General features: G+C 38.6%; 2 protein-coding genes, 1 long non-coding RNA gene and 1 pseudogene across 5 annotated transcripts; 1 reads left to right on the top strand and 3 right to left on the bottom strand.

The window, feature by feature from the left end:
* Positions 1-29,334: 29,334 nt before the first annotated feature.
* LOC116187336 lies at positions 29,335-30,667 on the bottom strand. 2 transcript variants are annotated; one of them, XR_004152031.1, is made up of 2 exons: positions 30,361-30,667; positions 29,335-30,237 (listed from the first exon to the last, which is right to left on the bottom strand). It is a non-coding gene; the product is annotated as an uncharacterized LOC116187336 (long non-coding RNA). The 2 variants fall into 2 exon arrangements; XR_004152032.1 differs by having other exon boundaries at positions 30,364-30,667.
* Positions 30,668-31,404: 737 nt separating this feature from the next.
* Positions 31,405-32,697, bottom strand: LOC116188142 (annotated as a pseudogene).
* Positions 32,698-32,843: 146 nt separating this feature from the next.
* Positions 32,844-41,177, bottom strand: LOC116188141 (oxysterol-binding protein-related protein 1C-like). Of its 2 annotated transcripts, none has more exons than XM_031517303.1 (10): positions 40,320-41,177; positions 39,724-40,080; positions 37,970-38,066; positions 37,246-37,691; positions 36,812-36,967; positions 36,148-36,315; positions 35,936-36,076; positions 35,149-35,379; positions 33,664-33,777; positions 32,844-33,191 (listed from the first exon to the last, which is right to left on the bottom strand). In XM_031517303.1, the coding sequence occupies exons 1-10, from the start codon at positions 40,833-40,835 to the stop codon at positions 33,024-33,026; spliced, it is 2,394 nt and encodes a 797-aa protein (XP_031373163.1). In that variant the 5' UTR covers positions 40,836-41,177; the 3' UTR covers positions 32,844-33,023. The 2 variants fall into 2 exon arrangements, with proteins under 2 accessions (XP_031373163.1, XP_031373164.1); XM_031517304.1 differs by having other exon boundaries at positions 37,246-37,688.
* A 16,477-nt stretch (positions 41,178-57,654) lies between these two features.
* On the top strand, positions 57,655-59,581 carry LOC116187015. The gene is made up of 2 exons (XM_031515587.1): positions 57,655-58,520; positions 58,729-59,581. The coding sequence occupies exons 1-2, from the start codon at positions 57,896-57,898 to the stop codon at positions 59,391-59,393; spliced, it is 1,290 nt and encodes a 429-aa protein (XP_031371447.1). The 5' UTR covers positions 57,655-57,895; the 3' UTR covers positions 59,394-59,581.
* The last annotated feature ends 12,508 nt before the right edge of the window (positions 59,582-72,089 follow it).

Below are 72,089 nucleotides of genomic sequence, written 5' to 3'. Positions count from 1 at the left end.
TATAAATTTATTGCACTATATAATATATACTGTCGATTGTCGAAGATTATGCGTCGTACTTGAAGGTATATGTCCCCATGTAAATGGCAAAAAGAATGACATGAACGTAAGGAGTTCAATTACATAGAGTGATATTGTAAAAAGGTTATTGATCCATAGTTTGATAGAAACATTAATTGCTAGCAAGCCGTGGAACATATACACATGACACGAGGCGAAGTCATGGCACAATTGAGGAAATTTTGAGTTATCTGGCAAAAAAATTTTGGCATGGTAAAAAGGAAAAAATCAGTTATGGAGGAGGCCTATGATTTAGTATAAAAATAAGAAAAACACCATACAGGAGTATGAAAGTCCCATTAATGAGAATTTAACCCAGATTCTCTTAGTTTCAAACTGACAACTTATAACACTCCCTAGATCTCCCCTTCCCTGCACGAGGAAAATTGATTACTCTATGAGAAGGATAGAGTAGTTGAGATATCAAAACATGATCGACAAGAGCTTATTTGGAAAGGAGGGAAAGAGAGGGACAATGAGGAGAGGGGAGGGAAAGTTGTATGAAATTTTCATACAATTTTCCCTTTCCTACCATTCTTTTTTCTCTGTTTTCCTCAATCTAAGCGTTCAAAACCACAGAATTGGATGATTCTGATGACTTGGCAAATTACATAAAGAACTTACCCATTTCTTGATGATATATAAGAACTAATTAGGAAAGGAATAATCTCGAAATATAAAATATCATCTAAATCCAAGTATTGGAAAGTTCCGAGGATATGAACAAACCTATTTGATCAATAAGATTTTATTTCAAATATAATAATTCTAATTAAAAGAAGGTGTAGCGTTTGTAGCATACGCTTTCAACTGGTAAGCAAGAGGTCGTGGATTCGATACTTATTGTGAGACTGTCTATGTATTTTTATTAAATATTAGGATTTTTATTTCATTGTATCATACTAAATCCACGAGCTTCTCTTATAACAAAAAAAATGATATTATAATTCCTAATTGGATAAGATATTATTTGTAATAGAACACGTAAAGCTAAGATTTGACATAGAAAGAAAAAAGAAGAAAAAAACAGTCTTGTTTCCTATGGTTTGACGTCCATATAGGAGAAACATAATTCAGGTACACTTAGTCGAGAGCGAGGATCACTCAGATTCCAACTTAGTATATCTGATGATGATGATTGGGATTTTGCATGACATTGGCTGAATATTTTCACTAAAAATATGTAGTTTTTCTGTCGGTAGTCTGGCAAGGCTTCCTGCTCTATTTATTTCCAAGTCTACAATAAGGTGTTCATCGAACACGCAGAATTAAAATTATGTGGTTGCATTTTGAATAAATTTTATCTTTGACCGTTTTTGAAATACGTACACGAGATCACGATGTTCTTTCAGAATTCTTTGTTTTTTTAAATTACGGGGGAAGCACATGGCCTAATAGTAATGGATAAGGGATTGTGAGATAACCGGGGGCATGAAATACCATCGCGACTCCAATAAGTGAGCATCTTCGTTCCAAGTCGGTAGTGAGTATCGCTATGTTAAACTGTTGTGACTTGTAAGTCAGATGTGAATCATATCCCGCCCCGGGTATACATGGAATCTGGTGTTCCATACCCACATATTGGTTGGAGTTTCCGAGTTAAAACATCTGATCACTGATAGACGCAGTAAAATTTTTGATATAAACTCCCTTTTAACTGAATTCTCATTTAATTGGTTAATCGGTCTGCATGTTTACTCTTCTATAAGAACGGCCCTTGACATCAAGAGAGGATGACAGCACAGAGGAATCTTCTTCTCCTCCAGTGATCAGCACAGAATATCTGTGGCAACTTGCAGCAAAATTTTATCTGAAGCTCCCCTTGAATTTTCTTTTCTCAAAAAAAAAGAAAAAGAAAAACAAAAGGATAAATAAAAGGCTCTCTTAATTGATTATTTCTGTTGGCCAAAAACAGAAAAATATATATATATACATATATATTTCTGTACGTACGTGTCTTGAGGACCCATGCAATTGCCTGACGTTGAAGTGATTTGTGACATTGAGCCCTCAGTGCCTCAGGTGTCCCCTGGCCCAGTGAACGTGCTTATGAGGTCTCACTGTCGACGTCGACCCCTCCCCTCCCTCCCATATGGTTTTCCCTTTTCTTTATTTGTTTTTTTCCCCCAAACTCTATTTGTATTGTTTCTCTTTTTTTTTTTAGGTTATATGTATAGAGGAATACCGTATGCAAAGACCTAGCAGAGAAGGCTCGATCGATCACTTACCCCTCCCTTTGTCCCGATATCGGAGGGAATTTCAATCATTAGACTTGTACTTTTATTGGCTTGAAAAGTATATCCCTTCTTTCTTTCTTTTTTTTATAACGAGGGTGTCCGGACTTTACCCGACTGATCTCACGATCCACGTGAACACCCTGCAAGACCACGAGATAGATAAGTCTAGCCACATGTTGTGCATGTGATTCAATATGAAGTATTCTCCTGTATAACATTCGAGATATGATTTTAACTTGGAACTTCCCTTTGATAGTCACACCTTTTAATCACCAGGCCAATCTTTATCGGGTGAAACTTCTTCTTTACTTTCATCTTCCTTCACCAAAAAAAGAAAAATGTAGAAATCTTTGAATAGATTTACGGCAACGAGGGAACATTAATTGTTGTGCGTGCGCATATCTCGTTAGCGTTGAAGGCTCAAAGGACATTAGGAGCGACTCACAGCTGAGCTACAGCCTATATCCGACCTATACGCCTACTCTATCAATTTGGTAGTTGAACTATATGACTTATACCCTATCAACGCTTGTGAGCGAATAGGTAAATAAATCACAACTATATTTAACACAGTTAACCTTTTAAATTAGACAGTTGTGATCACTTTAAAACTTTACATGCATGGTAAAGTGCAAGTTCGACATGTTGTGCACGCGATGGGCACTCAAAACTAATAATTCAGCTTCAAGCAAAGCAAGAGGTTTTAGATTAGACGATTGTGGCAATCTCAAAATCTCAAAGCTCTCAATCTAACTTGGAAAGTCAAGAGTTTGTAGCTTCAATTCGTACCAAGATTGGTTATCATTAGGGGCAAAATAAGCTTAGTCGTACTTTTTTCCTACTGGCTAGTCATGAGTATGCAGAATGGATTATGATGAACATCTAGAACAGCTTTAGCTAGTCCCTCATCTATAGAATGGGCTTGGGCTGTAGTGATCTATTATATTCATGAAGACTTGTGTGATGCTGTCATGGTTGAAATTGAGTGCAAAAGTCAACATGGAATGATAAGAGATATTCGAATCCTTTCATCGTTAAGCCACATCAGGAGGAGTGATCATTGTTAGAGATTGGATCAAGTCAATGGTCCAACTCATGTCTAGTTGTCTGTTTGTTTCATGTTTATCTAGTTAATTAAGGCAGTTATGCTTGTCTGTCTAATCCAAGAAAGTTTATGTGACAGTTATTGTTACTTGAGCATTGATACAGAAGAAGACTCGACAGAGTAGTAAATTGCTATTCATTCTCAAGTCAACAGAGACGAGCAGATGATTCAAGCACATGATAGAAGAACTTACAGAATCATCCAGCAACATACAGAGCAAACAAAGAGCCCAAACAGCATCTAAACCGATGTTTTTAGAATATATCGCCGACAGTGCTATTTTCTGCTGGTTCACTCGACCATCAGAAAATAGTCAATATTGGACTCCAAAAATCCCTTACGGTACCAAACAGATGAAAAGTGCATTCAAACATATTTTGCAGATCATCTGCTTTATACATAGCAATTTTCTGAATACAGACAACTTTTCAGTGGAAGTCCAAAAACGCCGATTCATCCAAGAAAAGTTCATGCCCGATGTCAGATACAATCATACCCCACAATTCTACAAATCACAAGCATCGCTTCAGATTGCTCCTCGGAAGTCACACATACCTCTCAAATGATTCCCCGAGAGGTAGACCAAGCGTACCTTTCATCAGAAATACATAACTGGAGACTGGTCTGACAAAACATCAGCAAATGAAGTTAGCCATGCATTGCCCCGAAAACTATAGAGGACACACGCAATTGGGCAAATCAGACTCCAGAATCATTTTCAGTCTCCCGAATGTTCTCCAAGGAGCAAAAAAGGCCGCTTTCAATGGAAATTCATAACCGGAAGTCCTTTTCACGGAAACTTGACTTTAGATGGTTGGCCAACCCAGTGCCGCTCATCCCAAGGCTCAATGTGAAATCCTCAGACATAATTGCACAATCCATCTAGGCCCTCAGAACAGTGCTTTTAGGGTCTTAGATGCACTTTTCTAATCCTTCAAAGTTTGTTCTCAACGAACAGAGATCATTGTGATCTCTGGATCATCCAAGCAACTCAGAAAGCATTTTGAGAAATCCGGCTTCAGACTCCTAGGACGTCTCCAGCTTCACATTTGCAATACCGGCTTAAGGGTCAATTATTCAGTCTGATTGACAATGCACGTCAAAATGATCAACGCGGAATGCAGACACGAGATGTGCATTCAGAAATGGCTAACTTTGTTCTGATCGCGTAAAATGAGCAAAACCGACTTCCGAGCTCAAAAACCACACGAGCATTACTCTGGGCAAAATTGATGATTTTGGCCTCGTTTGAATCATTTTCGCGCGCACATTGACAATTCGACGTTCGTTTGAGCCATGAATCTCAAACACACGATCAATTGAGATCCAAACTTTGTCCCGAACTTTCCCTCATGATCCGTGGGACCCACATGCTGCCCTAGCCGCCCATCCATTGCCCAAACTACCCCATATCCTTGGCTTCTTCCTCCAAGCCAACTTGCATTCTCTTCTTCAAAATATCAAGTCTACAATTCCTCTCTAACACTTCACCTTCATCAATGCATTTGGCTCTTCTTCATCAATGCATTTTGAAGAAGTCTTCATCCCCATCCTCATTAGCAAATTCGGATCCCCCTAATCCTTGCCCTTAATTGCACTTAATCTTTGCCTATATATTGCCCAAATATCATTAACTTAATCACAACTTACTTCATGCCATCTCTCTAGCATTCCTCACTCTTCAAATGCTCTCAACTCTCCCTTAGCTCCAGCAAAACCGCAGCAAGCAAGAACCTAAGTAAAACCGAACAAAAACCCTCAAGACTTAAGTTGGAATCATGGTATTTACCATCCTGGCTTAAATCCAAACTTCACCAAACTTCATATCCCACATGTTTTCGACCTCCTCTATCCATTTCCGAGCTTAGATTTTAAGTTTGAAGCCTCCAACTCATCGGAACAGCCCACCACAGAACCGAACATATTTTTGCTCTTCTCGGGTCAAAAATGGCAACCTAGGTTTCAAGCATTTTTGGACCGGTTTGAGCTTCCAAAACCCATCAAACACCTCCCTACACGATCCTAGGGTGTCAAGGAGTCGGGAAATCCCAGAAAAACCCGCTGGTTTTGACCCAGCACAAATAAACAACCCGACTACCCCAGTCGGGTCGGATTTTCTGACTATCTTTGCGGTTTTCCTAGTAGATCGGGTCGATTCGAGACTTTTTTTGCCAAACTACCACCACAGTCACCTCCGGGGATCGGTTAGGAGTCGGGAGTCACTGATCTTGTCTCAAAATTTTATCGGGAGCCACCGTGGTGACGTCCGACCCGAAAACTAAACAGTCGGATCTGTTTCCTGGACGTGCTCTGTTTTCCGTGATATTTGCAAGGATATACGAGTCAACCCGATAACTTTGGAACCAAACGACCACCAAATCCACCTCTGGGGTTCTCTTAGGAGTCAGGAGCCACCGACCTTGCATCAGAATACCATTGAGAGTCTCTGGGAGAGCCGTTTCTTTCTGTACTGCCAATCGGGTCTATTTTGACCCAGTTCGGTCCGTTTCTGTTTTGCTAACCCGAATTTGCTTGTGTTTTCCGGAAAATCTACGCGTGCTCTCCCTCCGAAACCACCGCAGGGACATTAAGCATTCTCTTGGCTTTCTGGAACATCCGAGCACTCTCCAAGAAGCCACCCGAGTCGCCCGAACCGGTCTGTTTTTTCCCGAGTGCCCAGTCGGGTCGCCCAGTGCCCAATCCGGTTTGTTGCACCTTTTTGGGTCTGTTCAAGCCAAAACAGCCCAAACTCGACCCACCAATGGTCCAACTCGACTTTTTACAGTCACATCCCACATCCCGGGACTAGGTATAACCATTCCCGACTTAGAAGAGTTAGGACTTTTGCATTTTCATTGTGTTTACGGGGTTATAAGGCGTTTTAAGCATGTTTTATCTTCAAGATAATTTCTTTTATGCATTTCCATGTTATATCATGCATGATTATCATCGTTTAACGTGTTAACATGTCGTGAAATGTTTAAATCGAAGTCAAGGAGATCGATTTAAACCTGAACGACCAAAGAAGCTCACGGGTTCCCTTTGAGGAAAGGTAACCGTGACCCTTTATTGGGTCTTCAGGTTATAACCAGTTTCCTTGTTCCGATTTAAGTTGTTTCCCAAATTTTTTCATTTTTCCGCATCCATGAAGTCAGTATCGTTTTACTGATTCCATAAATAACGTGTTTGTGCATATTTGTATGTTAAAAATGCGTTTTTTTAAATCATGGCGATACCGACTTTGTTAAATACGTGTCATTTATCGTGTTTAACATTCGAGCATGCGAGGAATAGTCGAAATTGGGTTAAAAAGAACACTTGAAACCCTAAACAGGTCAAGGAAACCCACGGCTATTCTCAAGAGGAAAGAGCCCAAGGTTCCTCGACCTTATTCGGGTCAAGAACGGTCTCTTTACCTTGTTGAAATCCATTTCTCGGATTTTGTGTAAATTTTAATTTTAATATTGTCGCAAATCCCGCGTGCTAACTTTAAAAAGTTGTTTTTTTTTAAAGCAAAATGCATGGATTCATGTATCAGTGACTTTTTCGGGGCCATTTGGGTTCCGAGGGAATTTTGTGTCATTTTGACCAAATTATCCTCGACCTTCCTAGACCCGTCTTAGTCTCCGTATCATGAATCGTTTTCATTAAATTAAGCTTTTCGGGTAATCAGACTTCATTTAGTGGATCAATTCATGATCTGTTTGATTGTCTGTAACCAGCACATTTACTGCATTCAGCATTTAATTTTAAGCTGTAAATTCACAAACTTGTTAATCGGGACGTTCACACGATTAAATCCACTTGGCACTAATAAGTTTGCATGAATTGACAATTAACTGATAACTCGTGTCGATGAGTTGTCAAATGACGGTAATGCCCTTTTCAAAACTTGTCTATTTGAAAACCCGAAACGCGCGGTCCAATGTAGCACGGACGTCTAAAAAGGACTTTTGTGTCTCAACTTGAGTTTTTACCTGATTTCAGGTAACTCAGGTTAGGATACAAAAAATCTTTCTAGATCACTTCCGGTTAGATCGACCGATTCTTTGGCATTTTTCGGGGTTGTTGCATAAACCTGGACGATCCAGGGAATTGGTCGACACCGGCTACAAGCCGAGGTGGCTCGCACTGTGATGTTTCCCATTTCTAAAAATAATTTTCAAATAAATGGCAAAATCGTCTTTTGACAAATTAGCGACACCCCTAGGGTTAGCTTGACAGAAATACTACAGTATCAAGATATGGATGGGCTACCTATTCAGGTGCAGGTTTATCTGCAAAGCATTTTCTTATCCAACTGATGAGTTTCTGTCATCCTATCGTAGGCTCGAGTAACTAGAACGGTTATCTCTATCACAAAACATGCAAAATGCTGATTAACCTTTCACTCGACCTAACCGAACACTAGATAATAGTTAGGTGGAACTCTAGGTTCCAAATCTATAGTCCAAACACGAGTTTGGTGAATTCAGTGAAATTTCAGTGTCACAATAGATAACAATTTTAAAAGCAATCCACACACAAAGGACTTAACTACAGATACCATGTCTGTCAAATCCTTGAAATAAAGCCGAATGCAAAAACGTTTTACACACTTTTGTCTGTTTAACATAAGGCATTTGCTTGCAAAAATACCCCTAGGTTAATAATTTGTTAATTCACGTACACTTGACAATAACAAACACATTGTTTGTTATCTGCATGTTGTTTGTTACTTTTCTGCTATTGTTTGTCCATGCGAGTCGAGCCCGACCCATAAGATGCATTGCACTTAGGGTTCAATGCCTTAACCATTAGTCACGGGGTCCAACACCCCATTCACTAAGAGCGTATTTAAATTTCAGTTTTCGGTTTTTCCCTGAATTCACAACGAGTCGGAGCAGAATAATAATCGAAAGCGAACTGACTGGGATTCGACCATTTGTTATTTGTAATTTGTTGTATTTTGAGAGCATTGTAAGTATTTTATTTTGTACATTCATTATGTAAGAATCCCGATCGGTGAGCGAACGGTCTGAGAGTCGAACTAATCGAATCGATCTAATGTTTGCCCAGACAAAAGTAATCCCAAGATCTCGCGGTTCCGGTTCACGCAGGAATTTAACCATCATGGTTAGATGAACTGTAACGCAAGATAGTGAACCGATTCCCCGACATACGGGCCTACTTCTCTCTCGGCTTCTCAACCCGCATTGTTTAGTTCATCGAATTTTCGGTGTCAAAACGTGTAAGTCGAGCGCAGCTTAATCCATACGTTAAATAATTAAAACTACAAGCCTAGCAAGTTAAAGTACCGAAAGGGCGTGCGGGATATAGGCCTGAACGTAACATGAACCCCCGAATTCGGACTTTCCGATTCCGCACAGGCTAATGCCTTAGCAAAATTAGGTATATCATTACCTCTAAACTCGGGTAACTTACTGGTCATCGACTTTCGTAAAATGGTAAGTGACGACTCTTTCTCACACGTGTCTATCACGCATTCCCCGAGAAGGTGGACACTCTCAAACCGCGCGATTTGGTAGCGTGCATGTGGGCCCTAACGAGAGCATATTCGGTATGTACAGGCAGTAAAGATCCAAGCATTCATGGAGGGGGAAACTTGTGGGAGGCAACTCTGGAGGATTATGAAGTGGCTCCATCGCTAGATAATCCAACTATTAATCAAATCAGGTACAACAAGGAGAGAGTTACCAAGAAAGCAAAGGCAAAATCATGCATGTATGCTACTGTCTCATCAAGCATCTTTACAAGGATCATGAGGCTTGAGTCTGCAAAGGAGATATTGGAGTATTTGAAGAAAGAATATGAGGGAGATGAGAGGATACGAGGGATGAAAATCTTGAATCTAATGAGACAGTTTGAAAAATAACAGATGAGTGAGAGTGAGACTATGCAGGAATATGCAGATAGGCTTGTGGATATAGCAAATAAGATAAGAGTCTTGGGAACCAATTTGAATGATGAGAGATTAGTGTAGAAAATGCTCGTTTTTGTGCTAGAAAGATTTGAGGCAACTATAGCCTCCCTAGAGAACACTAGGGATATGTCAACAATCTAGTTTGTTGAAGTTATAAGTGTTTCGCAGGCCCAAGATCAAAGGAGAATTCTGAGGAAGGAGGAGTCCATTAAGGGTGCTTTGCAGGCCAAACTTAAGTTCAATGCAAAAGAAAAAGGAGAAAAAGTGACAGTAGCAGAAGAAGCAAAGTTAAGGAACATCAAAGCAAGGGGCCACTGGCAATCAAGAGAAGAAGTGGTAGCCAATTCCCTGTCCACACTATGGTCGAATGAACCATTCAAACTTTAAGTGTTGGAGAAGGCCAGACATCAAATGTAGGAAGTGCCATAAACTTGGCCATATATAAACAATCTGCAAAGAGAAGCGTACACAACATTGTGGAAAAGCACATAATACTACAAGCCATGAGGTAGAGCAATTATTTGTTGCTTCTTGCTTTACTTCTAATGTAGTTAAGGATGAAATGCTTGTGGATAGTGGTTGTACTTACCACATGACGAGTAATGAGCGTATGTTCAAGATTTTGAACAAGTCTATCAAATCCAGAATAAGGATTGGGATTGGAGAGTTCATTGTGGTTGAAGGGAAAGGAGATGTAACGCTCGAGGGTCTAGACTATACAAGGTTAATCATTGGGGTGTTGTTCGTGCTAGAAATGGATCAAAACCTTCTGAGTGTTGGCCAGTTAGTGGAGAGAGGTTATAAACTTGTGTTTGAAATGAAATAGTATGTCATTGGTGATATTGAAGGACATATTATATTCAAGATTCTAATGAGAGAAAAGTGTTTTTCATTCAATCCATTGGATGAGAATCAAGTTGCAATGCCAAGTCAAGTCGAGGAGGAGATTTGGCACAGAATGTTGGGACACTTCCACATGAAGGGAGTGAATTTTATGCAAAAAAATGGAATGGTAGTGGAACTGCCATTGCTGCAGAAGGAGATAGGAGACTATAAGGTGTGTTTGCTGGAAAAGTATGCAAGGCTACCCTTCAAGAGGACAGATTGGGAGCCACTAAAAAGCTCTAGTTAGTCTACTCAGAGGTATGTGGCCCTATGTCAGAAGAGTCACTCAATGGAAGTAGATATTTTGTTATTTTTATTGATGACAACACAAGAATGTGTTGGATCTACTTCACGAAGGCAAAACCAGAGGTTGATGTGATATTTTTGAAGTTCAAGAGGCTTGTGGAGAATGAAAGTAGATGCAAGATCCAGTCAGTAAGGTCAGACAGTGGAGGAGAATACACTTCAACCAGGTTCAAAGCAATATGTGAGGAGCTAGGCATCCAACACTAAATCACAATTCTATACTCACCACAGCAAAATGAGGTGAGTGAGAGGAAGAACATAAGCTTCATGGCTATGGCTAGGTGTTTGCTACAAGAAAAGGAGATGCTTAAGAATTTTTGAGCAGAAGCTACAAACACAGCAGTGTTCCTGATGAGCACACTGCAAACTAAAGTCGTGAACAAGAAGACACCCCTAAAAGCTTGGCATGGAGTCAAACCATCATTGAGCAACTTGAAGATATTTAGCTGCATTTGTTATACTCATATTCCATTTGTGAAAAGAGATAAATTGGATCGAAATTCAAAGGTTGGTGTATTTATTGGGTATAGTTTGCAGTCAAAAGCTTATAGAGTCTATCAACCATTGAATGGAAGGGTGGTCATTAGTAGAGATGTCAAATTTCTGAAAAAATGAGAAATGGAATTGGAATGAAAGGGATAAGCAGAAGTATGTAGCTGCAAAGCCTTAGGTAAGTGTGCCACAGACCACTCACATTGAGACACAGACTGAGGTACTAGATCTCGAGGTAGTTGATGATCCTCTTGTGAGAGGCACAAGATCTTTGGCAGATGTACACCAAAGATGCAATGTGGATGTGTTTGAGCCAACTAGCTTTGAGGAAGCTAAAGAGACAAGAAATGGATTGATGCGATTCTCGCCAAGAATGATGAGACCCGACAACAAAAGGATCCTAAGATCCTTCTATATCAGAATTAATTGACAAACCTTCGATTCGTTGTTTACGACATAAAAAAGAACTTCAGTATAACTTAAATCAACCCGTTGTTTATTGCGAAATAAGAACCTCAGTATAGGAAGATGCCATAAACGGTGGTGGAAATCAGTTTGGTAAGTCGATGATGAACGTCATGGAAATTTCCGATAAGTTCGAATTAGTTCTTCAAGAACCAAAGATAATACTCTCACAATTTTCTGAATGTTCATTCTTTTAAAAATTGACCAAGATGAGTATATATAGACCAAAATTAATCATAATATGGCCATATCTCCTCGTAAAGGTAAGGAAAATAAAATCTAAATTATCGATAAAGATATGACTTAATCTATAAAGATATGAAATCTAAATATTCCTAGAATATCTCCATGAGATTTAAACTTTAAATAAATCTGATGATATCTTCTCTTGATATTCAACAAATATTTTAGAAATTTTTAGAAAATGACATTATCATGGGATTAATCATCTGCATCATAGGCTTAGCTGGAATCTTCTAGAGCTTGAATCATGTTGATGCATCTTTGTTGATCACGTGGTTAATGTCCAATGGGCTTCCACGAATTTGCTTGAGTCCAAATATCTTGAATCAGGCCATTGAGTACATCTTTAAACTTCTTTGCTCGTGCTCGCGTAACCGGTCCAATTGAAACTTGAACTAGATCCCTTGAAGTTGTGCTACGATTTGCATCATGGATAACTGCAATACAGGAGGTTAACAAGATTGAAAAAAATCATACTTGGGATTTGGTGGAGAGACCTCAAGGCAAAAAGGTCATTGGGGTCAAATGGGTTTATAAAACCAAGCGGAACCAAGATGGCACTATGAATAAGCACAAGGCAAGGTTAGCGATCAAGGGATATGCATAAATATGGTGTGTTGATTACTATGAAACCTTTGCCCCAGTGGCAAGGTTGGATACCATCAGGCTACTTCATTCTATTGCTGCTATGAAGGATTGGAAGACATATCAGTTAGACGTGAAATTAGCATTCTTGAATGGTGCACTCGAAGAAAAAATTTATGTAGAGCAACCAGAAGGTTTTGAAGCTAAGGGAGCAAAGGACAAAGTCTACAAGCTGAGGAAGGCCTTGTATGGATTACAAGCTGAGGAAGGCCTTGTATGGATTGAAGCAACCACCTAGAGCATGGTATAGCAAGATAGATGGATATCCGCAGAATTTGAAGTTTGAAAAAAAATCTTAAGTGAGTCCACACTGTATGTGAAGAAAGAAAAGGGTAGTGTAGTGGTACTTTCACTGTATGTTGATGATCTCTTGGTGACAGGCAACAACAAAACTCAAGTGGAAAGGTTGAAATATGATCTAAAGAAAGTGTTTGAAATGACAGATCTTGGGGAGATGGCTTTCTTTCATGGATTGGAAATTCAACAGAAGACACATGAGGTGTTTATTTGCCAAAAGAAATACCTGAAGGAGATTCTTAAAAGATTTCAAATGGAAGAATGTAGGAGTGTGAGTACTCTTGTGAACTTGAAGGAGAAGTTACAAAAGAGTGACGGAGCAGAGGCTGCAGATGCTGGCATGTATAGAAGTTTGATAGGGTGTTTGATGTATGACTGCTACAAGACCTGATATTTTGTATGCAGTCAGTGTACTCTTGAGGTTCTTGAGTTGTGCTAGTGAAACTCACATGATGGCAGCGAAAAGGGTTGAAAGATACTTGAAGGGAACTCCATCACTTGGATTAAAGTTCTGCAAAAATCAAGGATTCAAATTACATGGCTATGCAAACAGTGATTGGGCTGGATCTTTGGATGATATGAGGAGTACAACATGCCATTGCTTTTCATTTGGGTCAGCATGCTTCCATGGAGTTCAAAGAAACAAGAAGTGGTTGCGTAGTCTACAACAGAAGCAGAATTCATTGTAGCCACTGCTGCAACAAACCAGGCAATCTAGTTGAGGAAATTGAAGGAGGATCTGGGCATGGATTCAAATATAGCAACTGAAGTGTATGTGAACAATCTGGCTACTATAGCAAGCTCTCAGAATCAAGTGTTCCATGGAAAAATAAAGCATTTTGAGGTGAAGTATTTCTATCTCAGAGAAGTGCAGCAAGTAGGAGAGATCAAGTTGATTTACGGCAGCACTGAAGATCAACTAGCAAATTTGTCTACTAAGCCATTTAATGTGGGAAGGTTCGAGTGGCTTAAGCAGAAGGTTGGAGTGTGTATCAGCTCCTGATCCAAGAGGAGTATTAGAGTTTGGATCAAGTCACTGATCCAACTCATGTGTAGTTGTCTATTTGTTTCATGTTTATTAGTTTAATTAAGGCAGTTATGCTTGTTTGTCTGATCCAAGATAGCTTATGTTGTTTCAATTTCAAATTATAACCATAGGTTGCAGTTATGTGACAGTTATTTGTGTTCTTATATATGTAAGAAGGGTCTTTGATGTATGTTATGCAGTTAATGAACTATTTCTCTTTCTCTCAATTTCTCTGGCATTCCTCTCCTCTTTCTTTTCTGTTCAATTCTGCAATTTTGCGTATTCTGTGTGAGGAATAACAATCATATACAAGATACGCTTCATCTGTATCTAACCTAATGCATGAATTCAATTGGTATTGACAGTGATTAACCCATTATTTCAATTTTCTACTCTTTTTTTTTTGTCTCTTAAAGGATGGCAATTGGATTATTTGCCAAAATAATCCCCATATCCTGTATTGGTTTTTTCCCTTTCTTTCTTTGAAGAAAGATCAGAATGAATCATGTTATAAAGCCGTATACAATGTACTGACGAATCAGAGAGACACTTCAATGCAACATTTTAAACCAGGGAACCTCTCGTACGGATCGAGAGTTATAATCAAACAATATCTATCTTTCTATCACATGCAATTAGATCCATACATGAACTCATATCATATATGTGTGTCTGTATATATATATATATATATATATATATATATATAAAAGTATACAACATGCCACTAACTGGTCTCATTCATCAAACCGGTGACACGACGTGATAGCATAAAAGATCATGACTGTGTGTATATAGTAATAAATCCGACTGTCATCTTAATTTACTAATTTCCATATATTCCATGGGGATCTTCTCCCCTGTCCACCGCATGCCCTTAGCTGCTCTCTGTGGAATAACAACATCTTGGGAACATGTGATTCGGATTGGATATATAAAAATATCACACATAGACAAGCGATGCGTGTGAAATTCGTTAAAGAAGTATCTTTGATCTTGTCTAAGTTATAATTTTCTCTTGTCAAGCCTGACATATAAATTTAGTAGTACTCATTACAATAACTCTGATCCGTACTCTGGTTCATGGAAATATTTAAAACTGGGATAGTGAAATTGAATAAAATGAAATTTTAAATTAATAGAGAAAATATGTGTAAAATACTCATTGAACCTATAAGCAATTGAACACATCTCCAATCAAAAAGTTCGAGATGATGTGTTTTAAGGGGGAGATATGGCTTCATCGAGATCTGTGGCTGAGGAGTTGACTTTGCAGACTAAATTGAATCCTCATATCGGCACGAAATGTAATACATATCCTGTGTGTTGGGTTCACGCTCGACCAGAGAGAGCTTGTGATTGCTGTATATGCTAATTGCTACTAAGAAATTTCCGGTTTTTGATCTAAAAATTATTTTGGGTGAATATAAAAGTTGAGGTTTACTTCATCTAATTGGATCAAGTCTAATTAACAGTTGATACAAGATTTGTATTGCAAAAAAGAGGGGAGTAAGTGGTACAAGTGATACAAACCAATAAGGATTGATTCAAGTGATTCGATCGGGGATGAACTGATAGGAGAGGGGGCCAAGAGGGGCAGTCGCTCCCCCTAAACTTCCCACATTCTTAGGAGATTTACACATTACTTTGGACAAAATTACTCATACTTGCCCCGCCTTAACTCAAAAAATTTGCCTTCTCGTTCGCCCCTCCAAGGACTTCCCATCTCAATCCAAATCATGCGTCCGTCCCCTGATTCGACGCTTGTTTCTCTTAAATAAGATCTTTATTTCGAGTCTTATAAATAGAGAAAATCGATGCTAAAAAGAGCATTACCCTTTAATGAGTCGACCCGGCTCGAAGTAGATTGGTCGGATCTGAATACCAAGATACACACTGAAAAGAGCTTTACCTCATTTCTAGTGAGATCACATATGCCTTTAGGCTATTTTCTACGACATGTCTGTTGAGATACGTTATCTCATATGGAAAACTTGAGAAAGAAACCACAAGCTTATATGAGACTTGGGTCCAGTAACCTATCGGCTTAAGCTTTTGGGTGGCAGATGGGCTCAAGTCTGTGTAGGCCCAAGTGAGAATTTTACATGGTATCAGAGAGGGTTATGCTTTCGCGTGCTCGGTGGGCTCACACCATGCCATATTCGGTTTCAAGGCAGCCAAGAGTGCGCCTCATGTTAATTGGGCCCAAGAGTGGCCTGATCCAGTTCCGAAGTAGCTAAAGGTGCACCTCTAGTTAGGTCCAAGTATGGAGCTCGAGGCTAGTTTGATATTTGTCTCCCCTTGCACGAGCACGGAAGAGGATGCCCGGCTCGTGGTTAGTTGTAAAGGGCGAGTGTTTAAGAGCACGTGGCACGTGTTGAACCACACGTTGTCACGTGATGGCAGGTGTTGAGATATGTTATCCCACATTAAAAAAATGAGAAAGAAACCACAAGCTTATATGAAACTTGGGTCCAGCAACCTATTAGCTTAAGTTTTTGGGTTGCAGATAGGTTCAAGTCTGTGTAGGCCCAAGTATGAATTTTACATGGTATCAGAGCGGGTTATGCTTTCGCGCGCTCGGTAGGCTCACACCATGCCATATTCGGTTTCGAGGTAGCCAAGAGTGCGCCTCATGTTAACCAGGCCCAAGAGTTGCTTGATCCAGTTCCAAAGTAGCTAAAGGTGCACCTTTAGTTAAGCCTGAGTGTGGAGTTCGAGACTAGTTTGATATTTGTCTCCCATTGCACGAGCACGGAAGAGGATACCCGGCTCATGGTCAGTTGTTAAGGGCACGTGGCACGTGTTGGACCACATGTTGCCACATGAGGACATGTGTTGATATATGTTATCCCACATAGAAAATTTGAGAAAGAAACCACAAGCTTATATGAGGTTTGGGTCCAGCAACCTATCAGCTTAAGTTTTTGGATTACAAATGGGCTCAAGTTTGTGTAGGTCCAAGTGAGAATTTTACAATGTTCATATTGCCTCTAACTTGTAACTAACCATTGTGAAGAGTCTTTCCCCATAAATCTTAGAACTTGCCTACCATGGGACCAAAAAGAAGGTCCCATCATGAGACAAAAATCTCATCCATTCTATTTTTCAACTTTTAATCATAAGTATATATGATTTAAATATTTTGCCCGTATATAGGAATAGCAATTTGATACCCGAACTGTGGGTATTCACAAAATCACCCCGTTTAGAACCATGCCAACCTGTGCCAAAGATAGATTGGGGCGGGGATGGTTATGATTTTACTACCCTCGCACGGGGCAGTACGGGCACAATAGTTGCCTTCAACTTGCCTCGATCTTTCCCACCCTGTTTAGATCCGTCCCAAAATTTAAAATATATATATATATATATATATATATTAATAAAATATTTTATATAATAATCGATGACAAATTACGTTGTGTTTCTTCGTTCGTGTGACTATGTCATGTTATTTCGTTCATGTGATATCGGGTTTCCTCATTTTGAATTCATTTTTTTTAAATAAATTATGTTGCAGCAGGATAGGACGGGGTGGGGTAGACACCCGTGCAGCCGTGATGGTGCAAGCATGGTATCCTAATCTCTATCGTGCTCAAGCGCTAGGTGGGTTGGTACAGGTGCCCATGAGCACGGCGAGTGTATGGTAACTAAACTACTGGTACCAACCCGCCTAATTGCCATCCCTACCCTTATACAATGGTCCTTCCAATTATATGATAAGCAAGTCAACTCTTTTTCTCTCTTTTTTTTTTCTCTTTTTTTGCAGAATAATGCTGAGGCCAACTCATTTGTAGGGTATGGCGAATTGCATTACTTTACGGTAACTAAGTTACTATTGCGCCATTTTCAATAACGCATACTAAATTAACTAATAGTGGGCTCATTAATTGAACATTATGAACTGGGCTTTAGGTGGGCCTTATATCTTTAGGCTTTTCACCATAACCCATTCACGATTTCGCTCACTCTGGCATACATATTTCCCCAAAAATTCCATTAACCGTTCCCGCCTTCTATTGCCGTTTCTCTTCTTGGAGATTTCTCCTCATTCAGAAGCATATTCTATCTCGATCGGTAATATGTTGGATAAATAAATTGTATTTGACGATAAGATGTTGGCGTCCACTTTTCAGATTCCCTCAGATGGCACTGCGGATGCTCCTGGTAAGAGATAGAGTTGGCATCCCGAATTTGACAAAGAAGAAGCATTGAGATTGATACTTCCTGATGAGGAAATGGACAATAGGCTGATGAAGCCCGATGCCCTCGAACTGACTTGTGAAAACAAGCTTCTTCATTTGATTTGTGCGATGACTTTGATTACCAGGATGGAGAATAGAGAGACTGTAACTTAGGTGGATTTATTCATTATATACTGTGTTTTGAAGAAGGTCAAGTTGAGTTTATCGAGGATGATTATAAATCAGATTTTCCACTCGAGAACTAAGTCAAAGTATGCATTGGCTTTTGGGCATGTGGCTTACGATGATTTACAAGGCATTTCATGCGGATCTATCTGGAATTGAGGTTGTGAAGTCGGATAAGCTGCGAGATTCACATGGATATGTGTTCGATAGTAGAACAGTAGTGCAGAACCTCGGCTATGTTAATGATGAACATGGTCATGGGTAAAGGGCTAGGCAAGCAAATGCAGGCAAACTTCCAATAACCCGAATGAATCTACAGAGCATGATGATGCTGATGAAGATTGCTTTCAGATGAAGGAAGAAGTAGAATTAAAACAGCTGGACGAGGAATGGGAGCCGAACAGGATTATGAAGCAAGGCTTGATCTGATCAACATTAGTTAAGAAGATGCTTTGTGAACTGCATCCGGCTCAGTTCACTGCACTGGTTATGGATAAATTGAGAGCAGAAGCTGAGAGCTATGTGGAGAACAGGCTCGCTCATGGCCACGATTCAATGGAAATTAGCTCACGCCCTTCTACTTGATCAAGGTATTAAGCTTTTGTTTGATAATCAACATTCTTCACGTTTCTGATGTTGCATAGAGTGCTTGCTTATACATGTTTCCTGAACAACACGCAGATCATCGGGCGGTTGCTATGTTGGAACCAGACTAGCCTAGGCTGAAACTTGCTCAGGTTTCTTTCAGCTTGAAACGTGCTCACTTTATATTATGGTGATGTACTCTAACTCATGCTTGTAGACAGTTGCACTTCGATGCTTTTGCCTTAATTTTACTCTGCTTTAAGATTGCAAATGTCCACTTCATATTGCTTATTTCAGTCTAATTGAGTTCAATAATTTGATTACAGGCTCAATCTAATTAGTTATCAGTAATTGACATTTAGATCATTTGGGGCCTCGGCCAACTGTACAACAGGACCCTATCAATTGATTAAGGAAAACACTGTTGGAGTGGAATCATTCGGTAATGTGTAAATCGAGCGGTGGTGCTGGAACGATTTCACCCACTTACCCATATTATCGTGAGTAGTCACTTTCTTCTCCCTGACCTTATACTTGTCAATTCCTTTGAACTTCTTTTCCAATGATTCCTTCCCTTTGATCACGCTTACTATCATGCTGGCCAACATTAAAATGACATGCAACTTCTTATATATATTTAACCAAAACGGATGCTACTCACCAAAAATAGTCTAAACACATACAATGTCCAGCAACAATATCTTTACTATCCTTGCATTGCGAATAGCGCAAGGAGTCCAAATGATAACTTTCCCTTGCTTTTAGGTCAATAATACCCAAAGTCCAGTTGTTGGATCCCTCTGGTAAATGGGAAAGTATATTTGCAAGTAACAATTCCAACAAATACAATTTAATGCGGATACGAGGACGCAGATTCAAATGCAAACGGGAACTTTCAGTTATCCTACGACATTTTGAAACATCATTTGGCAAAAACTTCCCAAAGCCATTCCCAAAAACAGTCTCACGTTTATCTGCAGGTATACCCGCCTGCCGTCATAAAAAAGATTTCATGCAATCAGAAAAGTAGAAAAAAGCAAAACACTAGGAAAACTGTGCAACATTTTAAATTGAACAGTGAATAAACAATTCACACTGTGACCAGATCTTTGTAACAATATCGGCAAAAACACAACAAATCTATCCTGCCCGCGTTTGATGCGAAGCTCATTGACAACACTATCAATAACAGAGTCTGAAACTTCCTTCAGAGGATATAGCGTCGCAGCATCCTATCTATCCATAGACATGATCCCGTTGCAGAAGAATACATCCGTCTAATTTTCCCGAGTTTGATGGAAGGCTAGTATAAAAAATCCCTTGTGCTCGTCATCAAAATTAGTCAAGATATCCTTAATTGGCTCGAGTGGTGTCTTGGTCACAGGGCTTCATCTTTAGCCAGGATTTTCCCATGCTGGTCTCCTTCACGCTCGGTCTTTATGGTCTGCCTATCTGTTGGATGGTCATCTTTTAGCTGCCCTACTGTATGCTGGTCAGCTGCGTGTTGTTGATCTTCCACCTCGCTCATTATATAATGCCCATCTTTTGATTGGTCATCTTTCATTTGGTCAATTGTAGTAGGTGGGACTACTATAAGTTACCCTTCTTGCCCATCGGTATCTGTAGTGTGGCCACCTTTCGGATGGTCTTCTTTTAGATGCTCTTTTGTAGGGTGGTCATTTGTATGCCGACGTTCGTTATTATGGGAAGATTTTATTCCTATTGTAAATATGTATATATATCTTTACATACTTTACTAGGATTGCCTTAGTTTTAGCCGTAGATTATTCTTTCCTTTATTTCATCAGCCTTGAGTGTATACATACCGTATTTTCTGAATAACAAAGACAAGCTTTTCAAGGCCAAATCTTCTCTTGGTCAATATTATCTTCTCTTTCAATTCCGGCTCTTAACATGGTATCAGAGCATCGGTCTTGAGGACGATTAATCCCATCTGCCGACTTGTTTGTCGAGCCTCATCTTGCCAGCAACTCTGTGCTGGGCGTCCTCTCCCAACTGCTCAATCTCCTAAGCTGTTGAGATGTCTAAGAACACTGACATCAATAATTCCTCTGGAAGCTTGCCACCGGCCTATGTTCTTGCTCCTTCAGATGGCCCAAGAACACAACTAATTTCCTGTAAATTGAATGGCAGGAATTATAATACATGGTCCCAAGCTATGCAAACAGCACTTCAAGCCAAAAACAAATTGGGATTTATCGAAGGTAAAGTCATACAGCCAGCAGAGGGAGAGCTTTACCGTGATCAATGGGTGACCTGCAACTCAATGCTTGTCTCATGGATTTTCAACCATCTGGATGAAGAATTGCAGAATTCAGTAGCAGGAGCAAAGAACGCGAAAATACTCTGGGACGATCTCAGGGAACGCTTTTCTCAAGGTAATGAGTCAAGAATTCATCAACTTAAAACTGATATCTGCCTTCTCAGACAGGAGAAAAGATCGTTTTCTGAATACTATTCGAAATTGAAAAGTCTATGGGATGAACTGGATTTATATCTTGATCTGCTGCCCTGTACTTGCAATTCCGGAGCCCAACTTGCAGCTCATAAAGAGAAAGAGAAAGTGCATCAATTTCTTATCGGGCTCAATCCCGAATTCTCAACTATCCGGTCCCAAATTCTAAGCATGGACCCTCTGCCGAACGCGAATCGGGCGCACTCCATGGCGGCTCATGATGAAACGCAGAGACAAATTGCTCAGGGCAGGGAATCAAATGCAGAAGTAATCGGTTTCGCAGCTAAAATTGCTAATGATGCAGGGGGAGTTTCTTACCCTAATTTCGGCTCGAAGAACAGGGGCGATTCCAAGCCGCGCGGTCGTCCTTTTTGCGACTACTGCGGACGAAACGGGCACCATTGGGCCACCTGCTATCAACTCCATGGCCACCCGAGCTCCGAGCAGGCGAATCAAAGAAACTCGAGAGGAAATTTCTCGATGCAGTCTCGGCCGGGAGGAAGCAGGGCACAGTCATCCTCATCCTCGGTTCATCCGCAGCAACGGGGAGGAGTTTTCGGGCAAAATCATTCTGGAGGCCCATATCAGTTCGGCCCGTCACAATCACAATCGGCCCAATACAATCATGGCCAGTGGAGGCCCAACCAGTCTTTTAATTCAAGCCCCAGCAATTACACAGCGGCCCAGGCCCATGCCGAGCAGCCCGCGGACCTCAGCAAATTGGCCCATTTGTCCGAGGCCCAGTTGCAACAGCTGGTCTCACTGGTCTCGCGTGATGACGGTGAGATTAATCGATTGAGTGGTGAGAATTATGTGCCCATTACTTCAAAAATTGATTGGATCATTGATTCAGGAGCTTCACGACACATGACTGGTAGTTTGGATAATCTGTTTGATGTCACTCCTATTGATGGTCCGATTATTCATGTTCCGAATGGAGCGAGTCAAGCTACTTTTATGGGCAAGGTGTCTTTTGGAGATAATTTAGTGCTTGATATCGACTACCAATCTTTTGTATGGTCATCTTTTATTTGGTCCAATGTAGTAGGTTGTTCTCTTGATTGATGTTCTCCTGTTGTAGTCACCAAGAGTCTTATGCAAAACATATATAATGTTAACTGGTAGTATGACCAAAGCACCACTGATTTGATAAATGATGATTTGACCAATGTGGCTTAGAGTTCGGGAGATAATTGGCAACAGTTATATCTAGTTTAGCCTTGGCGAATAATAATGTTTGCCTAGGTACATGGACATACTTGAAACGTGAACAAATCATTTTCCTATGTGACATACTGTCTTCGTGTTATTTAGTTTATGTTGGTCATGAAAGCAACAGTGAAGAAGACCCTGATGACATTTAATACTTGGAAACAATATGATATATTAAAATTTGCATTTTTGTCTATTTATGCATCAGTTTAAGCTAGCTTTAATGTTTGCTATTGTGATTTTTAGAAATAGGCTTATGATAATGTTAGTCCCAGTCAATTATGTAATATGCACTAGCTACATTTATTAAATATCATGAAAAAAACAGGAGAACTCGAGAATGTCTAACGCTCTCTCCACAAGCTCCCCCACGGCAAGCACGCCGGAGCTGGGTGAAAATCACGATGACTTCGCGGAAGAAATAGACGAACTCCGCTGGAGTACGAAGAGGGTCCACGAGAACTCCCTGTCTAAGAACCACCCTAAAGGGCGTTCCTCGGTGGGTGCCTCATACAGAGATAAGCTAGCTGGGATGCTGCCGGGAGCCTTCAAACAGGCTTTCCAGATTGATCACTTTGTGGAAGATGATTCTGACGATGATGTACCTCCAGAAGATGACGATGGACAGCCTCGTGTTCTGTTTACCAGAAAGGAGAAATTGTAGATGAGAGCCCCCTGGAGGGATACACTGATTGTTAAGCCCTATGGCAAACCTCTAGAACACCATTTCTTCATACAGAAGCTGCGTGCTCTGTGGGAGCCCGTGGGAGAAATGGAGTGCATTGACATAGTGAGGGAGATTTTTCAGCCGAAGGAGGACGTGATTGCCCAGGTGCTTCCCTTAGTGGAGGTGGAGATCATCAGCGTCTCCGTCAAGTTCTGGGTCAGGCCAGAAATAGAGACTGTGGGTTATGATCGTCGTCTGAGGTGCCCTGGTCTCCTATTCATTTCCAATTTATTATGGATTTTGCAATTTCTGTTGATAATTTTTCAGAGCCGGTGAAATTCCAATTGGTGACTTTGTTACGGAATTGTCGTGGCCTTGCTAATGACAATGCGATGAATACCATTCGAGATCTAATAGCAACACACCGTCCTGATGTGCTGGTGCTCACGGAGACAAGACTCAATCTTAGCCATGCACGGGAGTTTGCAGACAGAATCTCGTTGGATGGCTGGGAGGCTACTCCAACTATAGGACACAGGGGCGGAATCCTGCTTATGTGGCGCTCAAATTTTGTCCTCGTCAATACTCTTGAATACACGGAACAAGAGATTCATGTCATTATGGGGGTAAGAAATTCTAACTTCAAGTGGCTTTTTTCAACGATATATGCAAGCCCTAGGCTTGAAGAAAGAAGAGTTTTATGGGATAATCTAGAGTCCGTTGCTTTACTGCATAATATGCCTTGGTGTGCTATAGGTGACTTCAATGAAGTCTTGAATGATTTTGAAAAATTGGGTGGTAATCCAGTCTGTATGTCTAGAGCCCTTAGGTTTGCCGAAGTCTTAGACAATTGTTCTTTTACGGATTTGGGTTTTTCTAGTCCTGGCTTTACCTGGACAAATCTGCGTCAGCTTGGGGGTCTCATTCAGGAAAGGCTTGATCGAGTGGTAGCCAATCCTGCATGGAGATTGTTATTCCCTAACGCTGAGGTTCATCATTTACCTAGAGTACACTCAGACCATTGCCCTGTGTTGGTGAAGTTTAATCCTCTTCCTCGGGTTAGATCTGACAGGCCCTTTAGGTTGAGACTATGTGGCTGTCTCATCCCTCTTTCAAGGATCTAGTCAGAGAGGCTTGGGAGGAGGGGGATAATAATCTTTCTTCTTCTGTTAAATGTTTTGCCCTTAGGGCTTACCAGTGGAATATTAATATTTTTTGGAACATTTTTTTATAGAAAAAAGAGGATTCTAGCAAGGTTAGAAGGCATCCAAAAGAAACTTGCTCTAGGACCTTCTTCTTTTCTTGTTAATTTAGAAAAATCCCTCCGTCAAGAATTTAATTCTCTCCTTACAAATGAGCATGATCTTTAGCTTTTAAAATCTCGTTCAGAATAAATTTTGGAGGGGGAGCGGAATACAAAATTTTTTCATGTTTCGACTCTGGTTAAAAGGCGTTGTAATAGGATTACTGCTTTAAAAAACTCTATGGGGGAATGGATTTCAGATCCTGTCCAGCTCATGAGTTCTATCAATCAGTTTTTTATTGACCTTTACACTTCTGGATTTTCTGAAGCTCACCAAAAATGTCCGTGTGACATGAATGCTTTAAAACCTATTCTTGAGGATCTTTCTCAAGCCCTACTTGCTCCAGTGGAGGAGACTGAAATTAGTGGAGCCCTAAACCGTTTAAAACCTTTAAAAGCCCCTGGCCCTGATGGGCTTCACCCCATCTTTTTCCAAAAACAATGGGATGTGGTTGGGAATTCTCTCGTGGAATTTGTCCAAGGAGCTTTTAGGGATAGAATTCTTCCGGAAGGGGTCAGTAATACTTTCATTTCTTTAATTCCTAAATGCCCCAATCCGGAGAGTATATCGCAATTTCGCCCTATTAGCCTTTGTAACACTAGCTATAAAGTCATTTCTAAGATTTTGGTGGGTCGTATTCGTCCTTTCCTTGATAGTTTGATATTGCCTTTCCAATCTAGCTTTATACCAGGGAGAAGGGCCAGTGACAATGTTGTTATTTTGTGAGAAGCCATTCATACATTGAGAAAAAAGAAAGGGAAGAAGGGATTATGATTTTAAAATTCGATAAATTACACTGGTAGTCTAAAAAGTTTTAATAATGTATCAAGTTGGTCCAAAAAGTTTTTTTGCTACTTGATGGTACAAAATGTTTCGAAGTTGTAACATAATAGTATAAACCGTCATCTCGCCATTAACGCCGTCAAGCCGACGCTGATGGTGCAAAACCGGTTTTTGTGGGACGTTATATGATTGTGCAAAATGTTTTGAAGTTGTAACTTAATAGTACAAAATGTTTTACGTAAATTACATGATGGTGTAAAATTTACAGTATTGTAAAGGACGGCTTGACAGAGTAAGTGGCAAGATGACGGTTTGTACTATCATGTTTTACGTAAATTACATGATGGTGTAAAATTTACAGTATTGTAAAGGACAGCTTGACAGAGTAAGTGGCAAGATGACGGTTTGTACTATCATGTTATAACTTTGAAACATTTTGTATCATCAAATAGCAAAAAAAACTTTTTGGACCAACCTGATACATTGTCAAAACTTTTTGGACCACCAGCGTAATTAACCTTTTAAAATTAGATTTGGAAAAGGCTTATGATAGATTCGAGTGGAGTTTTGTTAGGGATACTCTTGCATTTTTAAATTTTGCTGAGCCTATTATTCAGCTTATTATGCATTGTATTTCTTCCTCCAAAGTGAATGTGCTTTTTAATGGGGGCCGTTTGGTTTCCTTTCTCCCATCTCGAGGTCTCCGTCAAGGGGATCCTCTTTCCCCGTATCTCTTTATTTTGTGCTTGGATTATTTTTCCCATTTGATTGATAAGGAGGTGCAGAGTGGAAATTGGAAAGGGCTTCGCTTTTCAAGAGGTTCTCTAACCATCTCACACTTGTTTTTCGCGGATGATATCATTTTGCTTGGGGAGATGGATGATCATACTTGCTACTCTTGGCTAACGTGCTTGATCTTTTCTATTCCTTATCTGGACAAAAAGTGAATAGTGCGAAATCTTGGATATGTTTTTCTCGAAATGCTTTACCTATTTCGAGGAATAGGGTCAGTGGTCTGTTTGGGGTATCAAAGACTTCTAGTCTGGGAAAGTACCTAGGCTTTCCCATGGATATGTCGGCCACTAAGTCCAACTCTTTTAGTTTCTTAGTGGATAGAGTGAAGGATAGACTCGGGGGGTGGAGGGCTAGGCTTCTTTCCATGGCTGGTCGTGCTGTTTTGATTGATTCTGTGTTAAATACTGTCCCTTCCCATATCATGCAGTGCACACTTCTACCTTAGAATGTGTGTGCAGCACTTGATCGTCTTAACAAGAATTTCCTTTGGGGCTCTTTGGAGGATAAAAAGAAACTTTCACTTAGTAGGTTGGGATATGGTTACACTCCCCAAAAAAAGTGGGGGTCTGGGTATTAAGAGTACGGAGGGCCGTAATCTGGCCTTACTTGGGGGTTTTGCTTGGAGAGTCCAATAAGACAACAGGCCTTGGTCTCGCATCTTACGATATAATTTTCGAGCAAGGCCTGGATCTGGAAAAGGGTGCTCCTTGAATAGATTGGCCCTACACCACGGAAATTTTGTATGCAGCTTGGGTACTAAGTGGGCCATTGGAGGTGGTCAAGAAGTTAACTTTTGGTCTGATACTTGGGCTGATGCTGGTCCTCTAAGGTCACTTATTTTGGGTCCTCTAGTTGAAAGGGAAAACAATCTTTTTGTGGTTGATGTTCTCAAACAGGACGGGTCTTGGGACTTGGAAAAAAATTCCTTTCATATCCCCGACTCGATTCGTGATGCTATTCTTAGTGTCCCAAGATCTATTGGGATTCATGCAATGGATACTCGAGTGTGGAGTTACTCAAGCAATGGCCAGTTTAACACCAAATCAGCCTATGAACTGGTTTGTGGGCGAAACCCAAAGGCCTCTGATAAAGAGTAGCAGTGGCTTTGGAAAACTCTCTCACACCCAAGGATTATTAACTTACTTTGGCTCTGCTATCATGAGAAAATCGCTACTGCAAACCTGTTGCATCATAGGGGCATGAGAATCACTTCTACTTGCCCCATTTGTCATAATCAAGTTGAGGATGTCTCTCATGTTCTCAGAGCCCGGTAGCGATGGAATTCTGGAATTCTTTGGAAGTCCTTCTCTCTAAGCGGGGCACTTTCAGATTGTCTATTTATGATTGGATCAAGACAAATTATCAGGATCATGAAAGCCATAAATAGAGTGTCAAATGGTCCATTGTCTTCCCGCAAGCCCTTTAGCTTATTTGGAAGAAACGAAATAAAACTATATTTCAAAAAGCTTCAAATTCCATTAATCTTCCTAATATTTGCCTCTGCAGATCAGCAGAGTTCCAAGCTCTCCTGTCCAGCACGGCTATTCGGACGACTTACTCTGTGAACATTGCCTGGACTTCACTGCCCCCGGGGTGGATGAAGCTTAACACGGATAGGTCGGCCTCGGGGAATCTAGGTCGTGCTGGGGCTGGAGGGATTTTGAGAAACGAGTTAGGCCGTTGGATTCGGGGCTTTGCTTTGTTTCTTGGAACGACTAACAGCCTTGTGGCTGAATTGTGGGCGATACATGAGGGGCTTGTTATGGCCAAATCTCTGGGTATCCGGTCACTTTGGGTTGAGTTAGACGCCAAGGTGGTCATGGAGCTAATCTGGGGGTCATCTCAAGATAATCTCTTACTAAAATCTCTTATTGATGATTGCAGGGAACTCAGGAGACACTTCCGGGAGGTTCGGGTTCAGCATGTTTATCGTGAAGGGAACAAGGTGACAGATGCTCTTGCATGGATTGGTCGAGATACCGGTCAAGACCTCATGTATTTCGATATTGCGCCATCAGATGTGGCAGCTCTTTTAACTTATGATGCAATGGGGATGTCTTCCCCTAGATTTGTAAGAGACCACACCACGGATATGGTGGGGGATTAAGTTCGTTTTGTTTAATGTTGTTTCCTTTTTTACCAAAAAAAAATATCATGAAAATATGTCTCCATACTTACACTTTTCATTTGCACCAGCGATAGCTGATGTTAGCACTGGCAAATCTCATGTTTAATAATGCGAGTGTCGTTTAATATTCAATTTCATCATTTTTAAGTAAAAAAATATTTTCTTTATGAAATAAATCACTTTCACTAACTGTTGCATTTTTTATTTCCTTAATTTTACTTACCTTATTCTTGTTCCTTAATTATAGGAATAGTGATCCCAATTAAAAGCTACCATTCCTCAATTTTAAGAAGTTTAATCAAGAAGTTATTTTCCAAAAAAAAAAAGAAAAAAGGATTTTTTTTCCAGGTACCGACAAAAAAAAAAAGATGCCTTCTGCGGCATCCTCTTTCAACGAAGATGGTCGCCACGTCGTGTGTCCGATTGGAGCCTACAAAATAATTTACGATAAAGACAACTACCAGTAGTCATCCTTACACCTTTCGATGTCAGTAGACCGGCAATAATCGTTGTTAGCATGTCGGATCACATGAATGCCATTCGTCACCATTACCACATTCACATGGATGCCGGAGTTTCACTGATATGTATTGATGTTTTAAACCGTGAGGAATAATTAACCGAAATGATTGGTTTAAACCGATTGTGTTGTAACCATACCAAGTATTAAAGCGGACGAATTTTTTAAACCGTTTGTAAACCCATTTAATTGTTGAGCAGGTGGGCTATAACTATTAGTTGGGTTGGTTGAAATATGACACCTGGCACTTTCTCCATGCGACACATCATTACCGTTAAAGTTTCATTAACTTTGTATGTGACCTAATAAAGTTGTAACATAGTTAAAACATTTTATGTTTAAAAAGTAATTGTTAATATCTTAAAGGAAATTTAAGTAAAGCATCGCATCATGGGACATTGTTTTGTATTCCACGATTGGAAGTCCTTAAATCTCAATTCCGTCTATGGATGTGATATGACGTGATGAAATTGGAAAATCTACTATTGTATTGTATATGCTCCTCGATCCACCCCAAACACCTATCAAATAGGGATGATTGGGAGAAAATCATAATTTTCCCCTCTGACTTAATGATTGAATGTGTGACCAAACAAAAGTGAAAGAGATTACTTCATTTCATTGAGGAGTTGATGTATCAATTATAAGTAGTCTCACTTTCTTTTTTGCTCAAACGGTTAAGTGGACCTTTTTTTAATCCATAGCAAAAACGAATACAAGGGGAAAATGCCCGATCGGAAATTACAAGAGCATAAACAAATGGTTCATCCATCGAGCAAATTACAATGGAAATGGGAGAAACATCATAGAAGAATGGGTACAATTGTAGTTTCTATCTTGAAACCGTTAGCACCTATCATTGCCTGCTAGCTATATTTCATCGTGGACCCCAACAATAATCGAGAAAGAGGACATCCTAAATCCACGATGAAATTTTACTCCATATTGAAGTAGGGTGGTCGGGTTGTCCCGGGCTAGTATCCGAGCACAAGATCCCACTAATAATCACAACCAACAGACATAATCAGTCTACCTAATCTATAATAGTCCAATCCCTAAGTAATCAAACCAAGAAGGCCCAATGCCTCCTTGATCAGTTCAGACTAGTAACCATAGTAGGAGAGCCAAGACTTGCAAAAACCAACAAAAAAGGAGCAAAAGCCACAAAGGTCCGGTTTTTTAGGCAAGAGGTAGGACTATTAGACTGATGGCACGATCGTGTGTCAGGGTTGGCGAGCATACTATCGCGGGGAGGAGACGGGAGGCCAAGAGAATAATCCGTCACTGGAAGAAAGGGGGAAAAGCCAATCAATCAAAGATGTCGGGTTGGAGGAAGCCGCTGCGCCGTTACTGTCACCACTTACCATCCTAGGTCTGATCGGAGAGGGAGAGGGCGTGATCACCGGAAGGAAAGGGGAGACCGCCACCGCATGAACCTTACCAATGACGAAAAGTAAGAGGAGAAAGGCCATTGCGACCTTTGGGACACCGTTAAACACCGTCTACACAGCGGATCCAAGAGCAGAGACGTCGAAGATGTCATGGGGGAAATGACCACAGCCACGGGAACGACCTAGTCATGGAGGAGCTTCGGGCTTGATCGAAATGGGGTTTACCACAGCGAACTCAGCCATGAAATCGACCTCAGAGAGGACGATCAGGTCGCCGTAGATCAACCGACGCGGTGCTGCCATCTCTTCCTACCACGCCTACAGATTTATTTAGGATATATATCACTTTTAATTAGCAAAGAAGACAATCCTACATATCGCTCTATCGAGAAGGAAAGGAAAGGAGAATAGAGGAGAAGGGAGAGGATCAAAGGAAGTCACCACCACTTGGGGGGGAGGAGAGAGAGAGAGAGAGCCTCAATTATCCATTGGTGATGACAGTGACGCCCAACACACCCGGTAGGAGTCGGACGCGCTAGTGAGAGAGTCAGGACTTGGGATTTTACTTTTAGGGGAGGTGCTTTTTGTAGAGAGAGAAGGTGGGTTGAGGGGAGGATGGAGGAAGGAATAGCTTTTGTGTATATAAGTAGTCTCACTTACCAAATCCATATCCCTAATACTCAAATAGTACCTTATAGGGGAAGATAGCTTCATATATAGGCTCCAACCCAAATAGGTCTCAGAGTCCTGTCACGTTATGGGCCACAATTTTGGGTTTGCCATCGATGTCAGACAGACAAGTTTGAACTAGCGCTATGATAGTCGTATATATGATATTATTGAAGATCAGAGAAAACTGCTGAAGTGTCAATCAAAGCAATGACGATGTCTGTTAATCGGTCATTGCAACCTTGGGTGTGTCCGCGATGTTTCGGTCACTACTCATTGGTCCAAAACTCTAAATAGGTCCCATCCATGTTGTGACCAAAGCCATCAAGACTTGATTGGACGGTTAAATCATGTGGGCAATCGGGTTGGAACGGGACGTGACATATGTCCACCAGCAAACATCAAAGTCGGGTTCAAAATTGGATTTGTTGGACCCATGGTCCAGCACAATCCACACAAGCTATGTTGTCCACCACTTATATTGAAAGCTCACGCCGACCAACTCTCTCAATCACATCAATACCGAGACACTGATACAAAAATTACGGATCTTACTGTTTCCTCGGAACTCTATGATACATATACTTAAAATGGATATGTGATACCTGCTGTATTTACTTTAAAATCTTCAAGTAATTTGTATATAACTCAACAAATTATTAAAAAAAAAAAGATAAATTACTTGAAATCAAATAATTTATTTGCATGTACCAAAAATGCGTTCTTAACCCTATATATTTTAAACCAACTGTATCTCCTCTCTCCTGACTGAGTTCTACCTACCATTGAATCACCGATGCCTCATCATCTGTTTGTTTTGATTAATTATAAATGACGAAAACTTAAGACTTGTAATTTAAATGCTCAATAATTAAATATGTATTGGCTTCTCCTACCCAAAAAAGAAAAGTATGTTGGCTCAACATATTTCGTTTCATCCACTTTTGCCACAATATTTTCTATTATTTTACTTCATAAGTTAAAAAAAAAATTGAAAATTGCAACAGGAGGGGTTGCAATCACTAGTGCCGGTCACCACCGTCTAGGCAAGGTCGCCAAGCCTCAACGGTCGCGGGCAACTTTGCCTGTAGCGGTGGTAGGCACCAAGCCACCACCAGAGATCTCTCATCTTTTTCGCTCTTCGCATTGATGAGAGAGAGAGTCTGGCGGTTCGTAAACCGGCGATCACTGCCAAAGGCGAATCCCTAGATTCAGCTGATAAGTCAAGCTAGAGCAACCCAAATCTCCTCTCCCTCTTCTCGAAAAGAGAGAGAAAACAAGAGATCAAAGTTATAGAGGCTTGTCAGTGACCACCCCTAGTCGCTGGCCACCTCGCCTTGGCTGCAGTGGCAGGTAACAAGCCATTGAAGATCTGATCTCCTTCCATCTCCCTTACATGCTACAACCCATAATTTTTTATTTTTTCAAAAAATGCCCCACCCCTCTCTCTCTCCTCGACTATCTCTACTCTACTACTCTTCCCGCATCTCCTTCCTCCCTCGGCCTCCCGATGGGAATTAAGCTGCACGATCGATCTCCGATGGAGTTGATCCAATCCTCCTCCTTCTCGGAATCGGCAATGAAGTACATCGTGTCCTTGCTTGTGGACACCTCGAAAGCGAAGGGGCTTGTTGAGGACGTCCACCGAGCCCTTGATGGTGAGGCAATTGGAGACGGGGTTGACCCTGTGCGGGGCCGAGAAGTGGGTCACGTTGGGGTCCTTGAACCAAGGGGCCAATGCAATCCCCTGCTTCGTCAGCCACCCGGTCCTCTCCGGGTTTGACCAGAACTCAATCCTGCTGTGCTCTTCCAGGTTCGGGCCTTGGAACGTCGCCGATTGCCACAAGCTCTCCATTCTTGAGCTCTGGTAAAAATTCCCCGGGGCGATTTGGGTATCCGCCCGGTCAGGAGGAAGGAGAAGGTGGAAGGCCGATCATCACCCACTTCCAAAACCAAATGGAGTAGTTTCGTACTTAATATAAATTTAGCCAATTTAAATTTCGTCGATAAAACAAGCTATATCCAATTAAATATCAAAATTGAAGGAGCACATGTTCAGTGTTGTAAGAGACTTGGGGAGACTATGCCCTCGAACTGGCACTAACGCGTCCCCATGGATAATCTTAATTTAAGAACCCTTCTTGTCGGGCACAATGATCTTTTCTGGGGTTGAATCTCAAAATATGTCCTAATATACAGAAGAACCAAACACCCACCATCAAAATCGAGCCGACAGGACAGGGCGAACACGAGTGTAAAAGAAATTCTTTACTTTCTTTTTATTATACTGTTGAATAACTTGAATCTAATGCTTACTTACAAACGATAACGCTGCTCTGCAGAGTACTGAGAGCTCTGGAATGGTTCGCTGCCTACCCTATGGGGAGAAGAAAAATCGTGAAACAAGTGACGACTCCTGAAGGAGATTGGAGCCATTAATCGAGCATTTGGTCAGAAGAAATCTGGCCAAAGATATCAGGGCAAGATTCCCAGCTCCCCTGTTCTCTGGCCTCCCAGTATCCGCCAGTGTAACGGAAGGCGTTGCTTTCCCTGTCCTTTGCAAACCATCGAGGCTTCCAGCCCCTCTCTTGCATCTTCCGAGCCTGAATCACATTGGTAGGATACAGTTATTAATCTCATCAAATCTCAAATGTAAAACTGACAGATGCAATGTACATTGGAATACTACTTTCATCCTATCCACCATCATAAAATGAGACTATTATCTTCATCTCGGTCTGTCTTCTCGAGAAAAATTTACGATTATTTTTACTGCTTATAAACTTCATTTTTGTTCAGAAGATCGTTCACCAAATCTTGACATTGGAAACAACCAAACTCTTTCGAAAAGCATGTTAAGAAAGTCGCTAATACTGATGAGGAGTATATAACATCCACATGGTTCTCCCTACCTTATAATTTGGTGTCCACTTGCAAATTTATTTTTTTTCAGGTTTCTGGTTGATCATCATTTCATCAGTGTGAACTCAAAGGATATAAATGAGATTGTTTTTGTCCCTCAATTAAGAAGAAAACTGGGAAATTCAACTCGGAGATAAGACATGATTCAGTTACCTGCCGCTGTCTCTGCTCAAGCCTCAGCTTCTCTGCATTTGCCATTTCAAACTCCCCATTTTCCAAATATCGCTGGTCGGGTCTCAGTCTCGAGTCAGTCGGAGGTAATTTTTCCTGCAGACAAATTTTGAAACAAGTCAAGATTCCTGGCAAATTCAGAAAATGGAAACTGCCAAGAAGTTTTGATATAATGTTACATCAGTCAAAAGAGAGAAATCAAACACCAAACCTATCATGCAAAGACAGGAGCAGAAGTAGGTTTGCCACTCTAAGGGCAACGTTGCAACTGCATAGCACAATAAGCTCTTCACAGATCAATAATTTCGTGCCCTCAATACCCGTTACACTACAGACAGTGCTCCCAGCGACTAAGCTTCGATTTCTCTTGACCAACTTAGCACCAGCAGCAATCTATTCCTAAAACTCTTTTTGCAACTTTTGTTTACCAAATACTTGGGTCTGCTAAAATGCGCCTGGTTATTATAGGTTGCCAACACTAGGGTTGAATTGATAACACTGAATGGGTGAGGGAGTTCTTAATTGGGGGAAAATCCCCAAGGATTCCAACAAATCCTCTTGTAGGAAATATCTACCCTGGGAATCCATGAACCAATAATTACTAAGACACTTAAATCATTCACTACTTCATTGCCTGTCTTTACCCGCAGTTGTGGATCCCAGCCCTTTCATTTAGGGTGAAAATTCAATAATATTATAATAAATTACATGAGATCAGAACTAATGTAAATGATGCAATAAATAAAATAGTCCACAAATGTCCATATAATATCCAAGTTTATTAAAAAATATAAAAAAAATGCTATTTTGAAAAGCCATATTTCTAAGGTGGTGTTTGATAAATTAAGTGCTTAAAAATTAAGCACTTAATTAATTAAGGGAAGAAATGTGTAGGAAGAAGCTGGGAATGAGAAGAAGGGGTGAAAAATCACTTATTTTTACTTAATAATTAAGTAGTTTAGAGACCCTCATCTCTCATCTTTTCCTCTTTCTTACATTCATTTTCCCTTATAACTAACTTATAACTAACTTTTAAGCACTTATTTAATTAGATTGAAACAAACATAACTGTAGTCTTCCTAATCAACAAATCTGATAGGCAAACTGAATGCTAGAAAAGCATCCTGCATTTCAGAACTCCGGGACTCATTGTTGGGGCACATCCCTGAATATTATAATAGTAAAAAAGTGTGGGAATGTAGCTATGATGATGTCAACACTTCCTAGGTGCTCAAAGATTGGTTAATGTGTGCAAAGATAAGAAAGAGGAGCAGAGGCAGAGGGTAGTAAGATTGTTAAAGCCTCAGTAAATGATCATAAATTGATCATTCAGAATCTTATCTTTTGCACGTAGTGGTTTCTTTGTTAGCATAATCAAAAGCCAAACTGCTCCACTCTCTCCTGTCTTTCTCTTCTTATTATATAGAGTAACTTCCAAAAAAACTCAAATTAGAGCAAAACAATTACCTTGAGCTCTGAGGTGAGCTCATTGAGTGTTATGGCGAAGCGTGTTAAGTTGTATCTTGTTGGAAACTTGGGAGGTTTGCTCCGTTTCCATAGCAAGCGGGGTTCAGATAAAGACTCCAACCCTTTATCCTTCCCTGAAGAATCTCCAATCACATAATGCATGCTTTCATCCCATTTACCGAATAACGTTGCCACTGTTTTCCCATTCTTATCCTGAACTATACCATGCACCTGAAAGGAAAGACATAATTTACACACCACATAAGGCTCAAATAATTAAATATCAAGCACCATATACAAGCAAACGATGGATCACAAGGATGGATATGCTAGATAGGGACTTCTCACACCCAATCAACTAGTCCCAGGGCTCCGTAGAATTTGCAACTTAAATTAACTCGAGCCAGGTTTTGCACAAAGAGAAGATGCAATTTGACAGTATGCAACCCAACAAAATGAAAATTAAAAAATTATCATCTTATCCTATAGGAAGAAAACCAAAATCGAATTATATTATGCAAAATGGCTTTATAAGTAGTTGCATAGCAAACTATATTCAACCAAGCATAATATTACTCGGTTCAGGCATGAAAGTTTAGCCCATAAGAAAATCATGCTAAATAAATAATTAAACAAAGTAAAGTTGCATGTCACGCAACTTCTTCAACGGTTTTGACATGACAGACCTTAAATTCTGAAAAACAGCCCAAGAAGGAAAAGTATTTATTCTATTTATCACTTGATAAAAGATCACTAGATTAGTCAAGTCAGAGGTCAGAAAGAGAACCTGGTGGGGGTTTCGGTCAATGATAGACTGTTCCTTGAACTTCAGCTGGCACGAATACTCACGGTTTCCTTGTATCCGCATTGTTCCATAATGATCACAGTAAAGCTTCCCCAGTATGAGATTGTATATAGATGTTGTTACCTAAATGAAAAAAGTGCCCTTGTCACAAAGAGAAGCCTTAAAATAAAATGGTGAGTTAACTTGAGTATCACCTTACTCCACTGGAATACTTCTCCATCATCAAATTCCAGAGTAAGAGTGCCAACTGGATCGAGCTGGATAGAGCGACCCCAAAATTTGCTCTTTAAATCGCTATCAGCCCAGAACTTCCACCCGGTACCGTCACAATGACATGCAACAACCATAGGATGATGACTGACCTAAGAACAAGACATAAAAGTCTTTATCAACTATCAAAACAAATCATCAACTGCAGCTAAAGGAAAAAAAATTGAACAAAGGAAGTGCACACACAACCCTTGAAGAGAGATTTTGCAGGGAGCATGAAGATGCTGAATTTTTGCTGTACTCAGAAGCTATTGTTTACAGTTTGGAAGCAGGTATGCTTGTTTTATCAGTCAATTGGAAGTAACTGATCGTTGATATTGCACATTACATACTAAAAATGATCCTTGGTTATAAACATAATGAAAGCGCATAAAAGACAGAGAACTTCCTTTTAAACTCCAACACGTCCATTACATTGTGGAAGCCTAAGTTCCAACAAAGTAACAAACAGCATTCACCACAAAAAGGATATGAGACACATTTGAGCGCTACAAAAAATTCATTCAGTTTTTCTTCTTCAATAAAATAATACTGACAGAAAACACCACCATATGCACTGTGATAACCTTTGGGCTAAATAAGCAGTACCTTCTCTGAGATGAAGCGTAACCCTTTATCTGGATAGTCTGCTTCGTACGTCTCTCCTAACAATGGATTAAATGGCTTGCAACTTCTTCCTTCAGTTGAAGAATATCCAGATACAGCAAAAGCAGCAACGTTCAGAATTCTCATGAGACTGTTACCCTAAAATTGTGGAGGAAAAAAAGAAAACAAAAATTCTCATTATAAGACCAAAGTCGAAATTGTTAGTGATTCAACTAGACAGAAAAATATTGCTAACAAGCTAACATTGTTTCTCGTAGTTAATTTCATCTCTTCTTATTTCTGTTTCACAACAGCATTCAGCAGTAACCACAATTATATTTTATAATTATATGTATAAACAAGGTCATTAGGCAAATAATAAATGAATGTAAGATCCTCTTTAAATAAAAGAGATTTGTCTATATTCTTAAACATACCCTCTTTCCCCATTCATTTGCCCGATCAAGCAGACATGAATACTCTAAATCTTCAAAGCACTTCTGTAAGGATGAAAGAGGCTCATTGAAGTAAACCGGAAGACAAACTTTTGTGAGGTCCTTCCCTATGTTATCCTTTATCATTGACCAGAGACTGACACCCTTCTCCTTTTCAACAGGATCAGGCAACTTCTTCCGCCGTTTGACATACGGAAAGTTAGTTCCAGAAGGCATGATTGAAGAATTGATGTCATTGTCAGATTCACCAGCATTTAGGCCTTCATCATCTGATGAGAAAGATGATCTCCGATAATCGGAACCATTGCTTTTGAAAGAACTGGATGATAGAAAATCTCGTGTATCAAAGAAAGTATGGTCTTCATCATCCGTTTCCTCTTCTGCTATATCAACTCTTTCATCCTCAGATCCACTGGCACTTGCTTCTGCTTTTAATGGAAAAATCCATTAAAGGTTAGATTGCTGAAAAGAAGTACAAATATGGGATTTTGGGAAAATTTATATCGAAGAAAAATGGTGATCTAATATGAATACACCATTCTGTCAGAAAAGGACTACTACTAATCTTAACCAAACAATTGATATACATTATAAGAACGAACCAAAAGGCGGCAAAAGACCAACAAAGAACGCACTAGATTGGTTAATACATCAGCCAGAGATTACTTTAGCTTGCAGTCCTATAATCATTAAATTTAAAGCTTACCACTATCTTTCTCCCGCCTCAGTGCAGAAGTCCCTTGGTCATTGCACTGTCTCTGACTCTCATCAACGACCGTATTCTCCAAATCAACCTTTTCTGTCTACATAACACATAATATTGAAGCTTCTCAGCCTGATGCCTAAGATAAGGGAATCCAACCTTCCAGATAACCTAAAGATAGTGCTTCCAAATTATAAGTGAGAAAATCAACAGATTCTCAAGATAAGGTTTTATAACCCTTGTGTGCACACTCTTTCCAAAACATCAAGAATCACAAAGCAACAGTAAAAGAATTCTTAAAGGAAAAATCTTGACACTTTTCAAGACTTCAAAATCCAAACTATTTCAGAAATCATAGGAAGTCCACCTGTGCTAATACATACTAAAAACCTTTCTTTAAATAACCCTATTGGCCTACTCCACAAATTGCGAGATTCCATATCAGCAGGGACAATTCTACGTCTTGGGGACAGATTATTACTACGTCATGGAAAAAGCAAAAGAACCATATAAACCACCACGGGAACAAGATACATCAATGCACCTCGAGCGTATAATTAAAATCAGCTTCTTGACAAAGACGTACAATTATGAATATGACTGTGTAAACTATTTCTTTCTGAAGTAATGACCCTAAAGCAACCCCCTAATGGAGCACCAAAAAGTAACTGTAGAGAGCCGGTCTCACCATTCAACTATAGAATCAACTGTATTACCATGATCACTGTCTTCCCGCCTATCTTAAGTATCGCAATTCACCAACCTCAATGTTGGCTGCATACTTGATCTAAAAGGTGTCTAACTACAGGCGACATCCAAATTACATGGTAGATACAAGGAGATAGTGTAGATAACACATGTAGTAAACATGGATTTGCTGTTAGTGTGATTTCTAAACCACATATTTTCTTTTCTAACTTCTACTTTTATGTAGCCATATCAGAGCATGATGTACTATAGATACTTTCCCTTAATATGCGTAGCATTTCTTTCTTTTCTCGTTTTGGAGATTAATGCAATTAATTAAAAACTTAAAAGTAAAATGTAAGCGTTAAAGAAAATACTTCAATATTTACATTTTTCTACAATTCATAAAACATTTACTTAAAGCAAAGAAGAATCCTAGATCAATTTTTCCAGGCAAATTTGACAGCAAGACATCAGTTCCACTCCCCAAGTGACGATGAAGAAGAAAATCTTAAATACCAATCATCAAACTTAGAAAACAATTTTCTTAAAGGAAAGGCACCGTTAATTTTCCAGTCCAAAAGCTGAAACCTTGACAGGAGAGAAAGTGCAGCCCTCTCCTAAATTACGTTTTAATTATAATAACAAGATTAAAAACCTCAGTGTAATTATTTGCCAGGATTAAGGGAATTGCAGATGTTAAAAATGTTGCAAACAGTAACATAAGGTTGCTCCAATTTTATTAGAGAATGATAGCCAGGAAAAGGGAAAAGGTGACAAAAATAATATCTTTTCTCTATAACCAAAAGGAAGTGACTTGAATCAGCCACAAAGAAATGTAATAAATACATAATTACTTGAAGAATCATCATTGCCCGATGTCCTATACAAAAGAATCGAACTCTAAATCTACAGTGTTAACTGAAAGGCCAGCAAAAGAAATGCCGTGCCATCCCATAATTTATTTGGCATAACTAAGAAACATTTGAATGAACAGAATTCTGCAGAGTCGGAGAAACCGATGAAGAATTCTGTTGGGCTTTTTGTTTTCTTATTTTCATAACATGTACCTCTAACTGCCGCAGTGTGTCAATCAGCTGCCATTGCTTCTGCTTTAGAAGCATCAGCTGCTGCTGCATCGCTGAGAATTCATTCTTCATGATCTGTTCACTTTCCTGTATGGTGGCTTCTCTAACGCCCTCTTGCTGAAGCCGCTCTCTCAGCTTTTCTGTCGACATGGTTATATTTTGAATCGGAGCCATAAGCTCGCTGTTAGACATCCTCGGGAACATGTCTTTAACCGCCTGCAATGCTTCCATCCATGCCACTCGGTCTTCCCGACTCTCTGCCCTTAAATGCAGCCTTTTCATTCCCGTGAAAATCGAAAACCTCTTATCATCCGACTTGCTCTCGCGGATTGATGAAACCTAATCATCGCCGATAATCAACGGACGTCAGATATATATGAATGCAAGACTTAATCAACTCGAAATAGCCCTTTTTCTCGAAAAGAAATTCACAGACAATCGGTCGAGGCGGTTTCCTGAATCATCAGCATCTAAATCAGCTCTAATCTGACCCGAATGAAGAGAGCATTGTGCGCAAGTTTGAAGACGATAATGAACCAAAGCAGCATCACTAGAGCGTCGAAACTACTTGGAATTACCTTAAGATGAATTTCTCCGAGTGGCTGACGCCGATTCTGTGATTGGCCATTGGAGAACCTGGAGATCCTCCTCATGGATTCTTCACCAATGATCTTCGAACCTTTCACCATCTCTTGATCAACGACGATCTTATCAGGACCGTGAATCTTATAATACGACAGGACACCGTCCTGCAAGACAAACCACCTCGGCCTCCACCCCTTGCCGTAATTCACCCACTTGTACAGTACACCGGCTATCCCGTTCCCAACTATTTCGTTCAACTTCACGTCAATAGCCGGCTGCTCCCTCGCAGACTGCACCGTCGCCAGAGGAGCCGTTGACCGGTGACTGGGCAAGTTATTATCGTTGTTACTATTCTGGTGGTTATGGTTCTGAACATGATTAGCAAACTGGGCGGGGGGATTGGACCTGCCTGCATGGGGCTGAGCGGTGGCGGGCATGGCGAATTGAGGCGAGAGAGTAGGCGACGACTTGTTCTCCGAGACGGTGGAGGTGCAGCAGAATGGATGCATGAAAGAATCAGGGGTACAGATCGCGCAGATCAGGGGATTGGAAGCGGCGGGAGGGAAGAGCAAGGCGGGGTTTCATTCTTCGAGTGTGAACGGGAGAGAAGAAATTGAGAGATTATGGATCAAAAGCTATTAATGGGTAGAGAGAGAAACGCAGAGAGCGAAATAGGAGGGGGGAACGATCGGGAGATGGCGCTGCGTACTCGGAAAACGGAGGATAGAGCGTGGAGGGACGAATATTCCGGCGAGGACTGGCAGCGGCGGCGGGGACGGTGGCGTTGGCGTGGCTGAGCGGAGGACACGCGGAAATAGAATAAAGCGGGGGAACGGGTGGGCCGTCGGGGGGTGATTTAAATATGAGGCGGTTGGGTTGATTTTTCAATAGTGGTGGCTGGCGATCTTTGGAAGGTGATTCGCTGCGGAAGGGCTTACGGTATTAGAGTGGGAAGAGGTGAAAATAACCAGTTATAGATTGAAACGTGGATAATTGAGCAGGCTGCGCGGTGAATGGGCTGGATATTTGAGAGTTGGTGAGGCGGGAAGTACGAGAGTGTGGGTGGCCAACACGTTTTGGTGGGGTCCAGCAAATACGTGAAGGGCTTCGGTCTAACCGATACCCGTGGACTCTCACGGGAACTTTTGCATAATCTGATCTGATATCTAGTAGGAAAAAAAAAAATCCAAAACCTTTTATTCACAACTATAACTCCCTTCCTTCTTGAAGGATCTATCTATCTAAAATTCCCATAATCCGATTTAATAGCTAGTGGGAATAAAAAAAATTCCAAAACTTTTTATTCACAGCTACAACTCCCTTCCGTCTTGAACAATCTATCTATCTAAACTTTCTATAATCCAATTTAATATCTAGTACGAACAAAAAAATTCCAAAACCTTTTATTCGTAACTACAACTCCCTTCCTTTTTAAACAATCTATCTATAATTTCCCATAATCCGATCTAATATCTAGTAGGAACAAAAAAAATTCCAAAACCTTTTATTCGTAACTACAACTACCTTCCTTCTTGAACATTTATCATCTATTCTCTGGAGATTCTACGGCTGTTAGTTAACAAAAACAACTACCACAGTTATTTTATTTATATTCGTCAGATCCCCTTACATAAGATCTTGACTGTACACGTATTTTACATTTTTTTACCTTAATATTCACCCTTGATAATTTGAGAATCGATATTTCCGGCCACGTATCTTTTAATTGATGCTCGATCTTGCCCATAGACGAGTCGGATCCGATTTGATGTTCAATCAAACCGAATTGCACCTTTTCAACAAATACACATACACACACATATATATATATATATATATTTCTTTAATAAAGAAAGAAACAATGTTCAATGGTGTCTTTGTTCAACTTCTCCAATCAAACAAAACCAACCGAAGCCAGCATACAATCTCGAAGAATCCTTAGATTCGCTTGTGAAAAATTCAACACTTGTCAATGCTCCGCACTGCCCTCGATCCACCCACCCCGGCTCTGCCACCAACCCGCTCCGAGCCCGACTCCCCTTTCTCCCCCTTCCTTCCCAACCTCACAACCCGATGAAGTCTACTGGGGAAAGCTCGAGTGAAGCAGCTTCGACGCCCACCATGAAGAATAGGTTTGAATTTAAACACGTACTCCATTATAATGGAGTGGCCAGCTTCGTAACGAACCAAACTTAGACTCTCCTTGATATCTCCTAGATGATGTCATTGATATCTATCTCCGCAACTTTACTGAAACTGAGTGGAGGAAGAACTGCGCTGGTGTTAACTGTTGCGGCTATGGCTTCAAACCCTGAAACACTTGGCCAGGATAAGGAAGGAAATGCAGGTGCATCTCTTAGATGGGCGAAGGAAGAAATTTGGGATATTGGGGCATCAGTAACGAAGAAGGACAGAGGCACGTAAGGCAATTCATTGAAACTTGAAATGGGGCTCGGAGCGCACAGGTGGCAGAGCAGGGGTGAGCGAGCGACAGTTCTATTCAATATAGATGTTGTATACTATATCTTTATTGTTTCTTTTTTTTATTCAAGTAATTAAATTATTTTTTATTTGGTGGAACTAGTGATTTGATTTAATATTGAATCTGTCCGACTTGTTACAGGCGAGATTGAGTTTCAACAAAAAGGTACATGGTAGAAAAAACCGATACTCAACAGGAATGAATCTTAAGGTAAAAAGATAAAGGACACGTGTACGATCAAGATTTTATGCAATGGGATCTAAGGGGTAAGGATAAAACAACCGTTAATGTTTTTGCTAGCCAACCGTGGTGACATCACCCATCTATCATTATAGGTATTTAAAGTAGACTCATCAAGTCTTTGCGACGAGAGACTTCTATTCTTACAAAGAGAGCATGCCACAACATCATTTTTTACAAATCCTCAATTCAAGATTGAAAGTTTCTTCATGTCCGTGCATGAAATATACATATTTTTTTTTCAAGATATCTATTATTATATTCATGTTTATAAAATTAAAAAAAAACATTAGGGAGGTGTCCATCAAGGTACGAAATTACATAAAAATATAATAAAAACAGTCAATTTGGAACGTTTACACCTGTCACATTTTGAACAACATTGAATATTTTTAGGGTGCAAATTACATATATTAAATCAAGTTTTCTTAGAGAAAATAATTATGAGATACCTAATGAAACATCATGACAAAAGCCTTACAATGTATACGATATATATATATATACAAAAAATCAATTTGCAAAATACCCGTGCTATGCGCGAGCCACATGACTAGTTCAAACTATGATCAACGCATCCTTAGTGGACCAAATGGTCTCGGATTTGAGTTACGCGAATGAAAAAAAAAATCCATATTGTAAGAGTTTTATCCTATTGGTGTGCCAGTCCGACTCGAATTGCATTAGTCATGACTCGTTGAGTTTTTGAATATCAGGTTACACATCCAAAAAAAAAAAGGTGCAACACCCACGCTATGAGCGAAAACTCCTCAAAATTAAATATGTACCATAAGACTCCAAATGGCACTGACATTTGTGATTGTGGGCTCCTCCAATTGACGCTTGCCTGCAAAATGGCCATCATGGCTTCTATGATAACCCCTTCCTTCGAATTAAATTTGGTATGGCGTGACAACACGTCCAGGGTTTGATTGTGAAGGATGGAGGCAGTCGGCTCCCTTTGTCTCTCTCGGTTCTCCAACTCGTAGTTTCAATTTTTTCTGTCAAAGCCAACAAGTGCATAGTTTGATAATCTTTTAGGAGAGCTGATGCGGCAGAAGACGAGTTGGCAAATCGGTACCCGGAGAAAAACAAGTTATGATAACCAAGTTTCGAAGGAAACGGCCTCAAGAGCACAACTCACAGTCTTTAGTGTGAAATAACGAGATTTAAGGCGAATTCCATCATTTATGACCTCAAAATGGCATTTTAATGTTATTTTGGCATTTTTGCAATTTTAAGAATAGTTTATGTCTTTCTTGCAATTTAGACGTTTTAATTCCTATTTAAGCTTTGTAAAACCCTAGAGTTAAAGACAGTTGAATTTTTTTGAATGAATGAAATTTCGAGAAAATATTTTTATCTATTTTCCCAAATTCAACATTGATTGAATCAACGAATTTGATGCCTATTCCTTGGTATTTGTAGAATCAACAGGTTATAGAATATTGTTTTCTGGCATTCGTGCGTGAATCAACATATTACAATTGTTCTTAGTTCCGCTGCGTCAGTTGATATCAGAGATGGAGAGCCCGAGTTCGATGAGGAGGAGGTGCTTGTAGAATAGTGTCCTCCAATCCATTTGTCGAGGGCATGGATGTATGTGAGAGGAACCACCGTAAGATATGTCATGCTAAGGAGAGCCAAGAGGATCTAATGACATTAGTTTCCGCTACAGATTCTGATGTTATGAACTTCGAATCATCCATATTTATCGGGGATGAAATAGTTTCCACTATAGACATTATCCATAATCCCGACATTAGTGCTCATGACGAACCTAGACTAGTCTCTGCTGGTCTTACGGATCCCTATGTGGAATCTAAATTGGAGCAAGAACTGTCTCTATCTGCTCTTGTCCCATCTCATGCAGTGGGACACAAGCTGGCAGTGAGTGATTCAAATGCGGAACAGGATGAAAGAAATGAAAATTTTGCCACATCTTATTCCAAGCAAAGTGCTTTACTAAGGCGCTGCCAATTCTTTGAGATGGCAACAACTAATAGTAACTTCGCAAGTAGTTCCATGTCTATTTCGGATATCGATAATGTTGTCAGATGGGACTCTAAGACATTTGATTTGCTATTGCCATTGACAAGTTCGTGCGGTCTGGGAGAACATCGACAAGAGGATGGATTCACGAAGAAAAGATAGGAGGGAGGCGAGGTTGAAGTAAGAAATTGAGAAGTACCGTGCCTCGAATCAATAGATGAGGACGAGGATATCAGATGTCTCTATCGAACCAATCACTGTGGCAAAGTATTTTAAGTCAAGATTTTTTCCAATCATCCATTCTGGAGAATGGGCTGACATCGGTTTCTGGTCAAGTATGGAAGATGTGTATGTTTGTGTAGATAATTTTGCGCATGATTATGGATTCGAGAATCTAAGCGGTAGGCCTAATGCCTTCTATGGGGTTTTCAATGGGCAATTGAACGCAATGTCATCTCTTGGACGCAATTTTATCTCTAGACTCCTAGGGCGAATTCGAGGATGAATTCTCTCCACCCAGGGGAGAATGATGCGGCAGAAGGCGAGCTGACAAATCGGTACTTGGAGAAAAAACCAGTTCTGATGACCTTGTTTCAAAGGAAGCGGCCTCAGGAGCATAACTCACAGCCTTGGGCTGTGAAATAACGAGATTTAAGGTGAATTCCATCGTTTAGGGCTTCAAAAGGGCATTTTAATGTTATTTGAGCATTTTTGTAATTTTAAGAATAGTTTATGTCTTTCTTGCAATTTAGACATTTTAATTCCAATTTAAACTTTGTAAAACCCTAGGGTTAAAGACAGTTGAGTTTTTTTGGATGAATAAAATTTCGAGAGAATATTTTCTCTATTTTTCCAAAATCGACATTGATTGAATCAACGAATTTGATGCCTATTCCCTGGTATTCGTAGAATCAACAGGTTATAGAAGATTCTTTTCTGGCATTTGTGCGCGAATCAATAGATTACAATTGTTCTTAGTTCCGCTGCGTCAAGAGCCAAGTGTGATTGCATGCATTCATCCATACTTGGCTCATCTGCTTCTTGTATTAAAAGCCATGGTTGCGGTTCAAGTCCAAATAAGCTCTCCCCTGCTTACCGTTAATTCCACCAATCTGCATAACTCTCGGCTATATGCTCTGCCATTAAACTCTCCATCGACAATTTATCATTATCGGACCACATTTTATTATTATACTTACAAAATTTCGAAAGAGAGAAAGATTATGCTCGAAAATATAAAATAAAGCTCGATCGATGACTAAGTTGTTTAGTATCAAAAGTGGTAGAAATTTCAGGAAACAAGTCCCCCCAACAACGCCAAATAACTTGGTTGACGGTTTCAAACCCCGCAAGTGCATGGGTCGTACAAGTAATAAAGTGATGAGTAGAGTTTCGTTCCCATGAGAATTTGACCTAAAACTCTACTAACGATCGAAATTATCAAAACTTGTCGAAGTCGAGCAAATTAAAATTTAAGTTTTTCTTTAAAATAAAAAGCAAATTATGATTAATTAAAAATTAATTGGTGGAGACGACCTAAGATTACAATTTTCCCCAACACTTTGCTAACTTGATATATCTTCTCTATCTCTAATTAGTTCAAGATCAAACCTACCAACCTAGAGTTCTTAACTATTTTTAAGGCTCTTTTGAATCACTCGAGAAAATATTTACACTAACCGACACCCTATAATTCTATAGTTACTGAATTAATGCAAGTTCATTAAGTACCAACCCTAATCTGGCTACCTAAAGTGAATAAGTATATTCCTATTCTACCTAGAAATCAACCATAAACTCGAATCTCTCCAAAAAATGATCTATTAAAGCCGATCTTAGGCTAATATACCCCTAATCCATATCTAAAATTTCCCTTTTGAGTTCATATTGAAATCAATACAATTAATAATCTGATAATTATAAGCATTAAGTACGGAAAGAAACTAAATATGTTAGACTCAAAAACTCATTAGATCAAGAGAAAATAATCAAATTAACTACATGCACAACGCATAATGTTGAGAAAACACATAGATAAATTCAATCTAAACATTAAATTCAAAAAGAACGGAGTAAAGGTTCAAGATAACTGGCAATCAATTACCACAAAACCCAACCTTCATCTCCTTCTTTGGCCTCATGCCTTCTGCCCCCTTAGTTGTCCAGACTGAGCACATGTCCAACCCTTGCCTTTTCTGACCAAAACAAAAAAAAAACCAACAGGACCAAAATCTCCAAAATTTCACATAAACCTAATTCCACTAGTCATGTTGTCGGGATCTGGAGCGGGCTCATATGACCTTATGATAACTCTTTATATTCAAATTATTTTATTTCCAATAGATTATGAATTCGATGCTAAGTTTTCGATGTGTTGGTAGTTTTTTTTTTATATAGTTTTTAGGTCATGTGTTTTAGAAAGTGTTCAACCTTTTTTAATAGTTTTGGTACTTATGGTGATGTGTTTTCGTGTTTGTTAGGGGCATCAGAATGATGGATTGTAGTTGCTCTCGCTGAAGTTGCAACTCTAACAATCGAGAAATCGCAACTCAAGTTGTAAGAGCAGAAGGTTTAGAGTTGCAACAATTCGAGATAGTAATCGGAACTCTGACTGGTTTGCCACCTTCCCTCCCAAAACCAACTTACCTTTTTGAAAGTCATCAATGGTAGGCCACCTTGTGATCAAATGGTCAAGTTGTAAACTTGATAACCCCTTCATTTATGAGGGTAAAGACAAGGAGATTAAAGGTGTGGCCTATGTTATAGTAGCAAAGAGGAGGAGAAAAATTTATATACGTATCTCCATCTCTTTTCTTTCTCTATTGCTCCTTTGTTCATAAGCAAGAAAGGGAGGAGATGAGCCGCAGAAAACAGGGCAAGAACAGGGGAGAAGAAGGCCATATTCACGCCAAAGAAGAGAGAAGAATCGAGCAAGGGATCAAGAAACCGATAACACTCGAACCTCTCCTTTTACTTCCTTATCTTTTCCTCTTGTTCAATCATGATATATGCTTGTGAGATGATGTATTTTGTGAGCATGAACTAATCCTTTACTAGATGGAACTCGATGCTTATTTAGCAGCATGACTCTCTTCTCAATTGTTGAATGAATATGAGTACTTGTTCCATTTTGTTCTCTATGCGTGTGGTTGTTTAGCCATCAATTACATCGATTGAATAATCTTAGCAAACTTGATGGAGTAAGTTACGGTTTAGATAGGAGATGGAATAACCTTTGTTCGACCTTGACTAGTCAATGATCGGGTTGATTCACAGGTATAGAGAGAAATACACTTGCTCGCCTTGGTTACCCATGGTCGGGATTGGTGCGTAATGAATCTATTTAGATTGTTGTGACTTCCATAGAAATATAGGGAGTCAGTTTAAATAGACAAATCTTCTAGGCAACTCGAAACATACCTAGGAGTGAATATTGAATATCGGGTGGACTTGCGAATATTTGAAAACAACAAGGGAGACAGTATGAGTTTAGTTATGAAAGCATCGAGGGAAATCGAGACCCTAGGCTTCCTTATCCTTGTTTTACAATATTTGAACTAGATAGTGTCTTGTTGGTTAGTGCTTTGTGTTTAATTTTACCTTTCATCTAATCAATTGACTTGGCTATTATAGAGGTGTGATAATTGCAGTGATTAGCAAAATTATTAGATCAATTCCTCATGGGAACGATACTTGACTTATCCCTTTATTACTTGCACGATCCGTATATTTGTGGGAGATAACAAGTTTTTAGCACCGCTGCTGGGGACTTGATTTCTAATATTTTTGCTAACATTGATACTAAGTATTCTCATGGGAGATCAAGTCTTTGTATGCATTGAGAGAATTTTGCGGGGAATTCGTTTTTCCCAGTTTTGTTTTTGAATTGTAATTTGACAGAAAATAATTTCTAGTTGACTAAACAATATTGTGTATGCAGACTCTCAAAAAATATTGAAAGTACTTTTCTGTAAAATAATTTCATTGAAACAGATAGAGAAAAGCAAAACAGAATTATTCAAAAAAACCAATATATTTTCAGTAGTTTTTCTGAAACTTTTATAATCTTATTTGAATTTTATGATTTGTTATAATCAGAATTTTATATTTTTCCTATATTTTCTAAACTTTTTTGGGAATTTTCCTAAATTTTATATTATACAAATTTTCTAAAATTTTTCATTTTTTTTCATTTTTCTATTTTTTGAATTTTTTATGCATTCATGTTATTCTTTTGAATTTTTTCACACCTTGTCTACAATTTGTTTGTATGTCAGCAAAAAATGAACAGAAAAAATTGATGGGTGCCAAATTTGGAATGATAAGAAAATTGATGTGTTTTTTAATAGAAAGAAGATCATACCAGATTTGGAAAACACAATCAAATTTCGTGATTTTTTGGCTCAATTTACCTTTTTTGTTTTATTATACGTTATTAACTTGCTAAAAGATGTCATGCTATTAAAATGAGAAGATGACGATTTTATATTAAAACCGATCGGTTCAATGGGTTTTTCGTTCTTCATTATAAATTAGAAAAGTGAATTGTTGATGTGTGATTTGAGCACCATACCTCAAAAGTAATAAAGGGATGATTTGACCCATCCCTTGATTACTTGCATAACTCGTATACTTGAGGGAGGTAACAAGTTTTTGGCGTCGTTGCTGGGGACTTAATTTCTAATATTTTTGCTAACATTGATACCAAGTATCCTCATAGTAGATCAAGTCTTTGTACGCAATGAGAGAATTTTGAGGGGAATTCATTTTCCCGAGTTTTGTTCTTGAATTGTAATTTGACTGAAAATAATTTTTGGTTGACTAAACAATATTGTGCATGCAGACACCCGAAAAACACTGAAATTACTTTTCCGTAAAATAATTTCATTGAAACAAATGGAGATAAACAAAAAAAAAATCAGAAAACCAATGTATTTTTAGTAGCTTTTCTGAAACTTTTATCATTTTATTTGAATTTTATGATTTGTTATTTTTTGAATTTTATTTTTCATATTTTTTCTAAACTTATTTTTGGGACTTTTCTTAAATTTTCTATTATACAAATTTTCTGCAATTTTTCATTTTTTTCATTTTTATATTTTTTGAATTTTTTATGCATTCATGTTATTCTTTTGAATTTTTTCACACCTTGTCTGCAATTTGTTTGTATGTCAGCAAAAGATAAATAGAAAAATTGATGGATGCTAAATTTGGAAAGACATGAAAATTGATGTATATTTTGATCAAAAGAAGTTCATACTAGATTTGAAAAAACAATCAAATTTGGTGATTTTTTTGGCGTAATTGACCTTTTTTTTGTTTTATAATACGTTGTTAACCTGCTAAAAGATGCCATGCTATTAGAATGAGAAGATGATGATTTTATACTAAAACCGGCTGGTTCAATGGGTTGTCCATTCTTCATTATACATTAGAAAAGTGAATGGTTGAAGTGTGATTTGAGCACCTAACCGGAAAAGAACCATTGCTTCTAGACTCACGCATTAACCAATTAGCTAACCAACCGTTTTTGCTGTTTTATTTCCACATTTTATAATGCTTTTATGACAATGAACAATTTTTGTACTTGTTTAAAAATTATTCTTATACATTTTTCAACTATCTAATACCATAATATCATTAATAATCATTTTTACCAAATAACATAGCATTTATTTAATTTTAATTTAAGATGCGATCCGACCCATCGAATCCTGGTTGAACTCGTGAACCCATGTCTCGACCAATTGAAGGTCCGGTGTAGTTCTGATAACACTGCTAATCAGCAAGCAATACGTAATCGCGATCACAGATTATTAACACTTTTTCGTTCATGCTTTGAACCTTGTGGCTTATGCAGCCGAAATATAGCACACTTTTCCTGGTAAAATGGTGTGAATTTTAAAATCAACGAGCTTAGTTGAATTCGTAATGCTAAACTGCAATAATCTGAATATAATTCATGAAATTTGAGATTATTATCATATTTCTGCAATTTTCCTTGCAATTTCCCACAATTTACTCATCCAATCTCTTGAAAAAATATAGGAGAACTAATAATCAGGTCACCCCGTTCTGCTAAAAAGGCCTGGGCCAGTTGATGGTTGCCCTAGAATTTCGAAATCTAAACTTGAAAACCAGTTCGGCCCATCAAGAGGCCCGACGACAATCCTTACGAAAGACTAAACAATACAATGGCCCAAATCCAAGATGCGTATGCTCAAAGTTTTTGGGCCAAGGATGAATGCATGAGGTACTCTTAGGACACCACAAATCCAACTACCCCAAGGATGGATACATGGAGGCGGAAGGGGGCAGTCGCCTCCTAAATTTTTTCCGTAAGAAAACATAATCCTTTGAATTTTAATGAAAATTCTTATACTTGTCCCTTTAATTCGAAGGAATTGTCTCACCATTGGGCCCCTTAAGGGTCTCGTCGCCCTTTAAGTCAGATCTCGGGTCCGTTCCTGATCAACCAAACACATGGAATCATGAGAGTACTCAGGTGGCTGCAGCATCTAGCTATGGGTTTCCAGCTTTGCCTTCAGAAATTTAAAATTGTATTCTCCTCTTTACGAGATTAAATTTGCATGCTTACCACTCGACCAATAGTTTTTATTATATTTCATATGGCTTCTTGCCTTCTCGAATCACACCAACGAAGGAGAAAAGAGGAGGGGAAGAGAGAATCTGAAAAAAGAAAAATAAAGTATTATTCCATTCCCTAACTTTTATCTTTGTTTTTAATTTAATTTTTATCTTTTAAGTTTTAAGACAGGAAGAATCGGTGAATTAAGGCTGTCATTGTGAATTTAAGCAGCTTTTTCCCATAAGATCAGATGCCATTATGGGGGCATTATTAGTTTAATTTGCTGCGGGCATCGTCTAATTAAAGCTTAGCACTCAGCCCCAAATATCCCCCGTAGGGGGAAAATTTTATTTGTATACAATAATACAAATAGAAAAGGCTATTCTTTTCTAACACTAGAGAGTATTAACGTATTATTAAGATACTTAAAATTTAGGGTGCTGATCATTAACGTTAAAGTGACACGTGATATGTCTTGACATAAGAGAATTTAACCTAGGAAAATGCATATGACAGGTCATGTAATAGACCAATAGGAAAATAGATAATGCTCTATGACCATCAATATTCACATGATTACGTGCCGATAAGGTGTCTCCATTTATTCATTAATTACGCTATGCCGATGAAGATGTGAGATATCTCCTAAGGACATCTATAATATTATAAATACATTATTAATTACAAGGCAAAGAAATAGAAAGGGGTCCCGTCTAATATATGACAAAAAATCACTGTATCACATTTTGTATTTTTAGTTTAAGTGTTTAGTACTTCTACTATTCGTAATTAGTACAAGTGTTCATTAATTTTTACTTTCGGTTCAAGTGTTTAGCGTCTTGAAAAATCCATCACAAATAATAATTTTGGATTAAAGTATTTAACATTTGAATCGAAGTATTGGATGTGTCACTCTACAGTTTTTCATGCAAAAAAGTTTGCATTTGGTTACGTAGATTTGTATTTTTTTTAATCCTTTTTTCGTCATGTTTTCATTTTTTTTAATACCTATCATGTGACTTGCATGATTTTCTATTTTGAACTTTTTTTTTTCATCCCGTACCTTTAATTTTTTTATTTTGGAAAAATAGCATCATGTATCTCTACTTTTACATATTATATTAGTTTTATCTTAACGTCGATTTTTTTTCAGAGGTATCCTAACGTTAATGGTTTGGTTTCAAATCTATCTCGCCGTAAAAAATTCGTCCATTTTTTACAGAATTGATGACAAAATTCCCGATATAAGGAAAAATTACACCATATATAACAATATTTTTGTTGTTTCTCAGTTTTATCATAACATTTTGATGCTTTCTCAATTTTATTCCCACATTTTGGTAGTTTCTCAGTTTTATCCCAATCTTTTATTGTTTTCTTAATATTATTCCAACATGTTGGGATAAATTTGAGAAATTATGAAAAGATTGGGATAAAATTGAGAAAAAATAAAAAGGTTGGGATAGAATTGAGCAAAAATTTAATGGTTGGGATAAAACTGAGAAATAACAAAAAAAAAGTTGGAATATATGATGTAATTTTTCCCTTATATTGGGAATTCCGTCATCAATTCCGTCAAAAATGGATGAAATATTTATGGGGGAATAGATTTGACATCAAACCATTAACGTTGGGATACCTCAGAAAAAAAATCGATGTTGAGATAAAACTAAGGCAACATGTGAAGGTTTGGATATATGGTGCAATTTACCCTTTTTATTTTTTACTGTGTCAGGTTTCCTTTCATCCATTGTTCTACCAAAATTTTGATGACAAGTTGGTAAATTTTGCGGTTAAGTTCATAAAAGTTGCCGCGTAAATGATCCATCATCAGTTTTCTAGCTAGCTAGTTTCCAGTTGAACTAAATCGAACTTATGCAAAACGGTGGCGTAGTACAATCTGAACTTCTTCATTTTTTCATTCAACTATATCAAGGTATAGAAAAGAAAGGAAGAGAACAAGATAATTAAGAAGATGAAAGTGATGTTAATATGAAAATAGAATAAACTTATTCCAAAATATTCGGGTTTTCTCTTTTTTGGGGCTGTAATTTAGTAGATTGAATAAAATCAGTTCAGTTTATTTGGGAGCTAGAAAAATTCATAATGTATCGTTTACATGGACTTCATGAAATGCACACTCCATGTCGCCAATTTTCAATAGATAACTGGACGAAAGGAATGAAACCCAAACCCACCCCCCCCCCCCCCCCCCCCCCCCCCCCCCAAAAAAAAAAAAACCCAACCTTAAAAAAAAGAAAAAAAGAAAAAGAAGTAATTGAAGAAAATTTTAAAAATGAAACTGAAAATAAGAAAAATAGGAAATCTTCTAAAGTTACACGATAAAAAAAAAATAAAAACATGCAAAACATAATCAAATCTTTGTATATTCCCATTTTTTAATAAATTTTATCAAGAAGAGATTAAATTTGCATATATTTTCAGTAGTAATTATGAAGAAGTATCCAACTAAAGTTGTGTTTGTTTACAACGTAATGAAATATGTGCGAGATTGAGCAAGGGAGGGTTGGTCCAGGAGAAGGTCACCGGATTGATTCATTGGTTGCGTCCGCCTGAGAACTGGGTAAAGCTAAATACATATGGGGCTTCTGAAGGGAATCAAAGCATGGTAGGCGTAAGGGTCTCCTTCGGGATTCGGACGGGCAATGGATTCTCGGTTTTGCCTGAGCTTTGGGGGGTCTTTACTAGTTCAGAGTTAGTATGGGAGCGAGACAGATCGCAGGTTATCCTAGAGGTTGATTCAGAGGTGGTATATTGCCTTATTCAAAGTCGTGAGCCTTGTGCACCTCAGTTGGCAATGCTCGTGGGCGAGTTGCTTGACAGAGATTAGACCGTTTAGAGTGCCCGCATCTATAGGGAAGTGAATTCTTGCACATACTAGTTAGCCACGAATGTTGTTCACTTGCTGCTTGTAAACCACATCTTTCAGCACCCCCAGACCGAAATTGGAGCATCACTTTTTGGTGATATCATTGGTGCCACCATACCTCGCCTTTATAGAGTATATATTGTTTTTCTATTTTTCTCTGTGCTTAGACCCTGTTTCAACTATCGAAAAAAAAGGGTTTAAAAGTTAGTTAAAAATTAGTTACTTTGGAAAAGAGGAGAGACAGAAAAATGAAAGATAATTGTCTCATCTATTTAATCATTGAGTTAAAAACCACTTAATGAGCAAAAAAATTTAACTTATGAAACAAGTCATTTTTTATTTATTGGTGTCTTTTTCCCTCACAAAATATTTTCTCATCCTTATGATTATTCCTCTTACTATATATTTCTTTCTTTAATTATTTAAATGCTTAATTTTTAAGAAATTAATTTATCAAACACTACCTAAGTCATTAACTTGATGAAAGGATAGTCATTGCTGCTAAGAAGGTTGTCAAGCACTTTTAGGTTCTAGAGCCCTTCAGTCGTATGGTTGAGAGGTCAATCTAAGTGCGAGTCGTGCATGGCCTGATGGCCGAGTCCGTCACACGCCAATCAGCAGATTGGTCATAAGTAAGGCTCGTCCGCGGTAAAATTTAAGGTTGGCCGTTGTCGTCAGGGCTAAGCTGAGGCCTCCAGGTGCATGTGAAAGGAGGTATTGTTTGTGGTATAAACTTCCGGAAAGGCATAGTCAGCGAAAGATCACCTTTATATATTGTGCAACATAATTCAGTATGGATCTTAATCAAATAATAAAAAACTATAATCGCTTGAGATTAATTACTATCCCAAGTAATAGGCACTTATGATTATGTCTGGAGTTGAACTCAAATGGATTACTGACTCCTATGAAAGCTTCATTACATGAGAGATTTATGAGTTTAGTACAATAAAATAAAAATCCTAATAACTAATAAAGGAGTACAAGTAGTCCCACTAAATATCAAATCTGAAGCATTTTGATTACCAGACGAGAGCGTACGTCACTGCTACACTCTCTTTTTACTATAGGGAGTTTAACTCCTATAATATTACTCTTTTCTTTAATTTTTATTTATCGTGGTAATAAAAGCATAGGTTTCTGGAGAAAAAAGTTTGGTGCAAAGGTATTGTTCTCAATATAGAATCAAAAGATCCTGAATTCGGTACTTGATAATAGGATTTTTTGTGCCTTTTTATTTTCTTCTAAGTTTATCTCTTCTAAGCAAATGAGTCTCATTTATAATCGAAAATGCAAAGAGAGTATAAAAGGTTGGTGCAATTTTTGCACCTAATTAATAATTTATTTTACTGATCTCTTTACACCTATGCTAGATCAAGTACATTCACAGAAATAACTCGTCAAAATGCCGAGAAAAAAGTTGTACTCAGCATAAAGAGAATATATGATATGATCCAGCTAGAGGACCCTTCACACGGGCATGTGGAAGCATTCCAGGATGACGGGGTATGGCATGAAGTCGAGCATTGGGACATGCACGTGCTAGCTGGACTAAGAAAAAGAGCACGAGCCAAGCAAATCGAACTAGCCATGGAAAGGATGTTATTGCATGTCCATGGAGGAGTAGTCAAGCTCTTGGGCGGGCTGCATGTGGAACTAGAAGCCACGATCGTTTATATCCTAGAAATCTATTTAGAAGAGGATCCAAGTTCAAATGACTGAATTCAGTTGCTTTTCAATTACTTGGGCCTATTTCATTTTGAGCTCATTACACTTAGGATTTATTTTAGTTAAGCCCATTAGCCCATTTAGGTTATCGGCTAGTATCTCTCTATAAATAGGCATGTGGCCTCCCTAGAAAAGACAAATCAGTTTTCATTCTACTTTGTGAGAGATGTTTTCTCTGAGCTGTTCTGCAGCAACTTCGACGATATTGCAAGTGTGATGACTTGTGATTCCCGACATTTATAATATTGGTTTCTGGCTCCCTATAGCTAGCGGGTCAATATTCCATATTATAATATTGGTCTTTGGCTCTTTATAGTCAGCGAGTCAATATTCTCTATCCTTGAAACCTTCATTGGACGATCCCGGGTTTGATCTCATTCTATTGTTGTTGGGTCTCGCGGCAGGTTCGTCGAGATTCACATCAATATATAAATGAACACAACAATATATTATTTATATAATTTATGATTTATTTATTTATTTTTAGTGATATTACGAGACATATACTCACCCTATTACTCAAATTAATTTTTGTTCAGACGAAAACTTGGCTTTGGTCATGAGGGTTTTTAATCTTTTTTTTTTCTTGAATGAGACCATTGGTACTAATTCAAACATCAGCTTGACTCTTTATCATGAAGTGTATTCTGTTATTAAGAGCTTCATTTGCTGTTAAATCACATTCTCGTTGTTGGAATCCAAGGGCGATCCAACCGACTCGAAGAAACGAGAAACACGAAATAGAAACGACACGTAAATAATTTGATGGAATTACGAGTATTTACTAGATCGCACAAAGGAAATTACAACAAGGTGATACTTGTATTTTTCCAAGCCCAAACCTGACCTACTATCACTGAGACAAGTCTCACACTAAGCTCTCTCTCACGATCTTCATCGTCACCTCTCCTGTGTTCCAAGACTATCTCTCTATATATAGATTACAAGACCCACCACCATGTTTTCTGATAAATATAATAAATATCCCTAATAATATATCCTAAAATACTTATCACTAAGAAAATATATAAGACCACCAAGAAAGATTTTCCTTTTTAAATAGATTCTGAGTTACAATGAAATCGCACCACAACGGAAGTCAAATTTCGAGATTCTCTCTCGGCCAAACTTGCCATAGCACATCAGTGCAATTGCCATGGCACGATTTGTTGATCGTCTCTTTATATTGTGCATGGCAGGTCTAGCATTTTTGCCATGGCTCAAGTTGCTAAATGCTTCCTTTTCTTCGGTAGATTTTTCGTACTCGTTTCTGGGTCTTCGGGTCTTTCAAATCTTCCAACTTGATGTAAAATACCACCAACAATCGTAAATATATCATTAATTTAATATAATAAAAACAGTATTCACCCAAAAAATATATATATAGTGAAAACAGTAATGAAAACACACTACAAGTGCTGGGAGCCCACCGGTCCCAAATCAAGAAATGAACTCTCACTTCCCCCAAAAGCAGAGAGCTTCTATGCAAACTCTCCTGTTCTTCTAGTTCTCTTTCCCTCTTATCTTTTCCCCCTCCTTGTTTCTACATTGCACTGTTAGAGACTCACCTCTGCAATGTGGATCAAATCCAAGTGAAGTGAGAAGCAGCAAACAGAACACAACTCGAATCACTTCCGAGATCATAGTAATGGCAAAGACCACCAAAACCGTGAGGAAGACCATAGAGAAATGCCCGAACAAGGCATCGGGTCATCAGTCTCAGAAGCTGGGGAGGACCCATTCTTGGACATCTGTGAGGGGCATCCTGTCCTGCAGGAACCAGAACCCAAAACAGCAGGTCGTGGAACTGAAGCCCATCGAAGAGCCGGTGGTATCAGGAGGACCGGCAAACGCGAGCAAGAAGTGCAAGAAAATGAGGTGCTCAGGCTCACTCTGCAGCAACACCAAAGTCATGCACAGGCCCCTCGAGACATCACCTTCGGCCCCATCGTCTTCGTCCACGCCAACCGGGAATGGGGCCGCCCACAAGAAGAGGTCCCTGAGCTCAGTGGTTTCTTCTTCTAACTTCACTGCCCCTGCATCATTCAATTCCTCAGCTACCACGGGTGCGGGAGCCGGAGCTGGATCATTTAGAGGAGGGAACCGGATGAACCTGAGGAGGTTCTCCGGGTGCTATGAGTGTAGAATGGTGGTGGATCCTCTTGTCACCAGAGACCCTTCTCTTAGATCCACCATTTGCAGCTGCCCGGAGTGCAGCGAGATCTTCATGAAACCCGAGAGCTTGGAGCTTCATCAAGCCGTTAAACATGCCGGTAACAAAATTTATCGTGTTCCTTAGTTTATCTTCCTTTCTTTACACTTCTTATAATTCTCATGTTCGAGGTTTTACAGTCTAAGTAGAGTTTTCCGAACAACATATATGCTCATGCCGTCCTCAAGAGTTTCCATCGAGTTTTACGAATACACTTTTAATTTTAACTATTTTACTTGCTCTCTCCGGTCGCGATTCACTTAATACAGTATCGGAGCTGAGCCCAGAGGACACGAGCAAGAACATAGTCGAGATCATATTCCAGTCAAGCTGGCTCAAGAAGCAGACCCCGATCTGCAAAATCGACCACATCCTCAAAGTCCGAAACACCCAGAAAACCATCTCTAAATTCGAGGAATACCGTGACCAGATCAAGTCAAAAGCCTCCAAGTTCGCGAAGAAGCAGTCCCAGTTCCCCCGCTGCGTGGCCGATGGGAATGAGCTCCTGAGGTTCCACTGCACCACATTCTCATGCCCACTTGGCCTCGACGGGTCCACGAGCCTCTGCTGCAACAACATGTCAGCCGCCTCGAGATGCAATGTCTGCAGCATTATCAAGAACGGGTTCAAGGTCGCCGGGGCTGGCGGGGCAGATGTAAAGGGTATCTTGACTACCGCGACGAGCGGGCGGGCCCACGATCGGGCCAGCGGGTGGGCTGCCGGAGATGCTGGTCGGGCAATGCTCGTGTGTCGGGTCATCGCGGGTAGGGTGAAGAAGAGTAATAATTGTGCCGGTGAGGTAGGGAATAACTTGTTGGAGGAGTATGATTCTGTTGGAGGGGCTGTTGGGGTTTACTCCAACTTGGATGAGCTCTATGTGTTCAATCCAAGGGCCATTTTGCCTTGCTTTGTTGTGATCTACAGGTGGTTTTAATTTAATTTATTTTCCAGGCACTCTTATTAGAGTTAATTTCTTTCTTTTATTTTCCCCTCTTTTGTGAAGAACATGTGTACCTGAGGGGCTGCTGTAATTTTTCTTTTCTTTCTCATGTAAAAGTACAGGTAGTGAAATGCGGCACGCTTGAAATTAAGAGATTTCAAGCTCGATTCACACTTGGTGAACCTTTTGTCTCCATTTATCGAGCTTTCTTTCCATCTATGAGGTCCATAAACTTCGTTTCCATGGTAAAATGGAAAATCTTTCTCATGGGAGAGGAGGAAGTTGATCTGAGCCGGGACAGCTATTTTTCAAGATTTTGGCTTATTGAGCAACATTCCCATGTGGGACAATCCGACTATCATTATCCCAATGCACAATTGGTTAACGGTATTCTCAGGACTATACGTGGTATTCTCACTAAGAAATTACTGTGGCTGTCAGGAACGATTTTTCAGTGAACAAATTAACGCGATGCGATGTTCGTAAAATATTCTGAACTATAGAATTTTGGATGTTCAGTTGATTTTTCTCAGTAAATATACTTGGAGGAGTTAGGTTTGAATAATGCTTGGGGGAAAAAAAAGAAGAAGCCATATTGACAAGCAGTGGCGTGAGTATTGTAGACTAATCCCTAAGTCCTTACTTAGTGCCTAAATATATGCAAGATTTTTTTTATCGAAAATATGCAATATTTTTTATCTTGCTTAATCGAAGACTTGATTCATATTGCCGCAAACAGACTTAGTAATCAAAGAGAGTGTCGTGCAGTGACGTATGTTCTCGCCTGGTAAATTAGAGATCACAAAATTGATAGTCAGTGAGATTATTTGTATCTTTTTATTAGCTATTAGGATTTTTATTTCATCATACTAAACTCATAAGTCTCCCCATGTAAATGAAAACTCTGACTATACATATATCAGTGCCACTTCTATATAATATATACATATATATATATATATATATTATGTAATTTAGTAGATTAACATGTATATCTACGCTAATCTTGGTAAGAATAAATGTGGCCCTTTGATTTATCTATGCTAATTTATCTTTCTTAAGTGCAATCACGAGTGTGTGGATGGTCTCTATTTTAAACCTAGGATTCCCCTTATTTTACAGTTTATATAGGATCGTTATACAACTGGGCACTAACCCTTGGAGATTGACTAAAATGAAATCGCTGAAATTTCATGGTTGATTTTACAAAATGAAAATTGTTGATTAACTATTGAGAGAGGGGATGTGGTACACAGTAACTCAATGTGGGACCATTGAGCTTTCAGATACCATGATGCACACCTAAAAAAATAGGAAATGAAGATTTTATTGTATTTTGCTTAAAGAAGATAAACGTGTGTAGTGTAATGACACATGGATGCCCTTATTTAAGAACTATGAGGTTTCATAATCGATTCTCAACAATATGATTTATTGTGTCCTTTTATTTAGTGCCACATTTTCCTTTTCGCTAAATTTATGGGTCTCGTTCGTAAGTGAAATAAAAAAGTTAGCACTTTTAATAAATCTTATAGGGCCACCGTACTCTCGAACGCACTCCAAGTTTGTGCTAATTGTACGTAAAGGAAAGGCTGGCCAGGCCCATGCTTTGCTCAGGGACCAAACCGTCCGCCACAAGCGGCGGTGCGTGGTCGTGTCCTTTGTTCTGTGCACGGCCGGGTAATGGGGCATGGGTGGTTGCGCAATCGAGTGGGATTCTTATTGATTTTTGGAGAGCTAATTAATGTGGCTTTCTGCCCTAATCTCAACCCTTCCTTTTGACTATTGTTTTGTACTCATTGCCTCATGATTTGGGCCTTTTTCCTTGATATGTCCGATGCAATGAAGTTTTAAATTAAAGTTCTTAAAAATATAACATGGGAGTATGGGCATAAATTGGCATCACCTTGCAACGCTAAATCCTAGAAAATTGATAGCTCTCATGTTTTGAAATTTTGATCAAAAGTCGAGCCCCCGATTAGCTTGGGGATATGCGAAGTTTCATGTACTGATAAAAGGCCCTCTTCTATCTGTTATTTTTTTCAAACCAAAAAAAGAAGAAGAAGGAAATAAGTGTCGTTTGCACCCGAACTATGGTGTGTATTTAGGTTTGCCCCCTAACTTTTAAAACTTTGCACTATACCCCTCACCTAAGTGAAAAATAAGCATGGAGACCCCTACGCAAATAGACTTTTCTTCTTTCTATCCAAAAGATCAACTTCCGAAACATTTTTCTTTGGCGTTAACACTTAGATTGGAGTACTCTTAACGTCTTCGGAAATCTTTTGTGAACTTAGAATCAACTGGGAATTCGCAACAATAAGGAATGACATTAGAAAATGAGGACAAAATTTGGAATTTGTCATAAAACCAAAATATTTTTCCTATGCAATAACTCTTAAACTGCTCAACGAAATTCATTGTTGTTAAAATATATAACTTCCTTTCAACCCCTAAACTTTAACCATATAAAATTTAAGGCCGAAAACGACAATATCGGATATTCACCATTGATACCCAATTTCTAGTTTTCTCGTTCTAGGTCAATGGTGGTTCTCCGATATGTTATTTTCGGCTTTAAATTTTTATATGGTTAGACCTTAGAAGTCGTAAGGAAGTAATAAGTCTTTATATGACTTAATTTTCATTGAATGGTTTGAGAGTTATTCTATAACAAAGTTTGCACTTCTGTGGCAAAATCCGATTTTCAGTCTTGTTTTTTAATGTCATTATTTATTATTTCGAACTTCTGATTAATTCTAATTCGAATACTCCACACAAAGTTTCCAAAGACACCAAAAGCACCCCAATCGGAGTCTTAGTGCCAGAGAAAGGTATTCTAGAAGTTGTTCCGTCAAATAGGAAGAAAGTGTCCAATTCCAGTGAGAGGGGATACCATGCTTATTTACATTTAGGTCGAAGGGTATAGTGCAAAATTTTGAAGGTTGGGGAACCTACAAACAACCTTTAGTTCAGGGGCAAACTGCACTTATCGCAAAATAAAAATTGTAATTTTGCCCCATGAGTGTACAAATGTGTCCTTTATTCAAATTTATGGGAGGAGCACAATTGCTTGGAGGCAATTGGGAGTTAGTTTAGATTAATAAAATTGACAATTCCTCCTCTCTACTCCCTGCCAAGCTTCCAAATTCCCTTGCAGGAATAATCTTCTCCTCAGCTCTGAGTATAGATGACCCGTCTTTGACTCATTCAGAGAAGTAAACTGTAGAGCTGCGATCAAACTTTTACAAATATCTCTAGTTTGCGCATAAAAAGAAATAAAAGTGCACCCGTGCTATCGAAAACTAGAGGATAACTGGTACCTTACTTGAAAAATTCTCTCCTACGCCGCCTGATGCCTAATCAACATAGTGCGACATTTCATTTAAAAAACAGAAAAAAAATTGAACTAACAAAAACGGAGAAAAAGGTTCCTAAAATTGCATATCCGCACTCCACATGTGTTCATCTCATCGAGAAAAATATCAGAACTGGGAAAACAATTTAAAGTAGACATAAGAAAATGAAAATCAAACATGAAAATCTGATTAAACAATAAACACTATATCAGATTAAGAAAAAACAGATCAGAAAAAAATTGAAAGATATGTAATAGTCGACCTAAGTACAAAAAACAGACGTGAAAAATGGATAAAATAATATAAGAAAACAGGTTAGGAAAGCAAGAGCAAACTTAAAAGAAATTAATATTTGAGTTGTTTATCCAACCTAGGAAGAACCAATATGTTCTTCATAAATTATTACGGTTGTTGTTCCGCCTCGCGAGCAAGAAATTTCATTATTATTTATTTTTATATAATTGATATTCTTGATTAAATGACTCCCAATTGAAAATAAATAATTAAAATAAAGTGGAGAATAAAATAATTGTAAATAAAGTCGATAATAAAAATGTAATTGTAAATTAAAAAATTTAAAAATAAAGATGAATATAAAATGATATTTCTTCTATAAAGTAAAATAAATTACTAAAATAATTATCCAAACAAAAAGAAACAATCATGATCACTGTGCATGTTATGACTTAGAGTCTATTGGATATTTTTCCACAATAATACATGGCGCGTACTACATTTTAAGTTGGTTCACATTTTATGAACATTATAAGATAAAACTTTGTCTATAGAAATTGGATTTACCAGTTGTGTTTGGTTTTAAAGTTGAGTTGAGTTGAGTTTTGGTTTTAATTGGTTTGTAATATTTATGTTGTTGAATTATGAAAAAAAATGAAAAAGTAATGAATAGATGAGAGAAAGTAAAGATTATGTTGTTGAATTGTCAAAAAAGTGATGAATAGTTGATAGAATTTAGTATTAAAAATTGAATTGAATGGTTAAAAAATTGAATAAAAAGGGAAAAGTGATAATTGTGTTGTTGCATTGAAAAAAAGTGGAGTTAAAGTGGAGTAGAATGTAGTAGAGTTAAACAATATTCCGAAACCAAAAGAGGCCGCGCAAAACTCATACATTTTGCAAAATAATATGTTGCTTACATATTAGTGTTGGCCAACTGTAACTCTAGCTCCAAGTAGTGCTTTCTGCATAAATTATTACGAATGTTCTTCAGCATCGCAAACAAGATATTTTATTTACTTTTTTTATATAATTGATTTTGTCAAGTAAATAAATCATAACAGGAAATAAATATCTAAAATAAAATTGAAAATCAATTAATTGTATATAATTCTGAAAATAATCAATAATATAATTGTAAAATATATAAATAAATATACATTTGAAAATAAAGTTGATTGTTCATAAAATAAAATAAATAACTAAAAATAACGATTATCTAGAAATAAAATTAATTTATCAATAAAAGTACAATAATTAAATTAATTGTAAAATAAATATTATAATAATTGTATAATGAAGTTGCAAGTAAAACAATTCTAAATAAAGTAGAAAATGAAATAACTGTTTATTATTTAAAAACAAGCTAGGGAACATGTAGTGAAGCAAACAAAAGAAGTCGTGTGTAACTTCTATTTCAAAAACTTGATTTAATATTTCTTTAAATAAAAAACAGGTACTTAATAAAAATCACATATTTTAAAGATTAAATACTTAACATTAAAAATTAGTTAACATTTTTAAAATAATCAAGAAAATCATTTACCATTAAAAACTATTTATTTAACATTTTATAAATTATTTAATTTATTAAAAATTAAATATTCAAAAAAATTGATTTCAAATTATCTGAATAACATTTTATAAAATTGAATTTTCAAAAAAAAAAAGGAGGACGGAGGCAATCGAATTTTCACTTACAACCTCTGTTTCCTGTCTTAAAAGAAGAAATTTAGGTCAGTTTAATGAGTCAGACCGGCTTATAAAGGCTATCTAACTTTTGGGTTACATGGAGACCTCTCCTAAGGAAATGTCATCATACCAGAAATTCTGAAGCATTTTGGACACGACCCAATGAACTTGTGATGCAATTGAAAGATCTATGGTTTAAAAAATGACGTTTTAACGTTCAAATGACATGTATGTGATTAAAAACATAGCGTACTACCATAGTACAAATATTCTCATACCACTATAGAATTTGGCAAAAGTTACTTTATATATATATATGAAAATAAATATAGTAAATTCACTTTAGTAGCATTAAATGTGTTTAAGTTAATCCACTTGAAAAAAAAGTCAAAAGAAATTGATTTTAATTTTAATCAATTAATATAGTATAAATATATATATATATATATATATATGAAAATTAATTTGAGTGCAATAACTGCAATTAAATGTAGCATTATAAGTAACTGAATCCCTTAATAATTAAAGAAAATTAAAAACAAAAGTTGTTCCGTAAGGATACTTAGCAAGAAAAAATAAATGAGAATCAATTCCTCAAGTTAAATATAGGTAGTACTTAAATTTTTTAATAAATAAACAAAATTAGAATTGGAACAAAAGAATTTTTTTAAAAAAATCAACCATGAAATATGATAGTAAAATTACTTAAAAAAGAAGAAGACATAAGCAACAATCAATTCATAAAAATCATGGCATTTGTAACTAAAACGTTGATTTCCTAAAGAAAATATTAAAAATAAAAAATTAACTGCAGAGGATAATTAGAAGATAATAATAAATAAAATCATAAAATTTTTTCCATATGTTACAGACATTATGAAATTATAATTAAAACATTAAAATGGAAAATTTTAAATTAAAATTCAACCATAAATGCAAAACATAGGACTTATAATTATATGTGGTTTTAATTTCTTGGAAAATATTGTTATTCATAAAAATGCTTGAAATTATAACTTTTGAATGTTTGAGAATCTGATAACTATCCTTTCATTTGGTGGCAGTTATTAATTCATTTCAATAAGATTATATTAACGAAACATTTCTACTTAATTGTTATAATCATAAACCTACTTGGTAATATTTGGAATTGGAATAAAAATAATTCAAAAGAAAAATCAGCCAGGAAAATGATAATAAAGGTACTTAAAAAGAGAAGAAATAAGTGACATCCAATTTATAAAAATCACGGCATTTGTAACCAAAATGTTTATTTCCTACAGAAAATATTAAAAAGAAAAAATTAACAGCAGAGAATGATTATAAGATAATAATAAATAAAATATGTTCATAGAATTATTTTCATAGGTTGCAAATGTTACAAAATTACATAGAAATTGAAAATTTTAAATTAAAAATCAACCATATAGTACAAAACATAGGACTGATAATTATATGTGTTTTTAATTTCTTGGAAACTATTGTTATTCATAAAAAATGCATGACATTATAATTTATGAATTGTTGAGAATCTGATAATTATCCTTTCATTTCGTTACATTTATTAGTTCAATTTAATAAGATTATATTACTGAAATATTCCGACTTAATCATCATAAGCATATACCTACTATAGCACCATGGTCAATAGAATAAGGATAGAGGTAAGTGTCATTTTATAATACCTCACTCTGTTCCAGCGCCGCCGCCCCCTCTTCCTCCCCTCCCACAAACGCCCTTTATGATTTTAATGGAGGGGAAAGAGAATGCAGCGGAATTTATTTACTTTGATTCCCCATAAGACTAATTTTTCCCTTCCCTTCCCCTTGTCTCCCCTTATTAGGCTATATCCAAACGAGGTTAATTTTTCCCTCCCCTCCCTTCCCTTTCCCTTAATGAATCATATCCAAACAGAGTAGCGATGGGTTGTAATTTACCCAAAGATGAATTAATTTTCACATGATATTATTCTTAGAAGGTCCCAATATACATAGTTTCATATATATATATATATATATATATAAGGTACGTATTTTGAAATATAGACATATGTAAGCGGATGCACAGTGCGCAGGCTAAATAAGTAGCTTTTTCTTTTTTCTTTCTTTCAATAACAAAAATAGGGGGTTTGAAGTGGTGGGAAGTCACACCTCCCGTGCTCTAACAGTTTTAGCTCGACATGACATCCCTCATAGGGTGCAACCCCATACCAATGGTCAGCGAGACAGCTTACTTGAACTTTTTTGAGTTTGCGAGGATCTCTTACAGGCTATTTTGGCAACATACAGAACTCTTATTTTAGGTGAATTGCGATTGCACGGACAACAACTTGAATCCAATTGACGTCAAGCCAACTATCCATATGCCTTAACCACCGGGCCGTCAGACCATGGTGGTGACAAGTAGCTTATACGATGGTTTATCGCTTTTTGAAATATAGATCTCTCTCTGTTACGTACCGTTAATACTTCATGACACACAAGGCCTATTCAAAATTTTTGAGCACAACATTAATGCTCTTGGGCAAATAAACTATGATAAAGGGAACAAGAAAAGGTTCGGGCATAGGAAATCCTATGGGAATTAAGTCGATTGAAACACAAGAACTACGACGTTGAAGTAAAGGCGACTAACAAACGTGGGTTGGTTCAGATGACTTGTTCCTTAAATATGAAGTGAGATTTGACGCTTGTGAATGAAAAAAATTCACCGAATTGGAGAATTTCTCCTTTTAATGAACTGGCATGACTTAAATTTGAATTAGTTGGAATTTCATTGGAAATTTTGAATACAAAGTGGTACGTACTAAAAAAATATAGGTGACTATGTTTGAACTGCACCTATCTAATTTTTTTTTCTGATGAATCAATCCTATTAAATTTCAATTAGTCGAATTGTTTGCTAATGGTCCATTATCTATTATCAATTACAGCCTTCAAGCGTTCCAATAATGTGATATTAATTTTACGATGGCATGAAATATGCATGAGTTCTGTAAATGATAACCAGGCCCATGGTGGATTACCCTCTTCTTAGAAATAGTCGAAGGTAGAAAATTGGGAAGGCATCACCATCGTCATCACAGTCTAACAATTTTTCTCGATGACTTTCTTAATAATAATGTTATAAATGAGATTCACGAGTTCTATGGAAGATAAGAAAGATGAGAAATAAAAGGGACACGAGCTCTACGATGAGAACTCAAACTTGGATCTCTTGATTCCAAACTCCCGAATTGAGGTCGTCTCGACTGCACCAAACCCAAATTTTTATTTTGTCAATGGCTTTACTTTTTTATTGATAACAGTAAAAAGAGGGACCAAAACAGAAAAGAGGTCACTACCTCGTGCAGTCACGAGCCACGACAAGCTATTGGAGGAACAATGGATGTAAAGAAAAAGAAAAGAAAAAAAAAAGGAAAAGGAAAAGATGAAAAGAAGGCTGAGATGGTCAGGGCAGAGTTCAGAACATGAGAGCAAACAAGGTGGGGTATATAATTCAATGAAGAAGAAAGCAACACAACATGAAAAAAGAGATCATAAAGTCCCTTAGCCAACTGCAATGAGAACGATGGAGGCACGAAAGAAGCAACGGACAGTATCGCATGATCGCTACTACATATAAATGATGTCGGTTCTTAGGTACACTTCTGAAAGACAGTGGGATCTTATATAGTAGTAACTCCTCCGAGATTTGACAGTGATACGAACCAAGAAGTAAGAATTTCTTAATTTCTTTAAAAATGGTTCAGAGATCACGTAAATTATCTGATCAAGCATAGATACTACTCGTACATAAATAAAGTCGTACGCACTGAATAATCTAATTACGAGGCCCCAGATCAGACCGGAATTGCGGGGCCTCGAAATGTTTTATTCCTGTGGGACTCATCCATCTTCTTAGTTGGTCCTGTTACCTGGGTAAGATCAGGACCTTGTAGGCTGCAGCCGGGACGGGGGATAATTGCATGGGACCATTGATTAATTGGCAGACTTCATCATCGAAGTTGACCTTCCTCATAAAGGTGAAATGACATGCCACATTCCACACCATTCGATTTCGAGATTCGTATCATAAATTCTAAAACTTATATGATTTGTAATTAACTCCACCTGATATAATCTTCCATTATTTAGGGTAAAATCAAGTGAAGGGAAAAACGAAATTTCTATAATCATCGGAGGCATCGTGCCCCCACCCTGCACCATTAGGTCGCCCCAGAGAGAGGGTTGATCCCATGGCTGGAGGGCGGAAAGCACGGTGTCCCGCTAGCACGTTATAAGCTATCGGATCGCAGCGTATTGGACATACCTCAGGGGTATGTCAGGTAAGTCCATGAGCTGTTCAAGGGGGAAAATGCGATTAATTCTACAAGGTAAGCTATTCTTATTTCAATTTGAGGCATAACATCCATAATATTAGCTCCAGCATAGGGTAGCAGCCCTGATAACATAGGATAGGATAGTGACGCAGCGTACACGCGAACAACTTGTCATAAATATGTTGATTTCGTATAATACCGAAACTATGACCTTCAATCCCCTATGGATTCTTCGAATTCCTAGGAAATTGGCATCCAACTCGAATCAAATCCGAGAATGGGCGAAAGAGTACGGTAGCTCCAAACTTTATTGGATGATCCAAAAACAACTGCTTAGCCTAGGGCTTACATAACTTAAATATGATTAAACGAAATTACACGAAAGAAATAAATTTTTTCCTAAAATTTACAAAAACGTCTAAATAACATAAAACTGCCGGTTTGAGACCCTAAATGATGAAATTCGGGCTAAATCACGTCTACTCACGCCCAATGGGGTGAGTTGTGCTCCGAATGCCGTTCCCCTTGAGACAGAGTCATCAGAACCTGTTTTTTTCAAGGTACTGATTTGTCACGTCTTCTGCTGCATCATTCTCCCCTGGGTGGAGAGAATTTGCCCTCGATCATCATCATCCGAACTATTACCTGCATAAGGAATCATGTGCTTCACATTAAACACATCGACAGTTCGAATGTGGTTTGGAAGCTTAAGCCGATAGGCGTTCAGATTGATTTTCTCTATGACCTCCACATGACCAATTTTTCTAGCAGCGAGCTTGTGGTAGTCATCAACAGAAAAATGATCCTTAGTAAGGATAGTTCAGACAAAATCGCCAACTTCAAAATCCAAGTGCCTTCTCCTTCGGTCAGCAACGGTCTTGTATTTCCTGGCAGCCTTCTCCAAATTATTGTGCACTGCCTCATGAATCTCTTGCAGCCCGTGAATAAAGTCAGTCGCCTTCCCATGGACCCTGGTCTTATCCGGCACGGGTAACAGATCAAGGGGACCCTTGGGAGTAACGAAGTACACCACCTGGAAGGCACTGAAGCCGATGCTGCGATTAACAGCGTGATTGTGCGCAAACTCTGTCTGGCTCAACTTATGGTCCCAGCTCTTCACGTGCTCCCCTACTGAACCCCTCAACAGATTGCCCAAGGACCTGTTAACCACTTCTGTCTGCCCATCTGTCTACGGGTAATAAGCCATATTGAAGTTCAATTGGGTGTTCACCATCTTCTAGAGACTCCGCCAGAAGTAGCTTAGGAAACGGGCGTCCCTGTCAGACACAATAGAGACAGGCAGTACCTCCCGAAAATACAACTGAGCAACCCGCACAACATCGGTGGTCTTCTTGTACGGAATAAAGTGTGTCATATTAGAAAACCTGTCAACGACCACATATATAGAATCATTGTCTTGCTGGGTAAGGGGCAAGTCGAGGACGAAATCCATACTAATATCCACCCATGGCTGCGAGAGAATCGGCAAAGGCATGTACAACAACCCCGCGTTAGTTGCAGTACCATTGAACACTTGACAAACCTTACAGCGCTGCACATACTTCTCCACTTCCTTATGAATCGTAGGCCAGAAATAGGATGTTTGGACCAAATGCAAGGTCCTTTCTCTCCCCACATGGCCCTTGCCGTGTAGCTGCTGAATAACGTGGGCCCTCAAACTACAGTCTGGGATACATAGCTGATTACCCCTAAAAAGAAAACCATCCTACAACACGTACTCCATTCTCTCTCCAGCCCAAACTCTAGCAAGTGCCACAGAAAAATTGGGGTCGACTTCAAGCAACTCAGTAAAAGAACTAAAGCCGGGTACCTCAACTATCATCCTGCTTAGAACGCTACGCCTCCGACTAAGAGCATCAACAACGCGATTAGTGACTCCGCTCTTGTGCTTCACCACAAAAGTGAAATGTTCCAGGTAAGCCACCCATGATGCATGACGGGCTGACACCTTATCCTGGCTATGGAGGTGTTTCAGGGCCTCATGGTCGGTATACAAAATGCACTCCTTATGGAAAAGATAATGTCACCAGGGTTTCACCACCTACACTACAGTATAAAACTCCACGTCATAAGTGTTGTACCTCACCTTCGCCCCTCGTTAGCTTCTCACTGAAGAAGGTAATTGGCCTGCTGTTATGGCTCAAGACGGCTCAAATCCCCACCTTTGATGCATCAGAATGCAGCTCAAAGGGTTGTTGAAAATCAGGCAGGACAAGAATCGGGGCGGTCGTCAAACGCTCCTTGATCTCCTGGAATGCCGTTTATGCATCCTCAGTCTACTCGAATATGCCGCCCTTCATGCAGTCAATTAGGGGAGCCATAATACTGCTTAAATGGGGAATAAACCGCCTGTAGAAGGAGGCTAAACCATGAAAGCTCTTGACTTCGGTAATATTCGCAGGTCTAGGCCGTTGTCTAACTGCCTCGACCTTGGACGAGTCAACTCTCAAACTATCAGCAGAAACAATATAACCAAGGAAAAGAACTTCTGACCTCATAAAAACACACTTCTTCAATGCAGTATAAAGTTTCTCGTGTCGAAGGATAAAGAGTACTTCGCGCAAGTGGGTCAAATGTTGCTTGGGGTCGGCGCTGTAGATCAAGATGTTATCAAAATACACAACCACCCACCTGCCAATGAAAGGCCGCAAAATCTAATTCATCACTCTCATGAACGTACTCGGCATATTTGGCAGCCCAAACGGCATTACCAGCCACTCATATAACCCCTCCCTAGTCTTGATCGCGGTCTTCCACTCATCACCAACCCGAATCCGAATATAGTGATAGTCACTCTTCAAGTCTAGCTTAGTAAAAATCCTGGCACCGCTCAGCTAGTCAAGCAGATCATCCAAACAAGGAATGAGAAAATGATACCTGACCATTATCTTATTGATGGCTCGGCTGTCCACACACATAAGCCAGGATCCATCCTTCTTGGGTACTAGAAGTGCTGGGACAACACGCGGGCTCATACTCTCTCGAATGAACCCTTTCGATACCAGCTCATCCACTTGTCTCCTCAACTCCTCATGCTCAGCCGAACTCATCTTGTAATGTGGC

Source organism: Punica granatum, chromosome 8, assembly GCF_007655135.1.
Source record: "Punica granatum isolate Tunisia-2019 chromosome 8, ASM765513v2, whole genome shotgun sequence".
NCBI classification, from domain to species: domain Eukaryota; kingdom Viridiplantae; phylum Streptophyta; class Magnoliopsida; order Myrtales; family Lythraceae; genus Punica; species Punica granatum.
This window is presented reverse-complemented; position numbering and strand designations above follow the sequence as displayed.

Excerpts from the sequence above, each read along its gene's own strand:
- LOC116188141 (XM_031517303.1), bottom strand. The coding sequence starts at position 40,835 with ATGCATCCATTCTGCTGCACCTCCACCGTCTCGGAGAACAAGTCGTCG. Across the intron at positions 37,692-37,969 it reads GAGGCGGGAGAAAGATAGTG|CAGAAGCAAGTGCCAGTGGA; the intron begins GTAAGCTTTAAA and ends TTCCATTAAAAG. Across the intron at positions 33,192-33,663 it reads TTGAGCAGAGACAGCGGCAG|GCTCGGAAGATGCAAGAGAG; the intron begins GTAACTGAATCA and ends AATGTGATTCAG.
- LOC116187015 (XM_031515587.1), top strand. The coding sequence starts at position 57,896 with ATGGCAAAGACCACCAAAACCGTGAGGAAGACCATAGAGAAATGCCCG. Across the intron at positions 58,521-58,728 it reads TCAAGCCGTTAAACATGCCG|TATCGGAGCTGAGCCCAGAG; the intron begins GTAACAAAATTT and ends CACTTAATACAG.